At 42.7% G+C, this 60,948-nt stretch overlaps 1 protein-coding gene across 1 annotated transcript; it reads right to left on the bottom strand.

Moving 5' to 3' along the window:
• Positions 1-271: 271 nt before the first annotated feature.
• pdzrn4 (PDZ domain containing ring finger 4) lies at positions 272-35,513 on the bottom strand. The gene is made up of 9 exons (XM_041964118.1): positions 35,413-35,513; positions 13,233-13,504; positions 12,283-12,385; positions 6,954-7,052; positions 5,194-5,256; positions 2,790-2,891; positions 2,478-2,594; positions 928-1,995; positions 272-844 (listed from the first exon to the last, which is right to left on the bottom strand). The coding sequence occupies exons 1-9, from the start codon at positions 35,479-35,481 to the stop codon at positions 272-274; spliced, it is 2,466 nt and encodes an 821-aa protein (XP_041820052.1). The 5' UTR covers positions 35,482-35,513.
• Positions 35,514-60,948: the final 25,435 nt, after the last annotated feature.

Below are 60,948 nucleotides of genomic sequence, written 5' to 3'. Positions count from 1 at the left end.
TCTGCTATCAGAAGCCGGTGTGTTACCAAAACGCCAGTGTAAAAGCAGAGAAGTCATGTTTCCAATGGCTGAGGTTTTGTAAAGAGTTCAAGTTAAAGTATACAGACATTCTTAAAGTGATAGTTACAAAGTTGCCTTCGGGATGCTACAGAAATCCTCAGCAGTGTCATTTTAATTGACATTTTTTACAGAAAGCAGAAGTTCCTGAAATGCAGGCTACCTGATATTAAAGTGTCCGGTACTTCAATATGTGCAGTACTGTATGTGTCTGCTAGACAGTTGTGACAGATAGGAAGGCGTTATGTACTTTGGAACCCTCTGGGACTCTGGCCCCATGGCTCATCAGCTCCTGGATGGTCATCCAGTTATCCAGGATCTTTTTGTTTCGTTTCTTCATCATCTTTTTGTGACTGAGCTCCAAGATATTGATCTCCTTCCTGCCCTCAGCTCCACTGGCTGGCCCCTCCTTCAGACACTCGAGGCGGCTCTTTTGCATGAACTCCCTCCTCTTCCTTTGCTCCCTGGCCCGCGCCAAGTGCTGCTTCCTCTCCTCTTTGCTCCAGTAGCGACCCATCTTCATCTCACTCATAGCATCGTCGTCTGTGGTCATGCCTCCGCTCCTCTCCTCTCGGATCCGCAGCGCCCGCTCCCTCAGGATGCGGTCTCGAGCGGGCCGCCGGGCCACATAGCGTGTGCCATCAGCTCGTACTTTGACCTTCCACTCTAAACGGGGTTCCCCAGGGCGTCCGCTGCGGTGCACGGGATCTCGGCAGACGCTGAGCAGACTCAGCTGGCTCTGGGAATACTCCAGGGATGAGTGCTGTTGTAGCAGCTGCATGTAACTCTGCAACACAGATATCATTGTTAGAACAGAAGTGTCTTCAAGGCATATCAGCATTAGGTTGACACGTTCTTGATTGTACCTACCTGAAGTTGCCTGGATCCTCCCTGGCCTTGATAGGGGGTTGTCTGATATGAAGAACCATAGGGAATCCCTCTCCTGGAATCTCTGGTCCTCCCTTTCTTTTCACACCTCTCATCGTCTGCAGGCAGTGCAGGGTCTGACTCAGACCGGGAAGGGTTGCTCTGGTCTGGGCTGCTGGAGATAACAGAGCCTGGGTCTGCTGGTCTGCTACGACTGGGTGTACCCTGGGGCTTGGGGATAGGAATGGGGCTGGAGGGCGTGGAGGAAGCCAGTCTGAGGTTTTTCTGGTTGGTGATGCTGATGTGCCTCTGCAGAGAATGATCAGGAGATCTCTCCATACCGAGTGGTGTCGACCGTGCACTCTCCGCTGTGTTGTAGGCACTGGAGCTGTCTTTCTCTCGAATCTTATCGCTGTCCGACCTCTCTGGGTGTTCGTGGATGTCGGCTAACCTGCCGTGTCGCTTGTTTCCGTCTTTGGGGCTCCGTCCTGGTGAGGATGTGGGTTGTGAGGTCTCCAGCTGGTGGGTCTGGCGGAGCTGATGCGCCTGCATGATGCTCTGGCACTCGAGCTCAATGCTGCGCAGCTCCTCATTTAGCATCCTCAACTCCTGCTCCACTCCATTTCCTCCTCCAACATCATCTACATCATCTCCATCCCCTCCCCCTTGCTCAGTGAGACTACACTCTATACTGTGTCGAATGGAGTACACCCCACACTCGCCTCCATTCCGGATTTGACACTTGAGCTCCAAGAGTTGCTGGAAGCGATTCTCTAAACCCAGGATCCCACCTCCACCATTGCGAATACTGACCACCCCTTCATGACCTTGGCCTTTCGACAATGTCCTCGGACCCTGGGTGTCCGGTGGCACTACAGTCCCTCGTCTTGTGTGTGGATTATCTGCCCGCCATCGGTCCCTCAGGCAGTGGGCTGGGGTCCTCCTGTGGAGTCTAGCCAGCAGGGGTTGGTGTTCTGGACTGTCTGTACTGCGTCCAAACCCACTGTCTTTGTCTTGATTGTTGGAGGAACAGGTTGCAGTGTCTGTTGTCATCTCTTCTTCAGTTTGATGCTGTTGTATGAAGGAAGATAACAGTTAGTCCTCCTCAAAGGCAATTTTATTCATTTGCAAGAGCTTCTTCTTGCATTTGATGCAGTTGATGATTTTATTACACAGTGCACTGTGGTGGGAGAATGATCAACCAAGTATCCCCAGGAACTAAGTCCATATTGGATGATTCTGCGCCTTACAAGAAAAGAAAAGTTGCCATGCACAGATATTGTAGAAAGCAAGAATTATTAAAACATTTGCACTGAATGTAACCCAAAGTTTTGTGGAATCGTGCAATATCAACATTCCTGTCTGGCAACTTGTTCACACAAATCAAATCCCGTGCTCTCTACTATCCTTCCTCTTCTGTCTCCTTCTTTAATTTAGTCTCTCCTTGCGTCCTACCCTGCCGCCTTTCCTCCAGCTTTGCCTGACACCCTTCTGCCTCCTTATTGGACATTTGTATCTTGTTTTGGTGTATTTCTCTTAGCTTACGCTCTCACCTTAACTCCCCTGTCAAAGTTGTGTTCCTTCTGCTTCCTCCTCTCCTCCAGGATCTCCATCTTTAGCTCTTCCACAAGCTCCTGTTGCTCCTCATCAAGCCACGCTTCCTCCTCCAGCTGAAATCACAACATCTTGTCAGAAACTCTGTCTCTCTCTCTGTGTATCTATGTGTGTACGTGTAGAAACTCCAGACCATCATGCTGACAGTTTGAAGGAAAGGAAAAGGCACTTAGCGGGCAGCTGTTGCTATTTGACAGGACATAGGTTGTCAACATAGGGCAAGGAGCCTGTGTAGGTGTGCGTGTGTTTACCTGGATTTCTGGTCTTGTCACGAGTAGTATGATGCACCTTGCTTCTTCACTTGACAGCAAGGCAACAGCTTTCTCTCTGTCTTGCACCTCACAGCCATTAATCTGTACATCAAAGACAAATATAGGTGGTCATGTCAAGAAGAAAGAACATGCAGTAAATCCCAACCACAACTGCAAGACAGGACAATCTGTACTTTCATCATCATCCATTTAACTGACATGCATGAAAAGCTGAGCATAATACCATCGTTGGGAACCATTGTTACCATTTTTGCAAGACACACCTTGAGTAATCACATGCTGACACCTTTTTTCTCTCTCACTCTTTCTGCCCATTTTCTCCCTCCATTAGTCTCTTTTTCACACTCGTCTTTCCTCCTTTCTCCCATCACTTCCTCCGGCGCTACACAATCCCTAGGAAAGGCCTGGGTCGGCTGCACGCTTGCAAAGGGGAGTCAATTGTGAGTGTGTAGTCCGACCTCACGAGAGTCTGCTCTCACTGCACATCCAGACACACAATTAACTGTTCTTTGACAGGTGGCGTTCATCTTTTCCTCACTAGAGTAATGGGGCTGTCAGAACAAGATAATAGGGGCAGGAGTACAGCAGGCCCTGCTCCCCACAATCATTTACACACAGAAACACTACAGTGAGAGAATAGAGGTACTCAGAGTGTTACACTATATGCAATAAACATGGAGGAGAGGTAATGTTGGTACAATGTTGTTCCCACTGGAAGCAACTTGAAATATTACTTACTGAGAGGACATATAGGAAGTCAACACCAAACTATATTTTATCATCATGTTTAATAATAATATCTTAGAATATCTCATTTATATAAATGAATAAGCATAAATAAGACACTACTAAAGGCCTCATAGACACTGGTGGTGCTCCAATGAATATTGGTAATTTTGGACAGTAAGTATTAGGCGTTTGTATAAATGTGATTAATTTTTGCTGTACTGCATGATTTCCTTTCATTCACATTGTCTATGTTTGTGCTATTTACATTTTATTTTGCATTTATATTGCCAGTTTTAGCTTTTTAACCCTCCTATTTTAAAATAGATTAAAATTTCCTACTCATGTTTTTCGAGACAACACACCATGTTGATGCATTCATAACAGTTTGAAATAATTTTGCGACAAACAAGCAATCATTATCTACATTTTGCATTAAAAACTGACATTGTGTGTGTGTTTTCTAACTTGACAAACAGGCAGAATGAGAAATCCGTTCGAAGTGTGTAGGTTTGGTGAAGTGCCTTGAGAACACTGCAATCAGAGACATGCTGAGTTGTTTACCCTGTTTTTATGGAGCAGGATGTTATGCCATGCTGACAAGTGAAGTTGAGTATATAGCTTCAAGCAACGTATTGGTTTTTGTCATGTATAAGCTCACTTTCAAAATGTATTTGCCACTGCATATCAGAATATGCTTTCAATGAATTCAACTATTAGCTGGATGTCAGGAGTATCCATACAGGTAGACAATACATACACATATGCACCCACATATAAGTATTTATCATCCATACTTTATAACATAGAGAGCATCATATATTAAAGACCCCAAGGTCGGGAGTTGCATTCACATAGGACCCTGTGCAGGAGATGCTACAGTAAAGAAGGAACAGACTTTGTCTCGTTAAGGGACGAGTAAGACTGGATACAGATATAATCCACAGTGAACAGGTCAAAGAGTAAACATAAGATGGCAACATTTCAGCTGTATGTGTTTAGAGAGACTATATTTCTTTTTCTCCATTCATTTGGCGCAAAAACACAATTGAAGTTCTGTCAAGAGCATGCAAAATCATCAGGTGTTGATTTAACCCTAAATCTCAAGCCATGTTGGCCAATCAGGACCCTGAAAAAGAGTTAAAACCGGAAGGCTACCTGCAACTAGAGGTCCTACTCTCCAAAACCGCCGATGTTGGTAGTGAGGTCTGACCAAAAACTGTATTTGTGTGTGGATGAAAAGGCCCAAATTCAAAGAAAAAGCCAGGTTTTAAAAAAATGCCCACCAACATGTGGACTAGGCATGAGACAGAGAGTGCTGGAGATGATGTAGTGCCAGGCGTAACGGCGACTAGGGACTTTAATTTCCCTTGTAAAACGAGGTTATTAAATATACATATGCTTGCCAACACTGGAGACACCAGCAGCTTGGCTTTCCTCTCAAAAGGCTGCCTTGCAAGTGGCTTGGAGGATAAACTTGAGCGCGTTTGTTCAACACAGACAACAGAAACAAGAAGTGGGCGGGTGATATCGAAGATATCATCCTGCCAGCGATGTAAAGAATGCTACTGCTTAAACCCCGACATGTTACAAGCCATGTGAGTTCATAATATAACCTGCTGTGAGTGCAGTTGGTGAGTGAGATGAAAATGGGCACCTGTAGGATACGATCCCCTTCCTTGATGCGTCCATCTCTGGCTGCTATACTGTTTGGCTCCACCTGCACAAAAGAAGATGAAAATCAATGCTGACAGCCGGTCATTGTGTTTCTCTGAAACGCTGCTGATGTACCACTCTCTCACCACTGCTTTCTCATCTCTGCTGTCAGGAATAAGAGTGTGTTTTTTCATGAAGAGAGGATGCTTATTTTCTCGCTGGCAGCCTCGTATTTTTACGTACAGGTGGCTTTTCACAGGTTGTTGGTGCTGACTTGTATTAGTGTTTCTCATCCGTGCTGAGTTTAGTAGCTGGTGGTGCTGTCTGAGAATCCTTGACATCATACAAAAGAGCATGTGAGTGTAAATGAAGCATGGGAGAAAGAGCATGGGAGACAACAGAAGTCCCAATTGTTTATGGCACGATTCTATTTCAGTTGAATGGATCGACACCTTTTGAAGATGCATCCCAGTGGATACGCAGCAACACTACAAGCCCCCGATAACAAAATAATAAATAATCATTTCATAAACTTTGTAGTTCTTGCATTGAAGATCAAGAGAAATAGCGACGTGCAGGGGGGGAAAAAAGTGGAAATGGAGGGAAAAAAAATCACGCACTTCTCAAAGTCTCACCAATACTATCCATGCATCTTAATGAGGGAAATTAGCATTTTTATCCTTTTTATCAAACACACAAAAATAGATGCGATCTGTCAGTGGGAGACCGCTTTCACAATCTGTTGAGGTTCAGCAGGTGTTGGTGTTGTCTGCGGTTTTTGTATTCAGATTCTTCGTCTGGTTTAAGAGGAACAGGTTAAAAACAGAGAAATAGCTGGTAGAGTTACAGTTTTTACACACGATTAACTGCATAAAGACTGAAAGGAGCTTAATATATTGCAGGTCTTTTGTACTTTGCCATTTATATCCTTATGGTAACGTTCTGATCCTCATAACAGCTCTTACTTTTCACACGGTCGCCTTTTTTTTTTCATTATGGGATTGAAATTGCACCTGCAGTCAGACTAAACATCTTTATAATTCAGTTTGTAGTGCTTAAAGCCCCGATAATTCAACGTAACGCAATAATTTTTCTCCTTTTTGTCCTATCAGGTTTTGTAAGAGGAAGTATTTTTTCTGAGCTGCAAATCTTTTTAAATTTTCAAAAGAAACTCTAATGTGTTGCCTCTTTGTGTTGTGTGTTTGGTATTCAGAGGGGGTACAGTTTTTGGGAAATTGGGGGTGTTGAGGAGGAGAAGGTCGTCGCTCAGAGCTAATTAAAACCTTCAATTAGAACATGTTAAAGGAGGAGGAATCACATTTCAAACCTGACTTCCTCTTTGGCCATGCGTGGCCCATTCAGAGTTGCTATTTGACTGGCAAACATTTTTCTCCCCTTCCTCCCTAATTCGGTTCGACTTGCTCCCTGCTTCAGGATGTAAAGATGGGAAATCAAATGGGATTTCATGCCATTTTTTTCTAACTTCCTGCTCCAAAGGAGACTGATCATGGCGCCCTAAGTTTCATTGAACAAACATGCAGGCTTGTCTTGATCAGACTTCATCAGGGAGTGCTTTTTTATACTCCAGTGCCTCTCTGGACACTGCAGTAAATATCTGTTTTGTAGTAGCTAATTGTGTGACAGGGGGAAGCAATTACCATCAAACCCTACAAAGAAAACACTTAAATGTGGTGCCAGGGTCTAACATTATTTTTCAAGTACAGCTGTCAGTGTAAGGAACTAAATCACATCCGTCCCTACCTGGCTGACATAGATGCCGGTGTCCTCCTCGTCGTCAGTCCTGTAGCACAGTGTCAAGCCAAGCTTCTCCTGGCTGTTCTGCCTGCACAGCTCCACCTCCTGTCACAACACACACCAATAAACCAACAATGGTTTAAACCAAACATGTTTTCCCACGGTGCACCTGTTAGGAGCCTATGTTTTCCCCAGTGGATTTGATGGATTCCAAAACCATATCAATTCAAACACTGAGTTTATTCATCTGTTTTACAGAACAGCTGAAATGACACCACCCGTGGGAGATGAGGTCCAACTTGATTGTTGTGCTCTACATTACCGTTACTAATCACTTTGGGAGTGTTTTGTTGTTCCGTGGTGGTGAATTTTGCTTCAGGCAAAGAGAATCTATGTTAACTTTCAACTGTTGTGCAATATTTACACACACACGCACACACACACACACACACACACACATATACATACATACATACATACACACATAACTAGTAAAAGCGTTCATCAAGATAGCTGGATAAACAAAACAAATATTTACATTGATGTGCAGCAGATACCTACACAGTAAACATCACAATAAACATTTATTCTTTATTTTGATAAAAAAAAAAAAAACATGATGTTTCTGGCAAATATATTTGCTCTTGCAAATTAGTATGAATATGGACGTGATTTGATTGCAGTCTTCCAGATTGTTGAAATTTCTCTTTGCTTCACATCTTTTTTTCTTCTTCTTTTTTATCCTCTTTGGGGCAGTGCAACAAGCTGTAACTTGATATATTAGCATCTTATATGGTGATATGGCTAACATGTTAGAAAACAGTTGCCTGTTCACACATCCAGCAGACCGGTAGTAAATTTAGCATTCATTTGTTCTCCAGTACTAGACTCTCCTTTCAGCTCTTTTTTGTTCTCCACCAACACTCACAGGCTGCTCCACCTTCACCCACATTAAGACCTAAACTTGCAGACGTCACCACACTAGAACTCAACCCAGCACAAATAAATGAGCATGTAGACCCACAAACAGAGCCCCAGAACGCCTTCTGTACATCAATGGAATAAAAGCCTGTTAGTATCAAACTGAATCCAGCATGTGGCAACATACAGGGCAGGTCTTTGATGGCTATAGTGGTGGTATTTCACCGGCAGGCCCCCCTCCCGCAGGAAAATTCTCTAAATTTAGCCCGACGAGCTACCGGCTCCTTTTGATCCCCGCTGTGTATAAAGGTAATCATGTAAAGATAACTCTGGGGGGTAATCTTTATTAACCCCACGCTGCCAAATTCATTTCAGCACGGTGAAGTTGTGAAAGGAGGGGAGTGGGGTAAAAAGGGGATGAGGGCCCCAGCCCCCTTTTTTTTCCGTCATGGGAAACCTCGATAGCAGAGATTGACAGGGGAAGTAATTAATTTCTGTGGCATTTAACCCCCTGTGCAGACAGCCCTGACCTTCAAAGGTTGGGCTGTGTTAGGAGTTTGTAATATGAAAACACGAGGCGCTGGTCTTGACAACCCACCAGTTTAGTTCACTGGCTGATTTGTACAAACCCTGACAGTGGAGAAACAGCTGCATGAAGTGGGATCAGATAGCGCTAACGCCTTCATGTCAGTGCACATTAGGTGGTCTGCTGGATTTTACTGGATTACTAGTGTCAGTTATCGTGGTGTGAAGCCCACGAGTGATCTCCAGATGCGCAGAGCAGTGGGTGCTGAAACTGTAGAGAGGCTCGATTAGTGATGATTGGATCCAAATATATGCGACGCTGAGTTTAAATTATGGCACAGCGGTGATATCTAACTAATGTCATGTGGCTTATTGCGACAATTGATAGAATTTAGCTACTTAATTTACAATATGTGTTTTGCCAATTCTCACTGGGAGAGCTGACATTTACCACATGCTACAGAGGCATAGGCATATGACAATAGGTTGAGCCCTGTCTGTTAAAGCCGCATTAAACATCTGTTAGTAACATTTCAGTTTAGTATGCACTGAACAGTTGCTTCATGTTTCATTGAAAAGAAATCACTGCCATGCTTAATGTTCATTGGCTCATTGTTTCCACTTTGCAGATGATGGCATCGTCTCAGCTGTCAGTATTTTACAGCAGTCTTTAAAGGGTAGTGATGATGATCCAGGCAGGAAAAGCTTATTTCTAATGACAGGTTTCCCACTGATACTGTGCTTTTCTTTTAGCTTCTCTTGTTTGTTAGATGTTTGTACATTTCATCTGCTTTTGTGCTACTTAGTCTGTGCAAACCAATTTAGTGGTACATTACAGGAGCATGGTCCCCAACAGCCCCACCATTGATGTCGGGGAGGGTGGTACCTTTTTAAAGTGTGACAAAATAACCGTGATGATGCCATCAGTTATCCTGGATTGGGTTAAAGACTATTGATTTTTAACAGAAAACCTGTTTTGCGAACTGGAATTTGAAAGATATAGGTATTTACCAGGCAGGGAGTGTTTAAGAAAAGATGGTATCCAGTTGCGTCATGGTAATTATAGGATCCAGCGATTTTAGCGCTTGCCTGACACCAGAGAGTAAAAGCCTTTGGTCTACGCTGCATTGATTTTGACCATTCTTCATTTAATCCGTGTCTCTCAAGTCGAACAACATTACAGAGAACAATACTAAATCGCAGGAGTCCCCCTCTCTTACTTTTGTGTTTGTCACTGCTTGATAAAAGGTCTTTCTGCTGCTTTGATCTTATTTTTTCATACTTGCACTCAGTAGGACTCTTTTTTTTTTTCTTGTACCACCCGTTACATACCAATATTTTTTTGTTTTTGAGGATTAAAAAAAAATCCAGCCTTTGATGCTTGCCACCCGTTGACGACGCATAATTAAGACATGTTTATTTTGATTAATCTGGCAGGCAGCTAACTGGCTGCTTTCTGGCAGACTGCTGCCACTTCATTAACAGCACTGTGTAACCTGGTGACCAAACAGAGCGTTCATTAAAATCTGCCATGATTCAACAATTCTTTGCTTGGGAATTAGATATTAATATCCAAAAGGGGTTGCAACTGTGAGAACACGATTAACTCAGATATTCGCAGTATTTTTAGTCACTCTGGGAATTTGAATTGGAATGGCTTGCTATTCTACTGTGAACTTTACTTTTTATCTTAACAATCAAAGCATCTAATAACACTGTGAGATCTGAAACTCATTTTCTGCATCTCCTGACTGCTTGGCGTTATTATAGTTTGGTGGGTTTGGCAGAAGTAGCAGGAGTATTATGACAGCAGGAGTACCCATGTGCACGAGCAGTTGGAGGTGAAGCTAAACCTGTCAGAAGTAATGTTCCTGGGAACTGCAGCCCTATTCTGTTTCATCCGAGAGAAAAGCCATTCATGTTTCAGTTAGATACACACGGATGGACAGAGGTAAGTGAGGATGCCTGATTTGGTGTGTCTATGTCTGGCAGGTGGGGGTGGGAGTTTGACTGTATGTGTGTGTGTGTGTGTGTGTGTGTGTGTAAAGCTGACCTTGTTCTGATACTACTGCTATTACCGCACAGACCTGCACCCCTGCTCCCACCCCTGACACACACAGGAGACTCTTTCATCCAGATGACGCTGTAAGGTAAGGCCACAGCTGGCAGCAGAGGAATCCTAATGACCCACAATGCAGTTCACTGAACCAGGAAGTGCCTATTAAACCAGGGGGGGTTTTGGGGGGGGGGGGGGACTGACAGTTGCAAACATCACCCATCACTGTCACCTGGCAGGACCCTGAGGTCCACTGTCTGAGTGCCATGATGCATCTGTTGCAATGGATTGACTGTATGGCACAAATGCAGCACAGAACAACCTCTGATCACAAGATTTTCAAAGCACATCTTGAGCAAACATGACTGGTGCTGCTCACTGAAGACAAATATATATATCTAAATAAAATAGCAGGTGGATTTAACTCTTATTTTGAGTTGTCATGTCAGTGTTTACATGCTAAATTAATATGGTGAACAGGCTTAACGTTGCCTGCGAGACATCAATATGTTAGCATTGTAATTATTAGCATGCCAACATTAGCACTTACCTCAAGGAGCCTATGGACAGCCTCAAAAAATGCTAGCATGGCTGTAGACATAAGGTCATGTTAATTATTAATCCTGAAAAAATGTCTTCATCTTAGGGGCAATATGGAAGTGAATGTTTTTTAAAGCATTGGAGTTACGTATACTAATAAATGAAGTGTAGCTTTAATGCATATTGTATTGTAAAGAAGCACCAACTGTGCCTTTCCTATCTAGCAATGTGTGACTGAATTATGTTCACAATCTCCTGCAAAAGCCTCTTATTTAGAACTAAGGTTTAGTTGTATTGTGCAGTCTTATTTCAAGTTCTGCTAACTTAAGTCTAGAAGTGCAGTATGATTAAATATGCAACACAGACAGCTAATTGAGTAATCAGTGGAAGGTCATATCATTCTGTGACATCGCTCACCCAAACCTGGAAACTACTTTTTATCAAATATGTTCTTGAAATCCCACCGAATCTATTCTGATACCAGTGAGTGCTCGCCTTTTACCACACGACACACTCACAGTTTCTGTTCAGCTTGAAGTGGTTGTCTGAAAAGGGGGCACAAACAATTCTGAAGGACAGCACATGAAGAAAGAGAAGCTAACAGCCTGTGAACCAAACACAGTGGAAATTCACCAGGCAGGCCTCTTAGAGAGGGGTTTATTTTAGCACGACTGTATGAAGAGTGGCCTTCCGTCTTCAACTGAGGGTCTTCGCTATGCAACACAAAACAATCTGAAGACGAGGTGCAGTTTTCATAAGAGGCAGACAATTTTCTCGCATTGTTGTAGCAGACAATTTTTCTTGTATTGCTATAGGACAAGCATCATAGGTCAGGACTAGCCTTGGATTATTTCCGGCAGTTGTGTATCACTGACAAAACAGTGGCCTCATGTCCAACTGCATCAGTAGAAATAATGACGCCTATTCAATCTAGTTGCAATAGCTTGGAAATCTGAAGCCACAAATAGCTTCAGAAATGATCATTTTCATACAAGTATTGTGCTGCGCACATCCTGGGGCTTCATGAATTTGATACAGCATTATGACCATTTGATTCTTCTTTGGAAAACTGAATGCTCTGAATCAAGTGATAAGTCTGTTGACGCCATCCTTTTCAGTACCCATTCAACGATTGAGAGATCGTCCAAACCTTTTGACGCTTATCACTGTAAGAGCAGAGTTTAGGGAGTCACCACATATATGTGCTCTGGATTGACTGGCCGATGGAAGGGGCAAAAACATGTACTGTACAGCGTGAGTTCACTCAAACAGCAGAAAGATGCAAAGCTGTACCTCATACTCGTACTCTTCAGTCCTCTCCACCTCTGCTGGGGTATTGGACAGGTACTCTGGACATTCATAAAACTCATGTTCCATGGTGTGGATGGAATGACAACTAAGGAGGAAAAAGAAAAAGAGACAGTCGCGTTGGAGATCATTCATGTATGTTCCCATATGCCTGCATCTTCATGTTTGTTGTCCCTAGTTTGAAATAAGCCAATCATGTATTAAACGGCTTTGGCAAGTAAAGTATGACATCAGTTAAATGAGGTCTAATAATAAGGGAAGCGGTCTGCGTCACGTTAAATGGCTTCGTTGGGAAAATAAGGCCAAAAAAGTAAAATACACTAGTATTTATCATGCAACATAGCAGACCTTTTATTTCAAAGTTATGTTATTCTTTGTGTGTCTCGTTTTGCAACGAAGTGCTGAACAAGCAATGTAGACATCAACCATTTGCCCCATAAAAGCCATGACCTCAGTAAATTGTCACCATGATAACTGCCTCTCCACAATCACTGACCAAGACTGGCAGATTTGTAACTTCATGGTACAAATTGATTTCATCTGGTGCCCAGCACGGCCCTATAAATAGCCACAGAATGGACATAGCGCCAGAATGCCTGCTATATCAGCCCATTGGCTTTTAATCGCCACGCAAAAGCTCCCATTAAAGAAAATGGATGTAGCACACAGAAGCAATTATTGCACGCAGGTTTGGCTCTGCATAATGATATCACAGGGACGAAGTACTTAGCTGTGCTGGGGGTTTCCACACTGTGATACAACTGCTTAATAACTACCATGAAGTCAAAGAGAACAACAGAGAAGCCTCGAGGAAGCTTCATGTTAATTTAGGATGGAAAAAATGGAAAATCATTTTGTAAAAAACCCATTAATGTTCTGCCACCTTTCAGTAGATGGAAGGCTAAAATGTATTTTATCTAAGTATTCGCCCTCACCTGTCAGACAAAAGGAAGGGACAGATGTCCGGGACGGGTGGAGTAGCAGGCCGAAGCTTCGCCAGCGCCATGATGTGCTCGAAGGTGATGTCCGTTTGTGTGCAAACGTCCACTACGCACACGTCCTGCGGCGTGCCGCTGTGATTATGTGCAACAGCAGCCGTGGATCTGGTGGGGGTTCGCCGGAGAACCTGGACGACGATGGGGTCTCGTCTGATGGCCTCCACCACTGCTTCCTCATGGTCGACCTTGGAGAAGTCGCGCGCATTCACCTGGAGGAAGAGGAGATGTTGCATGTTGTGGTGAAAGGATGAAAACCATATATATATATATATATATATATATATATATATATATATATATATATATATATATATATATATATATATATATATACTGTCTCTGAAAAGAGGAGAGGAGTCAGTAGAAAATGAGGAGACCTTGAACGCTTATTAAAGACCACAGTGCTTCTTTTTAACCCTCATTTACCCAAGGACGATCTGGCAGACATGCATGCACTTTTCAGCAACAAGCTGTTTCACATTCACACCTGGGAGCCTCACAGTACCTTTACACATCTCCACAGTTCGGCGCCGAATAGCTTCCAGTAAAGCAACTACAAGTTAAGTGCTTTTCTAAAGGGCACTTTGGCTGTAATTCTTGATGGAGGGAGCACATTACATATTCTCCCTCTTTTTTTATACCTACGCAGTATGCTTTCCCAGCAGGTTCAGACATTTTAACTGCTGACCAGCTATTCACAGATGCGCTTCTCTAACCTTTAGGCTACTGCCAAATTTACCGAGACTGTATAATGTACTAGATTGCAGCATCTGCCGAAAGAGAAAATCTCTTTAATGAGCTCATTTAATTTCTTTCTGTTTTGCACCAATATGCTTCTTCAAATCAATCAAACTCAAATGCATTATTTACATTGCACTCCTACCATTAAGCCAATTAGATGTATACTACTACTACTACTCCTACTATTATGACAATAATAATGATGATGATTTTAGCAGATGAGCAGCAAAGCGGGGAAGAGCAGTGCGGGTATACCTGGGTCCATTGGGAGTATCAGTTTTAGAGGGCAGCACCTACTTAATTTGCGAGATCAGAAAAGGTTGTGCCACATGGGAATCAGTGGAGAAGAGACGTCAGACTGACAGCTGCAAGAATACACACACCTACAGCATGCATTTACTTTAGCTTTAGCCCAATTAGATTAACTGCAGTGTTTCAAGTTCATTTTCAGCCTGTCACCTCTTGATATTGATTGCTTGCATTGATTTCGGATGTCTGAGGGTGTTGGATTGGCTTAAAACACGATATCAGCATCATTATTGCGATATTCTGAAATATCTCTCCTACGTGTTAGCCTGTTGGAGGGGCTTCGTAGCAGCAAATTGGACATCATGTTGATGCCAGTGTTTTTTTGTGACGCAAATATACCATTATGTTGGACTCACACATGACAGATTTCTTGACATTTTTATGGGTGCAATGAGTTAGACAGTGTTGCAGCTTTAGGTACCCATCACTCTCCTTTCTACTGCCATCTGCAGCTATGATGCCAGTTAGCTTATGACAGAATCAAACCTGTGACCTTTTAATGTGTTTGCGACATAAAAGTTCTCCTCCAAACACATTATCTTCATTTTATCGTCCTGTTTGGACCTATGTGCATCTCAGCAAAGTATGGAGAAAGTTCCTGCAACATTTTAAAGTTGTAATGAGGTCCAGATGGACACATTAATCTCCAGTCAAAGGGAATGCTCTGGAAGGCAGGAAGCGATTGTACGGGTACACCTGCCAGTGTGTTTACCTGCTGTTGTTCCCCTATTCAATCTGCCTGTTGATGAGCTAACTGGGGGCTGATTAATAGCCAGCAGATGTGACAAAGACCGGGGATAATGGCTCAGAACGTGCAGGTTTTATGTCTGTGTACGTCTTTTTTGCATATACACTGAATTTACAGAGCATTCGGATAATTAGACTACAAATGAGGAGATAAAGAGGAGCAGACAAGTAAGATATGACTTTTAGAGCACTGTGACAATTGAGATGTGAAAATATCCTCATTTTCTGCTCAGTGTATAATTGTTTGGTTTTTTTTTGTAGTTTCCCATTGTTGTTATATTATTGTTTACGCAAAGACTCTCAATCTCAATCTCCCCATAGGGATTGTGGTTTAATTTAGTCATAGCATGGGATCATCATTTCTGTCTGTATGTGTGTGTGAGTGGACAAACATGGCAACGTATACATGTGGGTGTGTTATCTGTACTGAGACGTGTAGGTGTGCGGATCCCATCAATATCAAACGGTAATTCCATTTTGATTACAGGTTGCCTTTCTCATTACTCCACTGCGCTCCTGTGACCAAGCTGACGGAGAGACAATATCAACTCATGACATCATCTGACATTACCCATGAACGCACCACGAGAACTCTAAGAATAGTCTGAGTTCACAGCAGTCCATAGGGACGGCTGTAATGAACCAACAATCTAGCGCAGCCTTCATATACCTCTCAAGCTAAAGGTTACCGTTGCCAATAAAAAATGGTTCCCAGTAGTCCTAAACCAAAGCTTCTCATCTGTCCAACCACTCTTCCTAAAGGTCAAGGTTCAAAGTGGTGTGTTACAGTTTGGGAGGACAGAATAAACTGTACCATGTGTGTTTCTGCTGTGTGTTCAGTGAGCACAGCATGCCGTCATCGATCCAGCTTTTACTGAAAATGTCATTTGCTTGTTATCAGGCTATTTTGTATGCTTGCTATTACTCTTTGAGATACCTGTATGTTTTTATCTCTTATCCTATCTACTAACCTTGTTTGACTGAGAGCAGTGACTACAGAAACAGTGAAGCTAAGAGCCTGGCTAGTTAGCTAAATACCTTAAATTTATGACTATGAAAGAAATATTTTAGATTGAAAAAAGTCACAGATCTTAATACTTGATAAGTGGACATTAATTAGGGTGTAGGCCAACAAAGAAATGCTGGATTAATGTAGCTTAACAATTCCTCTAGACTTCGTTACCGCTAATATTTGGCTTCGGATAAGCGGAAGATAATGGATGGATGGATGGATAATATTTGGCTAACGTAAAGTAGCTTGTTACCTTTCAACAGGACTAGTTAGCTGGTGGTGGATTCAGCTAATTTATGTGACATAACAAACAGTTCTCACATGGTGGGTCATCATAAATAACGTAAAAGAAACTGACAGAAGGAAGGTGGTGAATTAGTCTCTAGCTAACTAGCAAGCTAGCAATAACTTCATATAGCTTTCTTGCTAATTTGGTTTTTCAGCTAGGTTAGGTTTAGCTTTGTTTTGTAGTTGTGGCTAATTTTTTACTACATGCTAGTGTCTCAATTGTTAGCATAATTGAGTGTCTGGAGAGCAGAACAATGGTTGACAGCCTCAATTTACAGCATTGCCTCTCTCCTCTTGTGCTGTGAAGTGGATTGTTGAAATACGCTTTGATATTTCATTTCCTAACATAACTCTGTGCAGACTTTTAAGGTCATGCAGACAGAACATGGCGAGTCTCAGCTACCAGCTATTAATGCAACATTTTGCTGCCTGCATGTGATGCACCAATTACACACATCATTGACTGTGAGGGGGCTACTGGCGAAGCATGGTGTAGAAATGGCTATTACATGTGTTGAGACAGGGTTGAAAGTACCACAGTGAAAGCCAATCAGTGCCAGGCCTGAGGGCCCCGTGTCAACCTTTAAATGTGTCACCGGGTGTAATCAGTTGGCCACCAAGATGGCTAAATGTTGTTTCCACTTTTGAATACAAACAGGAGCGATCAGGGAAGCCAAGAGATAAGAGTTTGTTTGTGTGTGTGTGTGTGTGTTTCTATACATGTGAATGGGTGTGTTTGCTGTGCAGAGATAAGCGCGTGATGGAAACCACTCAACCTCACAGCTAAATCTGACAGATACGGTGTCAATGTGAGCCGCCTGCACACACAGTTTAAACATTACATCAGCTCCCAGCAGACTTAGAACAGCTCCACAATGCCGTTGTTTGCATTAGCCACGTTTGACTGAATAATGCCAGTATCTCAGACTGAATGGGCTGACAATGGGCCGCGAAGACAATGCGCCGCTGAGGAGAGGCCTCCCCTGCCTATTCAACACCGACCTCATCTGCCCCTGAGGAGACGCAGCGCTCAACACCACCAGAGAGCTTTCATCCATAAATCCCCAAGATCATGATTTTAGTGAACTTGAGCTCAATACAAGTAAGATTGTTTTCACATTCATGGAAATTGGCGTATTGTGATGAGTGACGAAGCGCAGGTGGCACGCTCCAATAATCTGCCATATCTCATTTCTCTTCCTCCTTTAGCTGCGTCGCGATGATTCAGGAGGCCTCTCTCATGTGGCGAGGGCTCACTGTCGTAAATGTCTCATTTTAATAATAAAAGTCTCTGACATGCAATATCACCGCGCGGAGGAGGCGAAGAAGATGATGGTTTCATAAATTTGAGTGGCAGGCGGAGCAACTGGTGGGCCATACTCGGTCAACTGAATCACATTGACCCTTGCCTTGTGCGGGATGAGAATACCATCATGCTATTTGATGCATGTGTGACACGCAGCCAGGGCGAGCTTGCGAAAGAGAGTGAAGGAGGTTGACATAAATCTTTTTTTCTTCAATCTGCGCCTTTCCAAACATTCTACCATACCGTCAGCTGACATTCAAAAGTATATAATAACTCTAAACTACTTGCAAATGATCATTTAAGGATTTAGAGACAAATTATAGCAGCTAGTTTTGTTAGCAAGTTTTAAATGATTCATCTAAAATTAAAGTGTGTTTGGAAAGCTTTAGGAGGCTTGCACTGCTTTCCATTGTGCATTGTTCTGCTGGAGTTTGCATTACCCTGACTCCCCTTAACAAAGGTGGCAAGTGCAACGTTAGCATCACCAAGGCTGAAAAATTCCTGAATTTCTCTTTAAGTTACAGAACTTCTGCCCGTCAAGGTCTTGTAAGGTTACAAGCTACTTTTGTAAGTGGTAGACATCAGGGGAAGTTCAGCTTCTCTAAATTCTAAGTGCTCTGAAGTCTAAAAAATGAAAAAAAAATAAGATACTACCTCTCACTGACTGCACAATTACAACACCTGCCATTTCAAAGGCGACAGAGAATCCCATTTGTGTGAGATGTGGCTGAGAGAGGAAAATATATAATTCACTCCAATTATAGTCAATTTCAAGCGGAGTATGGCGACTCCCCGCAGTAAATGACTGCTCTTTTTCTGTGATCTGATTCATTTTAATCTATATTTAGCCAGGGAAGATTTGTGAGCATGTGAGTCTTAGCAGCCCTGGTCTAGTTGACCAGAGCAACCAAAGTCTACTTATAGTCTTCCTTCAAAGCTGAATCTCTGTCTAGTTCGTGGCAGCCAAGAGCATTTATCTTCCCCCTGCAACTGGAAATGTTGTAGAGGGAAGATAAATTGTGATGTGCAAGGAGAGTTCATCAGTACCTCATTGCATAGAATCTGAGTAAAAGTACAAAATCTGACCGAAGGTAATTCTGCTAAGTGTGCCATTTTCTTCAGATAAAAAATTTAAATGGTTCACTTCTGGAATGGAAACACCCTGACTCAACTTTAAAAAGTGCACAAGGAGATGGTGAGATTTCACCTCCGCTTTGCATTTTCAGCCGGGCTTGTTCGTCTCTCCCATCAGCGACTGTTCGTTATGCATTGTAATGCTCTGCTGTTTTACATTTCTGTATCGCACCAATTAATCAAAGTGACAAGGTATTTAATGAGAGGCAATTAGAGTGTTAACCAAAATGCAAATCAGATTGAGAGCGAGAGTGTGGGAGGGGGTGCGAGAGATGTGCGTTTGTGTTGGTGGTGGTGTTGGTGGCGGCAGCTTGGGGTGTGTGCGTGTGATAAGCTATGGCAGCAGGTTCAAGGAGACTTTGCTCAGTAGCCCACATATTAGCACCCTTATTCACGGAATAGTTCGGCTCTTCCTGCCTGTGTTTATGTGCTCGTCTGCACCCGTAATTGCATCTATGTCCACACCTGCGATTGTGTGTACAAGTTGTAATGAGTGTCCTTCACAGTTTTTCACAGACATGGGCTCCTGCACAACAGGCAAAAACAACCAATTAGTTCTGCATGGAGGAGGACTGCATGACAACATGAAACGTGGATTAAGTAGCTGCTGTCGGGACGGATGTTAAGTAGCCCGCTCAGGTCAATCCTTTCCACATCGCATAGTATCTGCGTGCAGTAGATTAGACTGTGTCTTCTCCAGGAAAAGCTCTTCACAGTGCTGGCTTGTTTTAGCTTTTAGATGTTAGCTTCAGAGGGAGCGTCAAAAGTTAAAAATGTATGAACTTTTAGCAACAGAGTGGCGTGATTCAAATGGTTCTGAAGCAGCAGCAGCAGCAGCAGCAGGGACAAGTGCCTCCCGCATGTCCCTGTTCAATAATGTCTGCAAAAAGTAACAGGCGGGTGTACTGTCCTTCAACTGGCTATGCCGCATGCAAGCACCTCACCATGAAGCATCTGCACGGCTCAAGTGTCCTTCAACAAGATCGACTTTGCTGCTGCGCCACTGATCATGCGCTGTTGCCTCTCTATGGAGGCATAAAACAACAGATTATTTCATATATGTCCCAGAATCACTTAAGGCACGCCTTCGTGAAAGTATATCGTTGGCTAACGTTAGCAGCTAAAGTGGAGCCGCAGAGCTGTCAGTAGCATCAATTTTAAAGCCACTGGATATCTTCAGCTTTGATTCAGTCGGATTAATTATCAGCAGTTTGTCATTACCATGAGTAGAAAATTGCATATCCATCACTGAATATAATTATTTGGAAGTAATGATTAGAATAATGAAAAGCTAATTTTAGGCATCAAAGTAATGTAGTCATTATCACTGCACGTGAATTACAGTAAATTATCGAGTGTCAGTGTCATAGTGACGCTGCTATTGCTGGACAAAGTTCCTCATTTCTGTTTTCTCCTTTTTACGTATTCAGCGTCGGCACAACAAGGTGAGTTAAGGTGGACGCCACTGCCTCAACAAACATGTATGTTTACTGTCGGTCTTTTATGGCAGCACATTGATCTAATCTTATTAGTATTTCTCTCATTCTCCTTTATGTGGGGTGTTTTTCCTTTGCCTTGCCGTCAGGGTGTTTCTTTCCCTTTTTGTCTGTCATTGTCGCTGTAAGTCAGCCCATTTCATTTAGATTCAGCGGGCAAAATGCTGTATTTTTTTGCCAAAGCACTCTAAAAGCAGGCAGCACATCACTTTCTGTCTCTGCCCATGTGTTTTTTATGCGTGTCTCGAGGGTTTTCTCCTCTTTCGCTCCTCACATGTCTATCTCCCTCCACCCGGCGTAACAACACCAGCGGTAGAAACAGGCACACAGACATCAGAGACTGTTGACTTGTGACTGTCATTCCAAGCAGCCATTTCTGATGTAAGTGGGGGGAAATCAAAGGTTATCATCTGTCAGTGAACACATTAAGAACCATCTCATTTCCTGCTCTTTGTATCACTTTCACATTCAAGGCGGGCTTCCTTTCAATTAGGCTTCATGAATACAGCTACTTCCCGCTGGTAAAACCTTGGCTTGAAACATGATTTGTCTTGTATTCTGCTTTTTGGAATTACAGTACGAGTATTTTATTCATAACACAGCTTGTGTGCTCGAGATACTTCTACTACAAGCAAAAAACAACCTTTTCCTGCATCATCACCGGTGTTATTTAACATTACTTTTAAAAGTAACCTTTCACATGAAAAGATCAAACATCATAACACCATATTTAATTGAAAATTGCACAAAGGCAACACATCAAACACCGAAACTGAGACATTTTATTGTTTTTGAAAGTTATGTCCTCATTCAGAAAAGTTGGGACAGGGTCGCCATGTTTACCACTCTGTTGCATCACCTCCTCCATCACTGAGGAGACAGATTGCTGTCATTTTGAAAGTGAAATGTTTTCCCATTCTCACTTGATGTACAATTTCAGCTGCTCGATGGTTCGGGTCTCCTTTGGTGCATTATGAAACATAAAATACAATGCAGTGCCGTCTGAGAGCGTGAAGATCACGGCCAGCAAACATTGTTTTTTACCAAGATTTCTTTAGATTCTCTGAATCTTTTAATGACATTATGTGCTGTAGACAATGAAATCTATTTGCACTATTTGCCAGCGCAGTCTGTCACAGAGTGGTAAACCCCTCCCCATCTTTTCTTCAGAAACACTCAGCCTCTCTGGGATCACAATCACAATCATGTTACTCACCTGTTGCCAGTTAAACTAATTAACTGTGAGATCTTCCACCAGCTGTTTTCTTTTGTGTTGCTGGCATCAAATTCTAAATGAGGATATAATTTTCAAAAAGCAATGAAATTTCTCAGTTTCAACATTTGATATGTCGTCTTTGTGCCGTTTTCAATTAGATATGGGGTTTCACTGTTTTACAAATCATCTCATTCTGTTTCTATTTAAATTTTATTTAGCGTCCCAACTTTTTTGGAAACAGGGTTGTAACTCATCATGTTACAAACTCAGAAAAGTAACTCGTTAAAGCACTTTTGCATTACCAGAAATGAAAGCCTTTGTGATTCCTTGGTTATATTGTCCAGAGGACATAGAGCCTACTGTAAGTCTACCTCTGAATATAACAATGACAGGATGACAGTAAATGGAAACTGAGGGTACCTGAGTGTGCTTAGCTCGCAGGTGCTTCTTCATATTTTGAAGAAGAGCTCTTTGCAGCTGACAGACACATTTCACCCAGGCACAGTTTGCATTTCACTGATGTTCTTGTCCCTTTCACCCACAAATTCAAAATAATGCAAATACTTCCAAGACGTAAAGGCTGTCCTCTCTGCCATCTCGCCAACTGCGCTACACACGCACAAAGACACAACTGTAGGATTACTTTCCACTAGCATAAAGCTGTGCAAAGAACTATGAAAGAAACAGGGATTTTCTTTTTGTTTATTTATAGCAACAAAGGGAACATGGAGATAAAATTTTCAGCAGGAACAGGTTTCTTATTTGAAAATGTAACTAAATAACTGATTTCTGATTACACTACTCATTACCAGTCCTGTAACATGTTACTTTATCCCCAACATTGATCGTCACTAATAATCGAAAGCATATGAACTCCAATTAAAACATTCTTTCCTCTAATGTTACCTCAGTATGCCATTAAATAAAATGACTAAATCCCCAATGGCAGAAGTCAAGATGTTTCCTTCGCACTGTCTAGTTTAATCCACAATATTATTTAACTTCTACTGTTGCCTGGCACTTTTCTTCATTTTGTCTCATAAAATGACTAATGCCTTCTGTCTGGTGGGCTCATACATCACGGCAGGGCCAGTGTGCCTGTGTTTAACTAATAGGCTCTGTGTCCTCAAGCAGCCACGGATGGCACGGGTTATGACAAACTGCATCAACAAGACATTCATTACCCTCAACATCCTAGCAACCAAATCACAATTACCGCGATCCACGAGTGAACATCCAGCCCCGCTGCCACACTCTTATTCCTCGCGCACCATGTCGCCAATGCATAAATTAGCCTTCTTTTGTCACATTGGGGGGCTGGCGGGTTGAGAATTAGCTCGGTTTGTTTTGTTCGTGATGAGACGGGGTGCACTGATGGCAGATGACTGCAAAACTTCTTTACTGACAAATCAATAGAAGCCACTTTCATTTTCTGCATGCATCTGTACATATGAATGCTTCATCCCCAGACACGCAAACACAAATGTGTTTGCATGTACGCTTGTATATGTGTGCGTGTATGTGCACCCATGCAGATAGTTGTCTTGACTGACTAATGTACTTGGCCTGCGCTGTACCAGGACTCTATTGTTGCACTGTGTCCTCCCCACAGTCATTAGATCCCCATTAATCTCACATCTGCCATTAAAACAACAGCCAGTGAGCTAGGCTGAACAATACAGTAGCCCTTCCTCCAGCCCCTTGACACATACTAGCAATGAGTTTGAATTAGGCTCTCGGGGGTCACCGATTAGACCCTCATAATTCATCCAGACGGGTGAGTTCACAACGAGGTTATGTGCTACTCCTCTAGATGGGAAAACCGAACAACACATCCTCCGGCATGTCTTGTGCTGCACGTAGGTCAAAGAACAAGACTCGTGATACTTAATATTTCTCCTATTGTGAACAAATCCAATTAAAAGACAAACACACACAATGAATTGATCCTACTAATAAAGAGGGATGTTAATGATTAATCATTACTGCTGTTAAGATATTAACCAATTAAAAATGTATTAACCGACAACGTATGTTTTGCCCACCCTAGAGATCGCACACTGTGCCTTAACTTCTATACCACAAGAAGGAGTACTTCATCTTTCCAGTTCAGAAAAACGACTGGCGCAACAATGGAAGAAGTGGCCAGTAGGAAATTGTGAGGTAAGACAAAGAGGGCAAAAGTAGTCCAGCTTGGGAGCATTGCACTGGAAAAGAAGATTATGCTCAACATAAATATTGCAAGACCGTTCTGAAATACAGCTCCAATACAACGTCAGTGTAGGATGAGTTTTCAGGTGGTACAGCACACCAACATCAACATATGAAAGTTTGTTAGATATAGCTTAGACGAGGCTGTAGTGATGTGTGTGCAGAGGCAATAACTCTTTATGATGGTGAAGGACATGATGCCTATAAACATGGTGGACAGTCAGGGATTTTGTGACCCACTGAACTTCACTGAACCAGTCTTTTGCATCTCCTAAAGAGGTGCAATTATCAGCTGCATTGAGCAGCGGTACAACGAAAAGAGAGTCAAGCTCAAGGCGTAGTTACTTTCAGCAAGGTGTGTATACCTCAGACTGTTGGACTGCATAAACTGCAGAAAGTTAGTGTTACATGCCACCACACCAACAAAGACTGTCAATTGAAATCAATCATACCAGTCAGACACACAGCAGATGTGCGTTTTGTATCTTATTAATTGTTTTATGATTAATCGATTAATTATAATTTGTTCAACTGTTGGTTTAGACCTACTAGTGTAGTAGGCCTGATACAGCTTATACCTCTGTGACTTCCAAAAGAAGTGTTAAAACACGTCACTGAGACACTGTTTCATTACCAACAACCTGGCCACTGTGCTTCATTTTGAGTCAACAGCACAAACGGCGTTCTGCTACCATAAACCTGCCAGCGCAGCAAATCTGTGTTAGTCCACTGCTGAAAATAGTCCCTGAACAAATCTGCTACTTACTCCTGTTTCAGTGACATTTGCTAAAAACTGCAGTGCCCAGCTGTGTTTGGAAATAACTAGACCTTCTCCAGAAATGAAACTTTGTATTTGTGACACATTTTTAAATATACTTCAGTGGGAAACAATGTTGACACAACATGTAAACAGCTGTGAAGAGGCAGGCAGTGATGGCAAGTTGACTAAGGCTGTTGGAAATTAGCATGTTTTATTGCTTGAAACATTTTGGCTCCTCATAACTATATGTAGAAGAAGTTCCTAGACTTTTTTTATAATCTTGAAATTAAGACAGAACCACTGAGGAAAAATATTGGACCCTCAATCCTTTAGCAGTCAGTTAATCTACAGTAGTTTCACCCTAAATCAGTGGGATAATGATCATATTAAATTTTCAACTAATAAATTCAGTATGCATCCTTATTTAATGCATTGAATCTTTGTTATTCACATGAGCAGTGATTTGGTTGAAGGCAAAAAGAGCCAGGATCCAGATGCAGGGGCATAATTAGCAAAACATGCTAAGACTTGGAAAGTGAAAACATTTTACTGTGGAGCAGGAAAATAAAACATTTATGTGCTGCTTTTTGCATAAAATTAAGTTGTTTTTTTTTTTTTTTAAAGAAGCCTAGAGTGTGAACTTCCCATCTTTTCCCTCCTCCCACCAAACCTTTGCCTTTTTCATTTTAAAGTGATGCATGTTTATGCTCACTGGAAGCACCTAACCCATTAGCATTATTCATAACACGACGCTTCCTCAGTCTGCCCTTTGGTGGAGAAGAAAAACGACTTCACACTCCGGTAGCTGTGAGCGGGCGAGAAGAGCTCTTCCTCGGATGAAAAATACCTTCATCCAAAAACGGGGCTGGTTAGTTAAGTGAGAGGCACGCGGTGGTGCAATTTACCCCTCATTCAACCCGCCTCAATCAAGACCTCGACTGTAAGTCTAAATATGACTGAGTGAATGGATAATCACATCCGCCACTAACGTACGATCAGTCGGATGATAATTAGTGACTGTGTTTGGGTAATTTTCAGACTGTATCACAGATTGACTCTTTAAATCAAACCATTGTTTCTCAAAATAGGTCACAGGCCTAATTTGTGTGAGTCTCTGTGCGACAAGGCCATGAAGCATGGTATAATTATGATGACTGATGAAGAATGTGTGCATTCAGGAAGATAGGACGGATGTTTTATCTTCTTGTGGCTCACATGTGATCTTTTTGGAGGGAAATATTCAACCCTATAGCCAGACAGACAATAACATTGATATTGGACAGTTGTGGAGGATGCAGTCACCATCATGTCACCCACTGGTTTGTGGATTGTTGTTTTGAAGCCGCGAGTTTGGCTTGAGCCCTGATTGGATCTGACTGAGGACTCGTTGTGGTATTGAATTGTCAATCACAAGGTAGCCTGGCCCTACAGTATGCCCTGTTTATCATGTATTTTATTCTAAATGGGACCATAACTTATGAAATGAGAATCATGCAGTATTGAAGAAGTCTTGAAACTAGCGACTAAGACCATAAATCATACCATCATGGATACTAGCTTTTTAACTAGGTAGCAGCAACGCTGGATCTGGTTTATATACGGTTTCCTCTTTGCTTGGTAGAGCTTCAACTTGCATTTGTGGATGCAGCAACGAACTGGTTTTTGGAAGTGTTCCTGAGCCCATGCAGTGATGCATGAAAGAATCCTGTCTGCTATCAATGCAGTGCCATCTGAGGGCCTGAAAATCAAGGCCATCAAATACTGGTTTTCAGCCTTGTTCTTGCGTACAGACATTTCTTCAGAATCTCTGAATCTTTCTGTCATTATGTACTGTAGACAGCACAGTCTGTCACAGAGTGGTGAACCCCTCCCCATCTTTACTTCAAAAAGACTCAGCCTCTAAGGCAGGCTCTTTTTATACCCAATCATGTTACTAACCTCACCTGTTGCCAGTTAACCTGGCTAATTAACTGTTTTGTTGCCACCCTGCCAACTTTCTTGAAGTGTGTTGCTGGCACCAAATTCTAAATGAGGATGTTCTATTTCTATTTAGACAACCACAAGATAGAAAGATGTCATCATGAGAAAAAAAAAACAGCTGTGGTTGTGTTAAAAAGCCTGAAAAGAGCTATGATTACTGACGTTAAGTCAAGCATAACCTCTTAGGGGAGAAATCAGGGTGGATGGTTGGTTCAGTAATGTGTGTGACTTTGACACAAAAGACTAGCGTTTGGATCCAACTTCCTACCTACAGTCAATGATGGTTCCTTCTAACAAGATCACAATCCTTCTCTAACCATAGCCGAGTACGGCAGCTGTTGACAAAATTCAAGGTCCTTTTACTCACTTGTCACAGAACAAGGTCAAAACTGAAACTGTCGAGCTAAGCCGACATGGACGAGAAGTTGTAAAAGTGCTTAGATCAGGAAACGCACATATGGGTCATTTTGGAAGGCAGTGACAAATAACATCAAGGTGTTTTTGCAGAAAGACGTGGTTTTATGTTCCTTTTCAAATGTATTTCTCATTTCTCAGACACAGTGCTGGCTTGCTCTTTCAGGGGTTTTCTGGAGGATTATCTCTGGAGGATTTCTGCTTGAACAATTCTGGACATAAAGCGATGTTTTTCAGACATGTCGCTTTGCACTTTAAGGGAAAACACCCCGCCCACCCCTAAGACTGGTGTTAGAATACAAGAGGGTGAGCAGAAGACACCCCTTGACCATGTTTTCAACCAGCAGAGAAGCATGTGATGCTATAATTGATTTCACAGGCTTCTCGGTTGTCAAAACTCAAGCTAATTGGCTTCTAATTTGCAGTTTTGCTCTTTGGTCGGAGCAAGACTGTGTTGTGTTTGTGCTGCCTGCACCTGCTGTGATCTCTGCATTTACAGTGATAATTTAAGCATTTCCCAAACCCAGGGACACTGAACACAACTGCACCACGGATAACACAGTTTCCTCAAATTAACAACAAGAACAAAGAGCCATCCACAGCGCTTTGGCCACTCTCCACCCTGAGGGCATTTCCCATATCAACACAAGGCTTATGGTTACACCCCGCTCTATATGTAATCACCCCCCCTCCCCACACCCCTGTACTGTGCAGATGGTTTAGTGTTATTCTATCTGTAACTGGACTCGATGCCAGGCTCTGAGTGGGCCTAATGACTCCTGAACCCAAGTTGGTTAAGTGGGAATCCAACACCAGCGCACTGCTGTAACCCAATCCCCCTTTAGACCACCTGGACCCAGGATCCACCCTGTGGGTTCAAAACGTACTTGGCAGTGGCATCAAAACATTGCATTTTTAAACATTCAGAGAACGGCCTTGTCAAGAGACATAGCGTATGCAGAATTATTTCGCTTGAACAATGTTGTAGAGCAGATGTCACGGAAAACATTGTCACTGACATAACAAGCACCCAGCTGTAAATGTTCAAGACGCAGAGCCAGTGTTCAGACACCCCCTTCTCCCCCCAAATAATTATGCGTGATGGAGAAATTCTTGGCAAAGAGAAAAAAGAGCAGGGAAGCAGGAGGTTTTCTTTTTATAGTATAACTGACATTGGGTCTCAGATGAGAATTGCACCTTCGCTGCCAAAGAACTCATCCAAAGATCTGACTGAGAGAAATTATATGCTAATATGAAAGACGTTAGGGGTTTTTATGTCTCAGAACTTGTGCTATTAGCATTTTCCCCCCTGCAACGGCTAAATATCCAGGGGACATTTTTTTGGCATATTTTCTGTGCATGTGTGCATTTTTGCAGCAGCAAAAGGCTTGCAACATATCCATAACGGCTCCAGATGGTTCGCCCTAACATCTGTCTAACCTGACAAAACATAGCCTGCAGCATGCAGCCATAAGGTGTATTATTGGGTTATTCCGGCGCAAGGTTGGCTTCAAACCCTATAACAGTCACTGGGCGACAGCATGCACACTGAGACAGGACAAAATTAGTGTCTCTCTCCAGCAGATGAATGAGAGAAAGACGGTTGCTGTGTCCTCCATCACTATATTTTTCTTTGCAGGGTTTTTGCAACATGCAGAGAAAATCCATGGCACCTCAGAGGGCGGGTCACGCCAAAGTGTATTAATGAGTCGGATAGACAGACAGTGACAAACAGGCAGAAAGACAGACAGGGGCAGTGGAATGGAACGGACTTGAAACAGTGTCTGGCGACTGATAAGTGATGGCAGCAGGAGGAGGAGGAGGTGGAGGAGGTGGGAGAGAGTTTCTGTTTTGGAAAGGGCGAGGTTAAGAAGGGGGGGGCGGAAATCAGAAGAATGGGGGGATTTAAAGGACTTATTGATGGAACACGTCTCGTCTTGACTCGCTCTGGTTCCCTCCCCTCACGCTTTAATACCTTTATTTCCTTTCTTCCTCACACCTTCTTTTTTCCTCCCCTACCTTTCCATCTTCCCCTCTACCCCCCCCCATCACCCTCTTCTCACCTCCTATCATGTTGGCCAGGCCACTCGGCCAATTGGTGAGTATGGTAATCAGCTAGAGGCTGATAACAACTGATAAGTCCTCTTGTCGGCTGCTAAGAGCTTGAATGACATTTTTACACAGTCGTAAAAAGGAAAACAAATCGTAAAGCTGATGAATGGATGGACCCTGTGTAGCCCTGTGTAGCACACAGATTTTTTCTTCTGTGTGCGACATGAAGGCACACAGTATGTGCAAATAGGCATATCTACCTCTTAACGTTGCCGTGTGGTTGTTCGTGCATGCATCATGCGGCAACCTTTGCCTTGTCTGAAGGGGAGACAGGAGGTGGGGTGAGGAGTGACACTCTGCCCACAGAAAGGGCTTTCATCCTGGGCTTATCAGAGCCAACGCAGGGGGGGAGATCATTGGCTGCTGGAGCGAAATGGCGACTGTTGCTGTTCCCCCTTCACGTCAGACCAGTCTTCCTCTGTCTGTGCGAACCCCCAACCCCTCACACACACACAAGCACAAACACTCAGCGAGAAAGTGCAATGTGTGTGTGTGCACGTGCATATGATTGCACACAGCCACATACACAAAGAAAGACACATTTAGGCATGGACATCAATGCTTTCTGTCACTCTGTTCCTGAAGTGCACACAGCAAAGAAACACACACATACACACAAATTCATTTACAGTGGAATCGAAAATACCTAATCAATCAATTCCACTTATTTCGATATTTCCAATGGCGATACGCATATACAACAACACCAGGGTGCTGTTTCCCGTATTAACCTGGCATTAACCTGATGCTGAATAATCACCCATTTCCTTTTTCCACTTTTGGCCGGCGACCAGAAGACGTGCTACCCACGGTGCCGGTGACGAGGCCATATGCACCCCTAAATCATGTGGTGTTATCGCCATGCTGTGCTCCAACGAGCAACTGTAACCATGATGGAAGACACCAGATGATCTGTGTTCAGCAGCCGAGTTCATTTCCATAACGCCGGATTAACATTTTTTAGGGGCGAAAAAGCATGACCAAGTTTATCAGCCTCAAAACTGCGATTGTTACTTTTCATTTGCAGTTATTTTCTTATTTCGGAATAAAAGTACAAATCACCGGAATTTTTAAATGCAGATTCAAAAGTGAAAATTTTGAGGATTTAGATCGTGAGTGATGCACTGCTGGGACAGAAGTCTGTTTACAAAAGAGACAATTCTGTTTTCCGACATGCAACTGCCAAGTGTGCGTGTTTGTGTGTGTATGGGCGAGGCTTGTCAAGTGGAATTACGCTCACAGGTGAAAAGGTCAAGCTCACTGACCTGGACAGACAGGAAGACAACTTGTTTGGCTGAAAAATGCATGAAAAAAAAGGAAAGGTCACTTCATTCAATACTTTCTGAAAAAGCTCAAAATCCCATCAGAGAGACAGACAGGGAGAAAGGAAAGCAGCGAGTTCAGGGCCAGTGCTGTGCCTCTCTGATAAGTGGACAGCTGATGAATCAGGTGATACCTCCCTTCATCCCCTGTTGGTCATCTGTAGCACATTTTATGACCCAAACACATCATTCTGAGGTGAGATCTGGGAGCAGAAGATTGTTTTAATCACCGAATCCCCGAATCCCACACTTCTCCGTCATGCATGCTCACTCGTGGATCACAGGAATGTTTAACTGAAGTTGCACGATGACTGCAGTCAGGTGATTTTTCCATTTCCACTTCATTTTCTGCTTTGCACATCTCTCCACCGGTTTAGGAAACCTCCCCAGCCTCTCTGTTTGGTGTAACCGATAGCGGCGACATACTTCACATCCCTATCTAGATGAAGTCATGGTCCACGTCTGAGGTGGCCATATGGAGGTGACGGCTGTGTGGGTCTGACCACAGCTTCCCCTGCTCTGTGTGGCACTCTCTGGACACCATAGGTGGTGGCGGGATGAGGGGGTGTCTGTCTCGCCCCCTCCATGCTGTCTAACAGGCTGGACATGTGGCACAGCATCTGTCTCCCGAGGACAGACCCACACCAAAGATCGGCCTGGGTCAAATAAATGCGTATCTATATACTCTGAAAGTAACATTCAAAATCTAACTTAATACACTTGCCACTGGTACCAAAAAACAGCCTCTCTGACAGTGTATTTATGTTTAAAGGTAAAAATCCAGAAAAGATTTAGAGTAAACGCTGGAAGCGGTGTATCCCATGTCCCAGTCACTTGACTTTTGTCCAGGGGACTGGAGTTTGCACTCCGTTACATTACCTTATTGCAATTCATGTTTGCCTTGGTATTAAGCATGATCTCTCCCTGACAAAGCATTGACCACTTGGGACAGGAAACGCGTCTTGAGAGGTCACAAATGCAGCAGAAGAAGAGCAACTTTGGCTGCGATTGTTACTGAAGACTGAAGAAATGAACCAGATCTGACTATGCACTCGCTCCTGAAGACTCACACTATTGTTTTAAATTTCAATTAACCCACAGAAAACAAACGCTGCTCTCTTAGCAGGAATGATTACACACAGGGGCTGTTGTACACTGTATATAGGCTTTATAGTACTGTTGTGTGATACAATAATGCTATATATGGTACAACTAAAAGAACATATGTCCTATGAGGCCCTGGAGGCCAGAGGCTGAGGGACAATTTAACACAGCCACAAGCAAAATACATGGAATGGCAATTGCCACAGCCGGAATAGAGCCCCGCGGTGTGAGCGCGCCGAGGTGCATTCACACAAAATCACAAATGAAACGTTGAATGTAAATGGTCTGACGAGAGTCGTAAATCTCTCAGTGGCCGCCGGGCAGCTGGGATCGGGCAGCCAGCAGTCCTGTCAGAATAGTGCACCTGTGTGAACAGAGATAGCCACTGTGGCGGAGGAGACACCGAGGCAGGCCTGCAGGCAGAGGACTGGGACTGGCCTGTGAGATGTTAGTTTTCATAATGAAAGGTGCTAAACAGGTCTGTTCCGAACACTATATATCCATTTTGACGGGAGAATCATTCCGATACAGCTTCTCCAAAATAGGTGCAATATTTTGTAGAAGTTTTTTTAATCCATTAAAGACATTTAACATCTTTGACAGGACCAGTGTGTTGGGTTTAGCAGCATCTAGCAGTGAGGTTGCAATGAGCAACCAACTGAATATCCCCTCGCCTCAGCCCTCCTGTTGGAAGTATTTAGGAGAACCTACAGTGGCCACAAAACCCGCAAAAAATGCGAAAGGCGCTCTCGAGTGTTTAGTTTGTCCGTTCTGGCCTACTGTAGAAACAAGGCGGTGCAACATGGTGGACTCCTAAGATCTCCTGGATCTCTCAAAGATCAAATTCAAAAACACGATTCAACAAAAGATATTTCTACCACTCCTGTCTCCTGCCGACAGAGGAGGTGAGAAAGCGGGATGGTCCAACACAGCTAATAAGCTACGGGTTTGAGAGCATTGGTCAGGACTCAGGACTCAGAGTCTTTAGGGACAGCTGAGAGAGTTACCGAAGCTGCAGTCCAGGGCCATTGTGCTCATGTTTTATCCCTACTTTGGCTTTAGTACAGTATCAGCATCCTTTGCTTCTCGACTTTTATAATGAGCAGGTGGTGTCCTATTGTGTAGCACTGTTGGAAGCCAGCAGAACAAAAACACTTGAAGAATCTGTAGTTGTGTGCGTGCCAAAGTAAAATGAGAGGGGGAGAAACAGATTGGTGAGCGGGAGCGAGACAGAGGGGAGGAGAGACTAATGAAGGTTATAGAGAAGGAGAATATAGGAAAGAGGAAAGAGAAGAAATGAGTCTGGGATGATAAAAGGGAAAAGAGACAGAAGGATTGTTGAGGAGTCTCCCTGGATTTGCAGAATCCCCTCAGCCTCAAGTTTTGGGACAAAGTCACACTGACACACTTACTGCCTGGTGAGCTCTCTTTCTTTCTCTCTCTCGCTGTCTTTCGAACTGGTAATGAGAGCTGTAGGTGTTCGCCGACTGTCACATACACACCACAGAGCGTTTAACTGTACGCGGGTGTGCTCGCTCACTCACACACACACACACACACACACATGCACAATATTCTTGGATGTCTGCCACAGTGCCAGGACACCTACAGTGTGATGTGGAAATAAGAAGAAGCCATAAGGGTCATTTTTATGTTACTTCCAGCCAATCTCTTTATGATACAATCACACATCTGCTGTTTTGTTATGAAAATGGAAACCGCCTGAGCTGCAGCTATTCTGCAGCCTCGGATCTTTTTAGCTGTCACATGTGAGTGTTTATTGTAAGATAAACTGGTAAATTCATCCAGCATGTGCAATCTACATGTAATTCTAGCTTACAAACTTCAGGAAATAGTTAGCAATAAAGAGAGTTAGCATGTTGCCTAAAATGTGTGAGAGTTAGATGGAAAAAAGCTATCACCAGTAGCCAGTTAACTATGTTAGCATAAAAGTCTGGAAATGAGAGGCAAAGCTAAACAGCACTTTTTTTTTAATGGATTTAACAAACATAGCAAGCTTTAGAGGTGCTGGTATAATAGATTTTAATATGTTTGGACACAGCCAGGCTAGCTGTTTCCCCTTGTTTCCAGTCTTTAGGCTATGCTAAGCTAACCAGCCACTGGCTCTCGCCGCAATTTTACTGTACAGACATGACAGTGGTGTCGATTTTCTTCTCCAACTTTTGGCAAGAAACTGCCTCGATTCAGTCAGCTGCATTCTTTTTATATGTCTTTAAATAGGTAAATAATTGCTCAGCAGGTAGCATACCTGTCCCTTTGTTCTAGTCACTTCATTCAGTTCACCTCAGCAGTGCGAAAGGAGCCATGACCTTCTAGGGTTTCCTGTAACTGACATGGCTAATTTCTCCATCCAGGCAGAAAACACAGACATCCACTGTCTCATTAAAGCACAGGGGCATTTAGCCAGAGAGCGTAATGAGCTTCAGGATGCAGCGGTGTGAATCGCGTTCACGAAAGCGCCGTCAAGCAGCGACGGCAGGTTAGGTGGGGATAATGTATTTGCAGTTTCCAGAACCCACAACAAGAAAACAGGCACCTTCGACATAAAAATAACCGACAACACCCTGACTGTCTTTATTGCTGGAGCGGCGTGAGCGGACTCACTTCTGACATGACTGCACACGTTGGATGGTAGCACACGATGACAGTAGACAAAACTTCAACAGGCTCATTATGCGTTAGGTGTCCAGTTTCCCTGCCGTCTGTAACCGTGGAAGATACTAAATGATGAATGGGTCCTCGCCGCTGCTGGCCTCGTATTCGCCCGTGCTCGACTCAACAACAGAGAAAACCCAGCGCACGTGTTTCCCCACAATCAGCTCCAGCTCGCATATAACCATATCTGCTTTAAGAGCCGTGTACCCACACCTCACGTTTACCTTCCCCTGTGCTTGAATTAAGATGACACTCACACGAACAGAGGAAACCTTTTAAAATGTAAATGACTGTTCTCAAAAGGCAAAACACATCATTTTCTTCTACTTCTCAAAGATTTGCATTTTGGAGGTGTTTTTCAGTCGATTCACACATGCCGACACTTCCTATCTAATCAACACATTCAAGGCCAAGCCCAGTGCAAGATGACCAGTTGTACATTCACAGTGTTTTACTGCTCATAATGACAATATGATTGTATGGGTTTTGTCAGTCAAAAAAGGTATGTAAAATTACTTAAATAGTTATGTTTCATTTCTGCCCATATATTGTGAAAATTCTCTGCACAAAAGGGTCAAAGGTCAGTGAACTCATTCAACACATAACGTAGATATACTTTGAATTCAAATAGCATCAAAATCCTAGAAGTTTTGTGGGGTTTTAACAATGATGGCAGCACTGTGAAAACCATCCTATCAGGTCAGAAGAATGAAAAAGAAGAAAAAAAAAAGAAAATCCAAGTCCGGTTCTGCCAAACAACAGAGGAGAAAACAGCAGAAGACATTTGCTGGTTGTTCTTTGAACTGTGCTGCTTGTAGACAGTCGCAGGCAGAGGAGATGTGATGAATTCCCCCGGAGCCAGCGCGGGAAAAAGAGCCGAACTTGTCCTCACATCTCCTGCTGCTGAGGAGAAATAACTAGCTGCACTCACTTTGATGGAGAGAGGAATACACACACACACACACACACACACACACACACACACACACACTGGCTCTCTGCCTGGCTGCTTGGAAGTAACTCATTTTTTCAATGTTTCTCTCATGTCCCTTTCCCATTTTTCTCCTCCTTTTGCCACACTCAATCATCTTTCTCAAAAATGACTCCGACTTTCAGCTCCCTCTTGTCCCTCTGTCTCACTTTTTCCTTTCTTGCACATTGCTCCTTTTTCCTCCGCCAATTAATTCCTGCCCTCATTATCCTCCCTGCCTCCGCCGTCATTAAGTTTATCACGCTGATGACCCCCCCCCCCATCGACCCTCATCCCCCCTCCTTTAAATCTCACTTACCTGTGCAATCTCATACAGCAGTTTGTAGTGTTCCTCCCGTTTCTGCAAGGTGCACAAATTGCAGCCCATTCTAGTTGTCAGGGAAACAGTGCCGAGTGCCCGCCGGAGTGTGTGTGCTGTCTGCGGTGTGTGTGAGCTCCCCCCGGGGCGAAACACACTCGGGCTCCTCTTCCTTGACTCCCCCGCACCTCCTTCTCATCCGTGTATCCTCAGAGATCCTCTCTATTCGCTCCGAGCGTAAAACACACACACACACACGTGTATCAGCTCAGTGCTGTAGCAGAGGTCGTGGATGTAGTTTCCTCAGTGTGTGTGTGTTTGTGAGGAGTGTGTCAGTGGTAGGATGAGTAAAAGCACCTTGCTTCTCTTTCCCTGCTGCCTGTCACTCCTTCCCCTGGTTCTCACTTGCATGCCTACATACACCCTCTCCACCACCTCCTCTTCTCAGTGTGAGCGCACACTCGTACGCACGCACACTTCTGGCTCGCGGAGACACACCTCCTCCCGTGGCAGGCTGCCTGCTCCTACTCCGGCTCATGAATAGACGGCGTCCTCATTGGCTGTTTCAGGAAAAGGGGGCCGGGAGAAGAGGGAGGGGACTGGTCTTATCTTGGGCAGATTCACAATCTGATCATCAGTGTTGCTGCTCGCAGGCGGAGGGAAGGACACGCTGCATGTGTGTGTCCGTGATGGTGCTAGCGGCTGCATCTGCCGTGTGCTCAGGAGTGCATCTGTTTGCTGTCTGTGTGTGCACATTCCAACATCATGCAAAATCCCACAATTCATTGCAAGAAAACTCCAACAGGAGTTTCTCTGTCACTCCCACATTTAATCAAGTTAGTGAGAGGGCTATTTGTCTGTGCACGCATTTGACAACTGGATTTGGCATAGAAATCAATCTCATTCGGATTCAATCAGATAGCCTTTTGCACTCACTGGAGGAGTGGTGTTCAGAGGCTGCCATAGATTTACAGTCAGAGCGCGATAGTCACCAAACAGATGCTCCCTCTCTCTCTGCCGGCAGTTAGACAAGGGCACCAGGCTGGGCTGACACACAGGAAGAAACACAGACTGGTATTGATTGGCTTCAAATTAGCTTCCAGCCCAACTGGCCTCTCTCCACGGCCACGGGGGTGAGGGGACAGAGGGGGAGTGACGAGAGGAGAGGTTGATGGAGAGAGGAGAGGAGAGGACGGGAGGGATGCTGTAAGGATCAATTGAAAGAGTAGTGATGGTGTTATAAATCTGTCACATGAGAAATTAATGCTAATTTGCCACAACAAATACAACTTGACAGATATGTATTGCTGCCCAGAAAACATTTTTCATAAACATAATGAGGAAAAGTTTTCTATGAGCACTTTTATGTTTGAGTTTCAGCGCTCATAGCACGCGGTTAGCGTTAGGGAGAGATCACGGTCATGGTTTAATGTTGAAAAGCTTAAATTTCCACACTTTTTTCTCAGGAGAACTAAAATGATAAAGCAGCTATTGTTTTCATTTGTCTAAACAAGATAAAACTGTTTTTGGACATATTTGTGGAAACTGTAAGCTTCAGGAGGGTTGCTTCCCATCGAAGTGTTTGACACTTGACGTCATTTACGTAGCCCTGAATCGTCCAAAAACATGGATGCAAGATAGTGTTTCCCCTTTTTCAACAAGCCCACATAGTGGTGGTTATGTACTGTTTTTCATTTAAGACATCTGTCCCTTTACAGCACTAAACATTTGAAAGGATTCATCGTGCTGCTAAGTTTATATTTCACACACAAAAGCGAGGTTAGCAAGCTAGGCTAACTAGCTTTCACTTAAACAGCAGACCTAGCTTGTCAACATTAGCACTAATTCCCACTAGTGTTTGCGACATTCCCCTCCGATACAGCATGTGGCAGGATGGAGAACATTAGCTGTAGCGTCTTGACGAAGAGTCAAACACTCGCAAATAAAACCAGGAGAACGGGCACAAGACGGATGAGTGTGAGAGGGGTGGAGCACCCGCCAAGAAGTCTCAAAGTTTGCACACCAATCGGGAGGAGGCTCACCCGTGCGTTGGTCAGAGTCACGCTTTTTGTAAAATACCCCTCACGGATTTCAGTGTATCACATGGAGGGATAAGCGACTTGAGCCAGCATGATAAACCTGCCAAGCACAAGCACGGCCAAGAGGTGCAGAAACATGGTCCCTCAATGACTGTATTTATACTATCTCTACCACCCATTTTCATAATCACCCTCTGCTAACAATTTCCTCTCTTGCCAGCAGCCTCTCTCAAAATCCCAGCTGAAGCGTGATGTGTAAATGATGTGTACATATCCCATATGCCTTTTTGTGTTTTCAGTTATATAAAGCAGGGATGTTCACGGCATTTCACTTTCAACCAGGTGTCTGATTCTGACCACCTGACTGTAGGAACGAATTAGCCTCATCCTTGTTGCTTCTTGGTGACTATAGGATTCACTGTGTGGAGCCGTGGTTAAATGTAAGGGGCACGTTGACTGTGGTAAGGGTGGTGGGACAGGTGGACAACTTCCCTTATTTTCAAATCCCATGGATGGATGGCTCAAACAAATGCAGGACTTTACCTCAGGAAACTGCTGTTCATGTCTTCTGTTGTCTAAACCCAAGCAACCTTTTCACAGTGCTAACAAAGTGAGGACAAAGGTCCGAAAAGTTGAAGTACAGCCTTCTTATGGTCAACCTTAAGGTCCACCGACGGCATACTAGCCTGTCGCTGGTAGGCAATCAGCAATATTTATTCATTTACGTATGAGGACATGTTGGAGAAGTAGCACTTCCTTCTCTGGTGAACAATTTGCCAGCGATTATAATGGAGGCAGCAGTTTCACCTGAAAATGTAATTGGCAGGATTGAATGTACACAGTATGATATGTGAATATGATAGCCTTTTCTTTGTTACCCTTGCTGTTTGTGTTCTGTCTCCAGTCTAATAGAAATGAACGTGTATCAAAATGAATCTTCTATTACAAAAGAACATATTGTATTGTCCCGAGGGAAGTTCAGTCCACAGTTTGCAAGGACAGCCTTCAGCTTCACAGTGAACAATGTATTATTGCGCTGTATCTTTTCTAAACTTAAGTCTAAGTGTTCCGAGTCTGAGTTTGTTTCATTCTTTCTGTGCAAGAGGTCAGTCCAGCACAATCTATCCGACGATGAAATGCCTAAATTGTGCTTTCGGACAGTATCAAATCTGTTATTGCAAACTGTGAACTTCCAGTCAAGAGGCAGCTACGCTCCGCCTGCATGACGAATAGCTGTCGCTGCTAAGACTATGAGCCGAGAGCACAGATGCGTCATCCTTCTTATCACCAGTCATGCAGGTACAAGGACCATAGTGGTGCAGTCAAGGGCGTCGGAGCAGATCCAGATACAGCCCCCCAGATAACACTTAACCCTTTTCCCTCTCTGTCCACGCTCGTCCCCTTCTGATGAGGTCACCGCTTTCTCCGCTGACCTCTCAAGGTGACTCCTCAGGGGTGACATCACCACCTAACGAACTTGGGGCTTCTTCCGTTTCTTGTATTGTTTTCTCCTGCTCTTCGTCTTGTATTTTCTTCTGGCTGCCGCTCGCACTCTTTTTCCATTGCTGATGTTTGCAGTCTGAGTGTGGGATTAGCAATATTAGCAGTTTCTCTCTGGTTAAACTGTGATCTCCCATAAGGACTTGCTGACAGAAAAACACAGAGAGAGCTAAAGTCTGTCCAGAGCACACAAACACAAACCAATACGCAACAGAAACAGGACATTTTCCATCTTATTCCTCCACTTTTCACTGAGGAAAGTCTGAGATGCATGATGTTTCCACAGAAGGTGACATCATCATTGTGGTCATTTATGGCCTATCACCATCATTTTTATTGTTCATAACACCCATTTCCATCATCTCTCCTCCATTTCATCATCCTCCTCTATTGCCTATGTGTACATGAAACACCGGACAGATGTCTGGCTCATGCTCTCGTATAAATTTGAAGAGACTCGTATAACTTTAAGAGACACGGGATTTGAACCCTTACAGATCGGAAATTACATGAGGAATATTGGGCAAACAAAGTGCCCGCTTCATCGTCTTTGATGTCTGACAACTGGACTGGCAATACAGCAGCAGAGAGGTGTCATACCTGTAAGGTTGCATGTTCAATACATACTTTTTAACTTTAGGGTGAGGAGGGCTGAGGTGGGTTCAAACAGTTGTACCGGTCATTCCATATTTTATGGTAAAGTCTGTCAGTGTGATCTGCCAGTCAGTCAAAGGTTAACCAAAAATAGCTTGCTGCAGGGGGAAAGTGTTGCACTTCAAAGGCAGCCTGAAACGCCACATTAGCATAATGTCCTATATGGCTGTGATTGAAAGAAAATTGGCCACTTCGCACGTTCCCCTCTGAAAATAGAAACTTTCCGTGTCTATTTTCAGACTGTTTCAATATTGACTCTACATTAAAACTTTAAAAAAGAAAATTCTCAGAATTCTAGGTACAGCAGGTACAGCTGTGTGAATCCGAGATGCTCAAAGGCCACAGTATCTTTGACGACAGACGGAGCAGTGCGTCACGAGCTAATCAGGAACGATGATCACGCATTTGGGCTGTGCTCGAAGGCCTGCCTTGTTGAATACCAACAAACTGCTGTTCAGTAAGTTACCAGGGCAAACTTTCACTGTCTTTCTCTCACAAAGTTGCCTTGAAGCACATCAGCGTCGACACATCTTGGACATGATGGAGAGGCGCGCTTTTAATGTTAGCACAGGCAGACTGAAAACACCTCCAGGACTCATAGATCTTGGTTTTATGGTGATCTGAGAGCGTCCTTCATGCAATGTCATTTATGACTCAAAACAGCTCGAGATTCTCTCTCAGAGAAGTCGGGAACGAAGCTGTGATGCTTGATTTGTTTTGACCACGCGGCCTAATAGGTTCTGATGCCAGTCTTCACTTTGCAGCTGAGCGTTTGTCAGAAGATTTAATCAATTCTCAGCCACCTGTGGGGAAAAAGTTTGCTTTTAATGTGACTTTTAGATGTCACGCCATGTGTGGAAAGATCAAAACAAAGCAGCCGCATTTCTGCCAGCGTTAGACAGCTGGGCGTCTCAGAGCCAATGGCGTGAGAAGAGCCTGAGGGCGAGCCACACACAGCTCTCAATAGCCATAACCCATATATTATTTAACACTCTGAACCATTCATCTAGGTAAAAACACGATTAGAGTGCTACTTACAGCACGGAGCTAAAGGCCGAGGGGAAACGATGGTACGTGATGGTAATTGAAAAGCAGCGTCCTTTTCTGTTTTTTGTTCTCGTAATTACATTGTAACTATTCATTACTGTCTAATTACTTTGCAGGAGGCCAGCGTTCAGATCCAATCCTCATAATGACTATCTCTCCTCCGCTCATTGTCTCCTGATCCCGATTGTTCGGGCAAAATGACTGACTCTGTTCAAAAAGAGAGCCTGCGTGATTCCAGTCATTTAATTATCAAATTATGAGCAGAGTTGTAAGAAAAACAAAAGGCGGTCAGCCCGCAAAAGTAAGGCAAAGACAAAACAACTAAAACGGGATCCATTTAATGAAACACAGAGGGACCTTTTGTTCATAATTTGCAGACTGCCAGCTGGGCAAAAATCATTCATTAGTGAGTTGTTGTAGAAACAGTGTGTTTTAATGTCCAATCTTGGTTAGTTATGTCCCCTTTGAGCAGCCCGGCAAAGCAACGCAGACGCACACAAATTCACACCCGCATATACACGAACACACAAAATGTGCGATAATGAAACCATTCAGAGCTTGGCGTCAAACGAACCGAGGCAGCCATTAAAACAAGTCAAATCACTGTTGAATCAGTCGCCAACACTTTCTTTTTCATTGCTCCAATGAACAGGGCTATTTAGGGAAGCCAATGGTAATGTTTCAGGATCTTTCTTGAACCATTGTGACCAGACACCCGGGGGCTGTGTTACCTCCTGCTCACTCACTATTCAATATATACAGCAACTTAACCACTACGTGCAGCATGACCGGGGGGGAATATGACACCCTGACAGCCTCTTTACTCGATAAGCTAGCAGCCAAACTGGCGTCTGACCAGCTGACCTCACACCACACTGGCCAGGGAGGGTCAAGTAGCCCATAAGGATGGAGTTGTCCTCAGGCAATAGGACACAGGTTCACATTTCCCTCAGCAGCTTTTCTTTGACTATCGAGCAGTTTGTGTTTACTCAAAAATTAGCCTACGAAGCATGGAGGAGCTTTGTTCCATTGAAAGACATGAACCTCTTGCAAGAAGAGCATCACTTAGTTCCAGTTCTCCAAAACCACTGAATGGATCGGCATGAAATGTGGGACAGAATTGCAGAAGGAACACTCCGAATTACTTTGTTGGCTCAACTGCTACCTAATGAACTGCCACAAAATGTATGTTGTAATACAGACTGATGGCCCCAAGAGGATGAATCCTCCTGACCTTGGTGATCCCCTGACTTTTCCTGCAGCAGCTTTCGGACATCGGCATTATCAGGTCAAAACTCTTTCTCTAATACTAGTTCATGACCAAATACTGCAAAACCAATGACCCAAGTCCAATCAGACTTAGCTGCACTTGTGCTTACTAAGCTAAACCAAAATGGTAAACATGGTAAAAAAAAATGCTACCTGCTAAACATCGTATATATATATCAGTATCAGTATATCATATATCAGTGAGTTGTGATGCCACGCAGTTATTTGATCACAGCATCTAAAGCAACTGGAGCTCATCTGCCACACAGCTGAGTCTCAGGCTCCAACCCGACCTATGTGTGTGTATGTTTGCATAGAAGAGAAAGAGAGGTAGGGACACATTATTATTTGTGTTATAGCCTCAGGGTGTAAACATACACAGATACCCTCTGTCTGGACACATTTACACTGGAGTGTTGCTGGGCTCTGGGCCTGTCCCTGTTGTGCTAACCTAATAGCATAGCTCCAATAAAACTGATTAGAGAAGTCTTCCCCTGCTGCTCCCAGGCCCTGCTGCTGGACTAATGGCACAAGTGGGCCTCTCAATCTTTCCACAACATCTGTGCCAGTATTTAACCATGAGAATGGATGGAGCTCCAGGGCCAAGATAGCGCCACCGGTGACCTGAGGGAAGGAGGAAGATAGATAAAACAGATAGATAGTTAGAAAAATGGATCAATAGATACTTTGTCCATCTTTTTCTGTTTTCTGTTCTCCATCTGAATGCTGTGCACATCACCTCTCCTCCGCTCTATGCTGCAGAGCGCAGGAAGGCCAAGCCAGCTGTTCCTCCATTGTCCAAGGGCTTAACAGGATTACAGGGGGGCACAAGGCCAGCCTCTTATACACACACACACATGCAGACGCTTCCATACACAGACTTAACCTGAAACTTCAAAGGCGGACTGAGAAGCACAAGGACACATCATCCCTCGGCTTTATGGATAAGAGCTGGGACCATGCTCGGCCAAGCATGCAGATACTGTGTTATTATGCTCAGTGTCACAAAAATAGTGTAAATTAACAACAACAAAAAGTTAAAAAATATATATATATTCAGGCATTCAAGCCTGTGTTGAGTTTTCAAGAAGTGACAGAAAACCTGGATCTTGCTAGATGATGGTGCTTGCCTTTGGATCAACAGAATATACTCACATTCAAAGTCTCATTTGACAGAAGAGGCTGTGAGGCTGAATTTAGGCACCATGGTACTTTGTGAGAAAGCACTTAAATCGTAAGTATGTAAAACTTTATTTATACATGACTTTGCAAAACCAGGGTTACAAAGTGCTTCAGAGGAAATGACAATTTTAACATGCTGATTTTTGGCAGATATAACGTTAACCTTGTTGGCATGCTAATATTTGCTAATTAACACTAAACACAAGTGTTGTTTATTTTTTAGGTATTTGGTTGGAAAAAACTGAAATTGTGATGATGAGGGTCACAAGATGGAAATTTAGGGGCTCATCGAAGTGGTGACAGTTCACCCTGAGGGGGAAATTAATGTCTGGAGCAACTATCATGGCAAACCACCTAAAGGTTGGCCAGATGTTTCGCTAAAAACCACAAATGTCAGCCTTGTGGTGGTGCCGTAAAGAAAAAATCACCCAAGTTCATCCTCTATCACTCCTCTAAAGGACTTGTTCGAGTGTATAATTCTGGAGTTATTAGGTCTAGCATTTCCTAGCAACAATAAGGGTGCCTCATTAATTTACAACAGTAATCTTAGTGAGATTAATCTGCAGTGTGATCACATGAAGGCATGAGCCCCTTTCTTTCTCTCCTGCCTTTACTCTCGCTGTTCTTTTTGTTATCCTGGAGGTCTGGAGCCCTTCTGATCTGTATCACTTGCTTAGTTTGGGCTTCAAAAGACCTTTTATGCACTTTATATTGAACCAGGACTCTATTTTCTTAATGAGGAAATAAACATCTAACCTCTTTCTTCACTGAGCATAATAGGTTTCCATAAAAACTATTTCCAGCTGTTAAATTTTGCTTGAAACTCTTGTCATGATATATGATATCAAATGTATGGTGTTTTGTGAAAATAATTTTGAAACAATCAACATAATTATTTTAATGTTAATGCTATAAAACCTTATGACTGGGAGGTGTTCAATTTCTCTTCAGAAAAATATTTCAAATCTCTGCCTCCCACTCCGCTGCTCTTCCATCTTTTTGCGTGCACATCCTCCCTCGGCGAGCACAGCCCGTTCGATTTTTATCAGTGCATCGGCTGAGTTTAAAAGGGCTTCCCTGTTGTGAATTAATGTGGCCTTAATCTGGCCCCCCACACACGGTGATAAAGTGGTGTAAGAGACAGAGCGTGTTCGGTCAGAGGACACAAGATTAGTCACACGCCACTGAGCTCGAAGTGGGGCCCGCGATGTCGCGTGGCGTCTCACTTCCTGGTTCCAGCTGCCGGCGCCCCCTTTCCTGTCTAATCCTGACGGAGGACAAGCTACTGCCTGCCAGGAAGATAAGGAAGTGTCCATTGTGTCCCTGATCCTCCTTATGTCTGTATATTACGGTGCTTCTTAAGTCAGTGTGCCAACCTGAGGTGTGGTCACAGCAGAAAAGCTCTGAGAACAATGGCTCCATCTGGAAAAAAAAAGCACAAAATTGTGCACAAAAGAATTAACTTAAGAGTTCCTGTCTTTTCTTGCAATTAGCATTTTCTGGCTTGCAGGAGACATGTTAGCCTTGGAGGCAAACAAAATCTCCACAAATGAACACAAATGTTTTGTGGACGTCAATTCCTTCACATGGAAGGAGCCCAGGATGAGTTTACATCTGAATGCTCTGTGCGCGCCACAATGCTTTCACGACAACGGGGGCCCGAGCTCATGTAGTGAATCAGTACACAGTATTGATTTGGGGCCCTCTGTGGCTAAGGGTGTGGCTGGCTAACTGGCAGCGGTTGGCCTTACAGTCAATAAGCTCAATAAAGTGCAGATTGTAGAACATACAGCAATTTGGAAAATCCCAAGGAACACAGATCTATGTGGGGTAAATCTATACAGCAGGTCAGCAGTGGGTTTCTATTGCACATACATATATGTCTATTCTAACAAGTCACTGGATCATTTGTTGAGTTCTTTAATTAGAGTGAGACTTGACATTACAGCCTTTTTAATACATGCATTTTGAACAGGAAATTCAATAGTTCTTTCATTTCTATGACATGTTAACATGTCAACTTTATGTTTGTTGTTTCTGATGTAGTTACTCCTCACGGTAACATTAATCGTATCATCAGATAGTAGGCTGTTATTGTTGAATGAAGCATTTCAGATGCAGCCACAGAAGTGGTTCAGGCTGTTGCTGCTGCACAATGACTGTAATAAAATCATCAGATAAGCAAATCTAAGCAGCTGCGAATCTCCCTAATCTGTTACCTGATCTATCCCACAGTGCATTTTATTTTATTCGCTTGCATCTGCTGGAGAGCCACAGGGCTTCTGGGTCTAATGTTCCCTGTTGCTGTGCTTTCGTTTTAATGCTCACAATATTGCCACGTATTTTGAAACAGGCTGTTTTTTTCTTGTCCCCAAAATGATCGGCGCACAGATAAATGTGATTGATTGCTTGATCGGCTGGGCGTTCCTTTAGCACCCTGCTGGTCCCAATCTTCGCGCCAAATAAAAAATTTACTGTCCCCACGATGGCCGTACAACAGAGAAAAACATGGCTTTACAAGGAGAAGATGTCCAATTGAATGGTTTTACTTCATTCTGCAATATAGCCTAAAGTATTTATCTGTAAAAAAGAAAAGAAAAAAAAAAGATTTTAAAAGATCAAAATAACCAGATGTGTTTTACTTACATGTTTGTGATAATTATTTTGAACCCTCCAGATTTCATATGCTGTACAAAGGAAATACAGTGAGAGCCACGATGATGGAAAAAAAGCAAAAAGACAAAAAGCACAATGCCAAATTAGCAACGACTGTGTGTTTTAAGTCAACCATCACCACCATTTCGCATTGACATGTAGGTCATTTCATAGATTATCAAGCGGTGTTCAAAGCAGCCTGAACACAGACGGTTTGGTACACACAAAGCTCCGACACCGGCTCTGTTATGACCCCAGAGGTTAAAAGGATGCAGGGATCAGATGGCCTCAGTCTTTACGATGCTAATGAGGATTGTGGAGGACCCCTTTTTAACACCTACTGGTTATGGCTACACACATGGACACAGATTTTGTTGCTCAGTGAGGATCTCGTATTCAGTGCATTTGTTCCCTGACCCCGAATCCTTACCAAACCACCTTAAACCTGATCCTAACTTAACAGTCAAACCTGAGCCCATGGTATGAATTAAACTAGCCTGTTAATCTGGTGACACAGTGACTACTCAAAAGATATTCTGGTGAACCGCTGTAGCTTTCGAACTTGCTACCATGCTGGACCCCTGTTCTGTCTGTTCACCCCGCCTGCACTTGTTCACCATTGCGCTCCATTTTGTTTCATACAAATGTACTGAGGAGAAGAAGGACAGTAAACGGCCTGCTACTGGTCAACTGTGCAAATTTGTGAGTCAAAGTTCACCATCACCATTCACTCGAGACAAATTTACACTGCTTTTTTTTTGCCCCCGCAAGAAAATAAATCACTGGAATTGTTTTAAATGCCAGGCCTTAACACACGAGTTCTCACAAGGATAGAGCTATAACAACATTCACACGCTGATATTTACAGCTCTCTTTTCACCTTATAAAATCTCTTGTTTTTCTAATCCAGCAGTAGCCTTGCCAGTTGTTTATGATCCAATATCAAGCCATTCTTTTTACAGCCACCCTGGATGGGGAAAAAGCACAGAAGGTCAGAGTGCGGGTTTTTATTGGTACATACCAATGGTGAAAGTCATAATGCTGTCAGCAGCATTTTACAGCACTTTAACTGCTTGTTAAAGACACATTAGCCTGTCAGATATGTTGGACATGTCACATATTCATGAATTAACACTGTTCCCCTACATGTACAGTCTATTTTAATCAAATCAGTCTCATTTAAAAAGAGCAGGGTGCCGCGCGCGAAGACATTATTTTTTACCTTCCTCTCTAGACTTGACAACATGCCGTTGTTGTCATAGCAACCATGCAATATGACAGAGCTGATGACAGACGATCGCTAAGCGGAGCTCTGTCACTGAAATGGCCTCATATGGTGGAGCCATGTAATAATGATGTGTGTACCTGGGAGTGCGTGTGTGTGTGTGGATCTGCTACTTTTTCCTCTTCTGCTGCGTCCACATAAAAGCCAAATCGTTTTCTTCTGATTTGAAGCGGGAGTTCTCAAAGCGGCCATGTCAAGTGTGTTTGGACAGTGTGTCATGTGTTGATGGCAGACAAAAAGGAATAAGGCTTCTGTGTTTACTTGTACTTGACGGCGAGTCGGGGCTGTAGGAGGTAAAAGTAACCCGCAGAAGAACTTACAACAACAAAACAGTGCTCGAAAAGCACCGTCACTTATTTTGTCACCTTAGCAGGAGGTTGTTTAACGGTAGAAGGTCACATACATGACAACGGGGCAGCTGTGGCCTAGAGGTTGGAGAGGCACCGGTTGATTCCCCCCACCAGACTGGCAGAGAAACTTGGGTGTGGTGGAGTATTCCCCCCCCCCCCCCCCCCCCCCCCCCCCCATTAGCCGGCTGATGTGCCCTTGACCCTGGGCGCCTGATGCGGCAGGGTGCATGTGTGTGTTTCAGTGAATCAGTGATGGGTGAAATGCAGAGAATAATTTCCCAGTTTGGGATTAATAAAGTGAATAAAATTAAAAACAAGGTATTTCTGCTCTGTTCACTGGATACAAGTTTGCATGTTGGTCATGTCAGTCACTCATCACTGTATTCTAAAAAATTTAGCAACAGCCTGTTGTGCTCCAGTAAGGGGCGCTCTATGTGTCTTGTCTGTTGTTTGAAATTGATGTACTTGTCCATATGTAAATTGTCAATGATATTTGATTTGATTATCTTCTGTGTCTCCATTTGCAGTGTTCCGGGAAGCCATTTGTAATCATTGGTTAAGGTTAGGGTTAGGGTTAGGACCAAACAATCTAAGAAACTACTGATCAGAGCAAGATTTCTTAACTCAACACCACAGATGGAGAAATCATGGATAATGGTTAGCTGGCTTGCTATTTTATGCAGCTACCTGTCAGTAACATTAGCTTGTCACTCAGGTGAGGCAGTGTTGTATTTTAGGATTAAGCCTCATTGGTTGCTTTTAAATTTGTTCAAATTGCATGTTCATATAATTTGATTTTTTTGAAAAAGCCATTCAGTGTAATTCTTATCTAACTGTTAAGTCGCACCTGAAAAAGGTCCAAAGCCCCTAATTTCAAAACAGGAACAGTGTTTGGAAAATGTTTTCAAATTTGGAAACCAAACCTGCACCTCTCTTGGTTCAGAGAAACACTCTCTTCTTTTGTTGACCTTTGGTGGTCAATTCATCAGAACGGAGCATTAAGGGCATGTTAGGGTCACCCTGTGTCCCAGTGGGGGTCCTCTTCGGTCAGAAAGATCAAAATGGTGAAGAGGCTTAATCTCATGAGAGGAGAGCTTGTTTAGTGGATCCATGATGGTACAAGGTCAGTGAAGTGTCAGAGTTCAAAAGGCACCGCTCAACCTTTCATTCTTCTTCTTCTTCTTTTCTGCTCAATTCAGTGAAAACAATCTCACCAGGTGAACTGTTTAAGAAGGTAGAAAAGACTTCTCTTACTTCAAAAGGTCACAGAAAAGTTGAGAGTTTCAGAGTTTAGCCCTGAGGATGTCCTCACACAGTGTGGGGGTCTGTGTGGGTAAAGCTACAAGAATGGTAAATAGCTCCTGGTCACAGGTCTGATTCCACAGCTCTCTGCAGACTCAAACCTCTCATCAGCCATCACTCCTGGATTTATTGCTGTTTTTCCATTTCATACAACCCTACTGTGTCAGAGCAACGTTGGTGCAATGCAGTAAGTTTTTTTTCCCGTTATGTTTCCTATACGGTTCAGTCCAGTACAGGAATTCTAGAAGTGTGCTGCCAACACATCCAGTCATTTTTGACATTGCATTGAATTTTTGCAGTGCAGCTGTAGCACAGTGAGTGCGTCTGTAAAGGAATATTTGAGCTGGCTCTGACTCTCATCTCACCCCTTGAACCCCAGATATCGCCACAGATTAATGCAGGGAGAAATTGCTTTTTGATTGATTTTGATTCTCATGCTTTTAACACGTGGTTTTACACAGACAAGAGAGAAAATATAGCCATACCTGCGTGAGCAACGAGATGCTCGCCATTAAAAAAGAGATAAAACGTCAGAAGCATTGAGATCAGAAGTTTTAAACTTATTCCAAACATACTCCTGAGTGTCTATGTTATTTGTGTGGTTACTTGACCTGAGAGGCCGTGTTTGGGTTTTATGATAATTTCAGCTCGGTCTGGGCTCACAGCATCCACGAGTGTCTTCAAGTGCTGCAGTGGCAAGCAAGTCCACTCAAAGCTTTTAGAGCGTGTGGGATAAAAACACGAAGAGCTCTATTAAAGGTCGCAGCATCCAATCATGCCAAACATAGACCATCTTAATGGCAGAATATTAGGCACAAATAAGAGCCCACTAATGGTCAGGTCTATTTGCTTTCCCAGCCATTACGTTTTCATCACTGCCTCTAATTTTCCAAGCATTTTCAGTATTTGTCAGACCAACCATTCATCCATTTCTTGCTGTCACTATTTTCAGGAAACTTTCAGCATCAGGACACATATACAGAGGCAGAGGGAACGGCTAAAAATAGACTTTAATTGAAAAGTTAATGAAAAATGATAACATGTGACATACACCAGGAGATTATAGCAAGAATAATAGCATGCCTGCAAAATCATTGCTCGATTAATCATTGTTTCATCATAATTGTGACCTGAGCATCAGCGGTGTAACCAGACAGCAATGATTGTAATATGCAGTAATGTAATCCTATAACAAATTCATACAGCGCAAGTTGCATCACAGATCTCCTAGCAACCATACCTTTTAAAATAACAGGGTGAGTCGGAGAAGAAGATGATGTGAGAGAGAAACTTGATTAAGATAGTTGCGGATGTATGTTTGATGAAAGTTATAGGCTGAAGAGTTTAAATAAAGCTGCTATAATCAATGATTCCCCAGCTGCCCACAGCTCTCTGGACATTTTAGCACCTTTCAGCTCATTGTGTTGGTTTCACGGCCCGCCAAAGGTCTCAGTGGCTCATCCTGTTCCAGCATTTCAGCAATGGACACACCACGTGGGCGAAAGTCAGGAATTAATTTTAGGTCTTTGCACGACATTATGACTAGTGGACGTGCAGCTTCATGTAGAAGCCTTTATCTTTTACAAAGAAGGGATAGACAGGTGGCCAGATACTATAACAACCAATCCGAAAATAAACTCAAACAGATGTCTGACTGAGGAGCTCAATATGCAGAAATTAAAGAATGCATCTGACATTGCGTTCTCTGTCAGCTGTTCAGGTCTGTGTTTAAGACCTCATTTGATATCTGTTGATTAAAAGCCTCATGTTGCTGAACAAGACACTGAATGTTCTCTCATACTAAGTTGCTTAAAAATAAACACATCAGGCGCTGAGACTGTAAATATCTAAAATGTTGTATTTTTCTAAATGACATTTCTTAGCACACAAATAAAATGACAAGATCCAGCCTCGCTGTGACACCGTATAGATATCACACCCTTTGTTCTCTACAGTGGTACCACACATGACAAGGACCCGAACAAAGAATTAGGCTTGATAATTTAAATCCTGATGTAGAAAGTTTTATGATGTACTTTACAACCTTACTGACCACAATGGTCCACGTAATAGCCAGCATAAATGCTAACGTGCCGGTGGGCGGTGTGTACGGAGGCTATAAAGGGAAAAGTATATTGGTATGAATTGCAGGAAAAAAAAGACAGATATGAAAAGAGGAGTCATAAAAAGTAGTGTGTAAAATGGATTTTAAAGAAAGGAGAGAGACATTAAGAAAGAAGGATGGATGGACACGGACAGAAAGCGAGGGCTGAAGGGTGAGAAAGACGCAGTGTTGAAAAAAATAAAAAACATTGATCAAAAGACAGGGTTGGCTTGTCCCGCCGTGGGTGAGACAAATGGCAGTAGCTCTGTCAGTGCTGCAGCTTATATATGGTGTGTCTCCCTGTCTATCTGTGCCTGTCATGCTCCCCTGCTTCCAATGCATGACAATTATCCTGCTCCAGACTGTGTGAACAATAAAAAAACAAGGCCCCATGAGGCGACATCCCGCCAGTGTTGTAGCACAAAACTTTCGCTGTCAGCGAGCTGTGGTGGCTGTGTTCCAGGGCCAGAACACGCTAACTCCACCTAATTTGAATGCATAAGATTACAATGTGATTGGTTGTACATGCAGTGGATTCATCTTTGAGATTGTCAAGAATGAGGGAAAAAAGAAAGAAATCATGTTTTCGGTTAAAATACATTGGTTTCACATGGGAAACCGACTAACCAGTTTCCTCCCAGTCCTCCTCTCTATGTGGACTTTGTCGCTCTTTATGCTATAAGTTGTATGTTCGTCCTTAGCTTACTAGTGCTGACATTTGTCATTTAGTTACATAAGTAACTTTTTTATTTCAAGCCAAACCGTGCTGTTTTCATTCCCCAAGTAGCTCCATTCTTAATATGTTCTCAGGTGCCATGTTCTTGGAACCTGTCATACCTCCTGTCAACAATTGCATTGTGCCACCATCTCTTCACTTCTTGTTGTTCGAGTGAATATACATTATATAAGGTGTGTGTATTATTCCTTCATCTCAAACAACATCAAAACTATGTAGGAGCTGTTACACTGTGGGAAAGGACTTTTTGCACCGCCTTGCACCAGGTTTAAGGCCAGCCCCTGAAATCGCGGTTTCAAAACTGAAGAGGTTATAAGTTTAACACTCAGAAACTCCACTGAACTGCTTAATCAGACTGTGTGGGTTTCACAATTGCCATCATACTCTGATTCAATTTATTATTATTAAACTCTGATCAGTGCACAGAGGTACATCACCTCACCATCACCTTTTTCCATCTGATCCCCTCCCACTTCAGAAACCACTCAAAACTGTTCCAACTTTGGCCAAACGTCTTGTCATCATCTCGGCCCTTGTTGCTCATAATAAGACGCCGATTGAGAAAGCAGCTTTTTAGGGTCTTTAAGCTCCCCCGTTGCTAATGCATCTCAGTGCAAAAGCAATTTGTCTAGCACATGTAGCAACTGTCAAATAGAGAATGTAGCATCTCAAAAAACCTTCAATAATAAATAATGGGTTGCTCCAATTATCCCCGTCATGGTGACTAATATGGATTTATGTCTATGGTCAGAAGCCTTTGTATCCTTTCACAGGTCATAAACTGGGAGTCACAAGAGGTCAGATGAACACTGAGGTCATCTCGAAACGTATCGTCCACCCTTTGTATATGCACATACAGATTACTACAAATACAAACACACAGGAATTTTGCAGAAAAAGACTTATTGGGACCTTAAAGGTGAAAAAATTTTCAAAACTAGCCAAGAACTAGTCTTGCAATTACAAAAAAAATTAACAGAAACAAGCCTCAGAGGCCACTCAGCAGGACATGAGAAATGAGATATTGAATTTTCCTCCTCCATCAAAAACAGAGGAGCGTAATGAATGGATTTGTTGTATTATTTAAACATGTTTTCTCCCTAACTTTATAGAATTTAATGTTTTTCAGTCTCAAACTTGGAGCACACATTTATTCTTCTAATTGGCCAAATAAAAGTTGGGGGAGGGAATTTAAGTGGCAACATAAATTTCAATTATGATTCCAATTACCTAAAATTGGTTTCACCTCCATCTCACAAACAACGGCAAAACAAAACAACCTCCATTAACCTCCACACATCAGCACACAGCCGCACAGACGTACACATGCACGTACACACACTTTGATGCACAGAAACACACCACGGGGATTATATAACCTCACAAATGAAAGTAATTATTACAGAGATATTAAATAATACAAAACAATTTGTGTGTAATCATGAGATGCTTACATCAATTAAACAACACAGTGGGTTTCAAAGGGTATTTTTCAGTGTCTGAGGAGGAGGTGAATCACAAGCACCACTGAGGAGCTGTAATTGACATAACAGTAGACGACTTAACGGCTAAATGGGTTAGAAATAGTTTGAAATTTTGGGAAATATGCGGATACTTGTGCAGTTAGACAAGAAGAGCAGCCTATTAGCTTAGCTTAGCACAAAGACTGGAAGCAGGGGAAAAGATCTAGCCTGGCTCTGTCCAAATAAAATGTTAATGTTCTTTTTCCACCCTGTTCTAACAATGGAAGCACAGCCTGTGATTCATTCATGATCTTTTTAAGGCGTTAACAAAGGAAAATACGCTTTCTTGAATTAGCTTTCTTGCCAAGTGTTAAATGAGAAACTGTTAGCATAGTTTGCCAGAAAGACTACGAACAGGGCTAAAAAAAATTGACTGGCTTTGTCCAAAGGTAACAAAATGATCTCACTAATTAACATTAATTGTTTATTTTGTAAGAACAAATGTTAATTGGTGATCTTAAGTGGTGCTGGGAGGCGGTTTCCAGTCTGTATGCTAAGCTATGCTAACCATCTGAGCATTGTATCCATCTTCTCATCTAAAATTCTGCAAAAATGTCAAACTATGACTTTAAACTGCAGTATCTCTTTATACCTAAGCATATCTTTTTTTATTGGATATACATCCCCTCTGTATAATGACCCAAAGTATTTAATTATGCAGCCAAGTACTGTGCACATATGTACTTCAAAAGGCTCTGAAATTAATAATGAGCGAACCAAAACGCTGATTTTTAACAACATGTGGCTTTAATGTATTCCGCTGAATAATTTTTTTCAGTCTTTTTTTCCTCCAGGTTAATCTTAAAAGCTCTGCTTTTTGCACCAAAATGTTGAGATTTTGTTTTAAATTTAGTCCATTTATTCATCTAGTAATTAAATGAAAATGCATGACTCCCTTCAACACATTTTGACAGCACTTAATAACTTTCGTTCTTTCCCTAAACCACATTAGAAAACATTGTAGTGGCACAACTGGCACATCCATTCCTCTTGCACTGAGAAGTATTAGCGTGGAATACGTAAAGTCTCATATCAGATATTCAAATCAATGCACACTCCACATGGGGCACATAGGAAAACTGCTGCTACTACAGATACAGATACTTCTGCACACACACACACACACACACTCACTGATCGATACCACATCCAGCAGCTGTGTTAAGGGTCTGCAGGTTTGAAGGTAACCTTGTTTGAGGATTCAGCTGTGGAGCTGTGGAGGCTGATAGAGATTTGTGTTATTTGTTTCGCTACATCCTAATAGAGAGGACCTGTTGACCCTTCTGTTCAGCTGCTGATTATCTTTTCACTGGCAGAGAAAAATATGTTTCTCATTACGAGCATTGGAGATTGATTGCGGGCTTCTTGCCTGGGCGCAGTGTGTCTGATTGGCCTGCAGTGGAGATAATTGCTAAGTCTTGTTGTCTGAGGAACTGGTTTCTCATACTGAGGTCAGTCTGGTTGCCCAGTACTTTCATCAGCATCAGGGTCCTCAGGTCACTGCATATGCAAATAGGCTCCTCAGAACAATACTGTCTATCTTTAGTCGAGGCTGGGGTTTCGAAAATAACAGTTATTATAGAATGAATGATTGACTGTCTGCTGGCTGCTACGGCGGCGTGACGCCTGATATCTCTTTCTCTTCTCAATGTTCTGGCGTGATCCATATCATGAAAGACTTGCTGCCATTTATTTTCAAAGCGACCTTGGTGTTAAGGGCCAGGTAGCCTTTGTTGCTGTTAGCTCCAAGGCTAGCCTAGCATACTAGCTGAGCTGCTGGTCACCCACTGCTGACGCGACCTTGCTAACTGTGTTTCGATGACTCGGCATTCCAAATTGGCTATATACTTATCTGATCTCCTAAAACCTTACACCCCATCTCAATCCAAACTTAAAACTGATCTTTTCAAGTTTCAGTCAGTTGCTTATTCTTCGACGGCTTCAGATATTCTACTGTTTTTCTTCCAGGCTCAATAAATAAGTCAAGAATGTCTTGTCCATGTTTGTCTTGCTTACTAGATTACTATAAACAATAGAAGAAGAAAAAAAAACATTGTCATTAGCCTGGCTATCAGTGCCTCATTCCAGATGTTTTGGATCTGGATCTTCATCCTCCAGGAGATCCAGTCTCTCCTCTGGTCTCTCTCTCCCTGTGTGTTCGTTTCCTCTCTCCTTTCTGTGTGAATAGCATGTTTGAGCTTTGGCTCTTGAGCTTTTCAAGTCTCCATGGTGGAGAGGAGGTTGTGTGGCTCAGTTTGGCGGCACCTGACGCCCTGCTGGATCCATGTTCTTCCCATTTGTTTACAATTTATATTTTTTTGTTTTTTCTGAGGTTTCCTTCATTTGTTTTTTATTTTTTTTATTTTTTTAAATTAAGGATGGAAAGTGTCACATGCTGTACAGACTGTAAATCCCCTTGAGCTTTCCAGGAGCTGCTGATTCAGTTCTCTGCAATAACCCAGTCAATTCACGGCGCGTCCATCACTGTCTGCTCTGGATCGGCCACCAAATGGGACAGGAGCAGACTACGAGGGAACAGCCAGGACTGCAGAGAAAACCACTGCCATCAACCTTCCCTCCATTAGGACTTATTCATGTCCAGAGCCAGGAAAACAGGCAGCAAACGTCACTGCGCGTCCATCACACAACAGTCGTCTTCCAACTTCTCGCCTCTGGAAGGCGCTACAGAGCACTTTGCATACTATAGATCATATTTTCACAGTTTAAAATGCACTTGCCCTATTAACATGTACATATACAGTATGTATGCATGCCTATATTGTCCATAATCATTGACTCTATTTCTTTGTACTATTTCTATTGTTTAAAACTTACAAAAATACTTTTTATGTATCTTTTTGGTCGGATAAATTAACAGTCCCACCCATCATTTACCTCGATTTGTTCTTGTTGTTTTTAGCTGTTGTTGTGTGCAGGTACTGGGCCAATAACAGTAAATGTGATATTGGGCTATGTAAATAAAATTGACTTGACAATAAGTTCAACATCAGTGCACATTTAGGCAGGCAAAACACTAATCTGTCTAAACTCCATCTTGTAAGTTAAGCTTTTCAAAAAATGTCACAGCCTCATGATATTTAGTTTTTTTCCAGTCTGGTTTGTCCAGATGCTCCCTCTAATTAAGAACTGTGTCAAAAACCTCCAGACGCGCCACAACAGCTTTGTACCTATCGGCAGCCAACTGTGATCCATCAGCTCCGTGCCATGTCAGATTTTCAGTGACAAGCTCTGTACGCAGAATTACTCCACTGTCTGCGAACAGAAATCTCCAAACTGTGTTTGACAATGTGTCGGGCATAAGCAGGAAGATAAAGCAGTCTGTGATGTGCGTCAGACTGTGTTAGCTAAGCGGAGATTTGGGTATAAATAATGACTTTGTGTATTCTACCATGCTTTTCACTGAAGCTTTTAACCTTTCAAATCTATTGATTAAAGATGGATCAGTGGCCAGGTCTCTCTCTCCTTTCTCTAACGACTGCTAACAACTATAATTACTCATTATTATCAGCTGTGCCTCAGTCTCAGGTGTGATTGCAGTCATTCTTGAGGTGAAAGGTCACTGAACAATCTTCATACACGGCTGGTTGTAGTTCTGCATCGTTTTCCCACCTCAAGGGTATCTTTAGGCAAGAAGAAGCAGAGACTGAAGCACGGCCGATGATGTAAACATGAATTAAAACAATAAGATCATTATTAAGAAACTCTGTTTACCGACAACGTTTCCACAAAGTGTTCCTGAGCCCATGTAGTAACATCCCTTATCCAATCATGTGTTCACAAAGTGTTGAACCTCGCTCCATCCTCGCTTGTGAACAACTGAGCCTTTCCAGGATGCTCCTTTCATACCCAACCATGATACTATCACCTGTTACCAATCAACCTGTTTACCTGTGGAATGATCCAAACAGGTGTTTTTGGAGCGTTCCACAACTTTCCCAGTCTTTTGTTGCTCCTGTCCCAATTTGTTTGAAACGTCTTGCTGCATCAAATTCAGAGTAAGAAGATATTTACAAAAAACAATAAAGCTGATGAGGTCAAACATTAAATATATTATACTGACCAATGATCACAGATTTCAGGTCAGAAAGACAAACCAGTAAGATCACATGTTTTGATGACATACAGTATCACTGACCTGCATCTCTTAAGATAATATTAGGCTTCCCCTGCTCCTCTTTGGTTTCCATCAGTTGAAGAGTAGTTTGCATTAAGGCTACAGTAATGCATCACTGTCTGACCTTATTACCCCAAAGCTCCTGCCCTCTGACCTGTAACCTCATCCTGACGTTCCCGCACACACTGAGGTCGCGCCCTCTGTCCACGATTGTCACTTCTCCAGCCTCTCTATGGAAAAGACCCCACAAGGAGGTTGACAAGCGCCACTTGTTAACATTCATTTGTTTAGCTTGTCTTGTAACAGTGAAAAGTCACTGTGAGTGACTGTTTTCTGTTTTACCACATTTGAGAGTGTTTGATTTCAGTGTATTCCTTTTCTTTCAGCGGTCATCAACCCATCACTCCAAACACACAGTGTGGTGCTCTTGACTGCTGATCCACAGAGCTCACCCTGTATCTTGTAAAGAGAGTGAGAAATGGGTTCAGAAATCAAACCTGACAAAAGGTTGTCTGGAATCGATGGGCGAGGCCTCACTGTGCAAGGGGTTAATGGTTTGTTTAGAGAGAGGATTGTACATTTCTGCTTTCTCGGGTTTGCTCTGCTCATGTCGGACAACGAACAGTGGAAAATGACAGCAGAGGTGAGGCAAAAACAGGGTGTCATGTGAACTCAATCATAGACCAGACTCAAGGGTTTGAAGCTCTTCATACAGTATACGCCTTTGTGAGATGATCCATGAGTGGCCTGTTGTATTTGAAGAGATTTGTTCCAAAAGACATTTACCATTTTAGCCGAGCTGCAGCCTCCTCGTAAAAGTTACTGGTCGCACAAAATTGAGACAACTTATGGTTCAATGATGAGGTCAAGTGAGCTGAGAACAAACGCAGGAAAAACGATGCTAAATAAATACTGAGATATCGTCATTTGGGGAAAATGGAAACAAGCTGTAAACACTTATCAGCTTTTTGATTGAAATGAAAAACTTGTTAGTGAACATCTTGCAAATAAGGAGCAACATTAGCATCAAATCTCTGATCACCTGATGGATGCAAGATATTCACTCTGCTTTTAGATCTGTTTTGGTCTCCACCAACTCCTGAGGGAAATATTTGGCTGTTTAGCTCCTACCTAGGCCACCGGCTAGTTGTGAACTCATGCTGTATGAATGTGGTTTGGTGCTGAGCAGGAAGTGCACAGCGGCTTTTTAAAGCTTCCTGTTGCGTCTGGACACGGTGATCAAGATAGCTGTGAGAGTGAATCCCAAACAGTTGTGGATCTTAAAACCAAAACAATGAGCTGAAAGACGCTGAAATGCTGTGTCGGAAACGCTGACAGGATGATGCAGATTCCGATAATGCTTCTTTTCATCCTTTTATAATATAAAAGCATTCATCGTTCAGTCAGATTTAATGATATTTTGACCTGTGATTGGTATGTGTGCACATATATCAATTAAATTACTCAATGTAATTATACTAAACTTTATAATTTCCAAAATACCATAATTATAGACTCCATTTTTGAATAAAAACCTTGAATAATGTAAAAACATCTCACACTATTACCAATGTGTATTGAACATATTATTTATAGTGAACTTTGTTTTGTTTCTTTTGTATGTTACACGCTAAAGTTTGATGAAACTTCTTTTATCTTATCACCAAAATGTGAAGTTCATATTTAACATTTAATATGCTGTTGAATCATCCTGTTAATTGGTCTCATATTCATTTGCAAAACAAAAATATAGAAAGAAAGAAATACAGAAAAAAGGAATCATCTCTCATTTGGGGCTGACACATCAATACTTAGTGGGTTTGTGACTCTGAGCAACCTCTTTCATAAACACGTCATCATTTAATCCATCGTTACTATGAAAATATGAATTAAAGCAGCTTTAGTGAATATTATCTGTCCAAGATGTTGCAGGACTCTACCCCTTCAGATCTGTTTTTCCAGGGTACTTGGAAAATAGTGCTTAAAAATAATGTGTCCTTGTGAAGTGTCCTTCAGCACGACATTAAATCCCTCCACTCACACACTTCTTCAGTCTGGATTGGGGTGGCAGCTAAATTCCAGATGTAAAAACTAAAGAAACCCCTCTTTGACAACCTCGAGCTTCATACAGTAATTTATCCAAACAGAACGATCCAAAAGTAGAACTGTATATCACTTCTCAAAGAAAAGGGTTATTTATAGGCTTACTCCTTCAAACAGAGGATATTAGCAGCTAATCTGCTCACACAGAGGATCTCTGGTGACATCAGCAGGGAGCGAGCTTAGAGACTCAGTTAATTTGGGTAATGTTCGGGAACAATTGAAAGAGGGGCTTCACTGTGTCATCCGTCAATGACTAATGCACAGCTGTGGAATCATTTCTATTGGGAATTGACAGAACATGGTCCTATTGTTTGAGAGGTGCTCTGTACGATGTGGTGGTGATGTCATGTTGGGTGCATGCACGACGAACCTGTCAAACCTTTTCCTCCCTGCATCATTCTCCTCCATCGTCCTCTGTAGTCATGCAGCGCTGGAAAAAGTCACAGGTGTTTTCCATCTCCTGCACCTTTGCATATTCATAACGCTGCAACAGTGTTATGAATGTTTCTACATCAACAGTAGATGTAATTATTATGTATCATGTAAAAATGTTGCTTGTAGTGATGAACCTACAGCGAATTATCACTCGACTCTTGTTTTAGCCTGTTTTAGTTCACTGTTTTGGTTGCACTGCCCAGAACTTTGCTGTTTTTTGTTCATTCTTACCAGCCTCATCGACCTCGTTTCCAGCCACAGCAGCCACAGCTCAGATAAACCTGCTTGCCCGGCAGCAAGCAGCACACTGACAAAATTGACTACTACCTGTGCATATGAACTGCGAAAGATGTAGCAGCTCAAAAGCCAGATAATTCCCTCCGCTGCTGGTGGAGACCAAACCGAGCTAAAAGGAGACTTGCTGTAACATTAGGCTTGTTTTTGTCAGGTGGCCAGAAACACAGCCTCAAATAATGCTAATAATCTTGTGTGTGTATGTGTATCTAGGCAACTGTTAGCAAGCGAGTTTGTCGCGACAACTTTGTAAGGTGATATTGTGTGAGTGTTGTGCTTACAGCCACTTGCGTTGCCCCCAAGTGGCCAAAAGAAAAAATTAATGCAGCTTTAAGGGATCTTAGTTGGGGGCTTTTGTGGGATATGGTGGTTTTTCTCCAACTACTCGTGGGACAAATGCTAGAAACATTATCTGTTACTGTTTAAGCTGTTTGGTATTTCAACAATGTAGAAAAAAAAGCATAAGAAGCTCATCAAGCTATTTCATTAGACAATGTTTCAAGAGTTGAAAGTGATTGAAAGACATTTTTATTCAGTGGAAAAGTAAACTTTATATTTATCTCATTTTTTAAAAATAATGTTAGTGATAAAAAAAAATATTGTTTTATGTAAGAATCTGTTCAACCACCAAAATGTAATCATTGTTTTTGCTCCAGATGTGTTTGTGGGTGTAGAAATAACATCTTGTCATTGGAGGCTCCCTCGCTGGCTTCTCCTCTGTAGGTCTTGACACAACATTCTTCAGCTTATGCAGCCCATCTCTCACAAAGACAAGCAGAGTCGGAGCACAGATGTTTAGCCAACCATTTTGCTGGGGTGTCATTAAATAAGTGACATTATTGCATGACAGGAGTGAAAGTAGCAGTCTTCCCTTGGAGGTTAGTCTGCTGTGCTGTTCATTTTAGCACCCAACTGTGGCACAG

The sequence above is a fragment of the Chelmon rostratus genome, chromosome 22, assembly GCF_017976325.1.
Source record: "Chelmon rostratus isolate fCheRos1 chromosome 22, fCheRos1.pri, whole genome shotgun sequence".
NCBI lineage: Eukaryota > Metazoa > Chordata > Actinopteri > Chaetodontiformes > Chaetodontidae > Chelmon > Chelmon rostratus.
This window is presented reverse-complemented; position numbering and strand designations above follow the sequence as displayed.

Coding starts and splice junctions, on each gene's coding strand:
- pdzrn4 (XM_041964118.1), bottom strand. CDS start 35,481: ATGGGCTGCAATTTGTGCACCTTGCAGAAACGGGAGGAACACTACAAA. Junction 2,595..2,789: donor TGACAAGACCAGAAATCCAG/GTAAACACACGC, acceptor TTGTGATTTCAG/CTGGAGGAGGAAGCGTGGCT. Junction 845..927: donor GAGGATCCAGGCAACTTCAG/GTAGGTACAATC, acceptor TCTGTGTTGCAG/AGTTACATGCAGCTGCTACA.